Below are 60948 nucleotides of genomic sequence, written 5' to 3' on the forward strand. Positions count from 1 at the left end.
GGGAAGAGCTTCTCACAGTCCTCCAGCCTCAACAAACACATGCGCGTGCACTCTGGAGAGCGGCCGTACAAGTGCGTCTACTGCAATAAGGTGAGGAGCCACAGCATTTAGACTGTTCAGCCCCTGTACCACAGTTATCAGGGGCAGGAGCTCATCAGGTGATTATGCTGTTCTTTTAAGCGGAAATGTACTAAATTATTATTATTATTATTATTATTATTATTATTATTATTATTATTATTATTATTATTGTGACCACATAGTTGAATTTTAAAAAATCTGAATTTAGAAAAATGTCCTTGTTTCCGGCCCACACTCTCTCTAATGGAAGTGTGACTGGCTTTTACCCCCCCCCCCCCTCTGGCTCTATCAGTGCAGGACCTGCAGGCCTCCTCCATCTCCCTCTCTTCTTCTTCTTCTTCTTCTTCTTCTTCTTCTTCTTCTTCTTCTACGCTCCTTTCCTCCAGCACCGTTTTGGATCCCTTCACCACTTCCTCCCTCACCACAGTTTCTGCTCCGCGGAGACACTTACATGCTAATTATGGCCAGATGTACACCCACCCTTTTGTCTGCCCAGACTCCTCTTTTTAATTTACGGCCCCGGAATGAGCAGAAGTTCCTTTTTTTGTTCCTTCTTCTCTCTCTTGATGTCCTCCCCCTTTTTATGCACCCGGAGAGGGTTTTGTTTAACCTGCAGTCTTTGCTTTAAACCTAAACCCTCTTTCGCCTCCTTTCTGCTTCTGTGGAGGTAGAGACCACAGGCTTACGGTTATCTGAGGCTTTCGTAGAAAACTGAATATAAAACAACAAGAATAAAAATGTAAAACTAATTAAATCACACAAAGTCATTAAACTGTTGCCTTAAATGCATCTGCTGGAGCTGACGCGTTAGCTTTAGCCACATTAGCTCAATTAGCTTATTTAAATAGACATTAAAATAAAGGTGTAAGGTGTAAAAAAAAGACCAATACCGGACTTTTTGACTTTCTACACTGCTGGTAAAACCCTCCACCGTCCTGCTTGTTGCCAAAAACGTTGACTTTAGCATAAGGAAAAGGTGAAATTGTGATACTCACCGGGCGTTTTTCCGCTCCAGGCCTTCACCGCCTCCAGCATCCTCCGCACACACATCCGCCAGCACTCCGGAGAGCGGCCCTTCAAGTGCAAGCACTGCGGGAAGGCCTTCGCCTCCCACGCCGCCCACGACAGCCACGTCCGGCGGACCCACGTCAAGGACAAGCCGCACTGCTGCGACCTGTGCGGGGCTACTTTTCAGGAGGACCGGGAGCTTCAGCACCACATGAAAAATCACAGCAGTAAGACTTTAATTTTTCCAACGTTATAATGGGAGTTAGAGGCTTAACAGAGGTTTATTCTGTGGATAAAATCCGAGGTTGTAAACAGTGTTTAATATTCGATGTAAACTATCGAATATTGAAAGAAATAGAAGATAAATAGCATTTATTATTATCGCATAATATGACCTCTAGGAAACAGATATATTATTGCCATAAATGTGGAAATCACATACTTGGATGTGTGTAAATGAAAGTTTTTTAAGAATGCAGCCTGTCAATTCTGAAGAATAAATATTGTAGGCAGAAAATCTTGCTTTGCTTTCACCTTTAAAGCTGCTTATTTACTGATACTCTCTCTCTCTCTCTCTCTCTGCAGAAATGTTGGACAGCACAGTTCTTCCGTCTCCTCCAGGGACCGGATTACAGGAGGACTCCGTTTTTCCAGAGAAAGACAATTCAAAAATCCAGAAAAACCCTCCTTACGCCGGGTTGACAGTTTTAAATCCAGAATATCGGCCCTGGAACTAGTCTACATGAGCTAAACTGTACTCAGTCCATCCTGAAGAGAGCCTCTCTAACCCTGTGTAATATCTTAGAGGATTTTAGCCCCCACAAATATCACAATTAAGACTGAAACTATACAGGAACATTATGGTAATGCCATGAGAGATAAATAAACAAGGCCTTTAAGGTAGGATTTCCTGTTTTTTTCTTTATGTAAATGCTGCTTAAGATAAAAAAGAAATGTTGCTCTAAAATATGTCTATTTAAATAGGCTTATCATAATTTAAACTGTTGGCAAAAATGTGTTTAAATCTATTTATAATATGTTAAAATATTTTGTGTTGTCTGTTGTTTTGTGGCTCAAAGCTTTCACTCTGTAATGGTTTTGTGAACCCAATGTGATTCTATAATAGTAATAACAACAGTTATTTTTATTATACAGATTATTATTATCATTATTATTATCTTTATTATCACTATTGTTATTGTTATTGTTATTGTTATTGTTATTATTATTATTATTATCATTATTATTATTATTATTATTACCATTATGTTGGGTTTTCTTGGATCGACTAAGCTTGAAAAGCAAAGCTATTTTTATCACTGTAGATTTGAGCCTGTCTGTGTATAAAATAAATGTCATTCCCTCTCTTAATTTATAATCTATGATAATATTTTTTACTGTAATGTCAGGCTGCAAAAGCATTCGAAAGTGTCCTCGTTTGTTCTCTATGAGCGTCTGCTTTTTCATGATTAACAAATAAAAAATCAGCGCATGGAAACAAGATGGTTGGTTTGGGTTTATTTACAAATTGAATCTCTGCTGAGAGCAAATAATGATGGTTTTACAACTAGAAGAAGACAGCACAAACTTTCTCTTTAGACTGCAAGAGTTTTTGGTATCTGTGATATTTAGAGAACATTTGTACATGTGATATTTTTGATTGAAAGATTTACAATTTTAAAGATTTAAGAAATTTAAATGCAGGAGAAAAATGAGAGCAATTTTATTCAATCCAGCTTTTTAGTGAAATCAAGTAGAAGCCACATTTATCAGTCATATCTGTATCTTTATTTAGTCGTGCCTTCTCTCCAAAGGGGTCCACCAGTGCACTTAAAACGAGTGTAAAGTTGTTAAATAATTCAGATAATGCGTCAGTCCAGTCAGTGCATGTGTCCCTTTGTATGCCTCTACTGTCTGCTGTGTTTATGTGTAGCCACGTGATGAATTGGAGACCGCATGCTCACAGTAAGAATGAACAGACCCCACCGGACCAAATGAATGACAATAGACTGCAGCAGTACGGTGGTCTATTGCTGCGCACACAAAGGGGCTCACTGTGACTGACATCTGCCCTCACACTGTCACCAACTGTCCCACATGTGTTCTCCTCAGATAGATAGATAGACAGGTAGATAGATAGACAGGTAGATAGATAGATAGATAGATAGATAGATAGATAGATAGATAGATAGATAGATAGATAGATAGATAGATAGATAGATAGATAGATTTGATTTGAGGAAAGCCCCAATTGGCACCGGTGGTGGCAGCAGCATGGGGTCTGACAGATGACACAGTGTCCAGCCTTTGTCTCAGTGCTCTGTTATGTCACCTCTAACCCCTGGGCCAACATACTTCACACTGAGGGCGTGTAGTCCGTCAGAGCAACCGCGACAGTGTTAAGTGAGTGTCAGAAGAGAAATAAAGCAAAATGGGACAAGAAAAAAAAGGTTTGTGAGCGTGCCTTTCCCTAAAGCATAAAAGATGAGGCAGATCTGAAATCTTGCTGTTTTGCCACCAGATCAGAATGATAAAAGGCTGAGGCTTTGACTTCTGGCTCTTCTTCTCTGTAGATTATTCCTGGCTGTCTGCAGGGAAGAGAGCAGCAATGCTGCCCAGCCTCTCTGTTTATTTTCAGTAACGGATGGACAGCAGCCTTCAGGGTCAGGGGTCACCTCCTCCCTCAGTGTTAAACGGCCTCCCTCTCCCTTCAAATAGCCGAAATATGGATGCTTGAACAAGTGTAGATCACCCTTCACTGGACCTGCACCTCCCTTGTATACAATCCCCGAGCCTCCACAAGGGCCCTGCTGTGAAAAGAGAGGCTACTCCCCTTTGTGGCCTTCCAGGGGCAGAGGGGTGGAGGAGAAGGATGGGACCAGAAACAAAGACAAACAGAAAGACAGACGGAGAAAAAAGGAGAATGAGCTGCCAGAGCTGAAATACTGAGATTGTTAGCGAGCTGTGCTGAAAGACTGGTTTTACTAGCACCTCTTTGATTGGCTGATTTAGGACTCGAGGCTCCAGCATGATAGAATTTTTATCCAGGTCGTTTATACGGATTGATTTCACACTTAACCTCCTGGCAAGTTAACAGGGCCTCTGGAGGGCTATCCATCAGATTAATCTCTATATTAATGTGATATTAATGATAGGAGAGCTGGAGTTTTATGGTTTGCTGGCTTAATTCCCTTTGAGGTTGAAGAAAGTGGTCGTAACTCTCTCCGAAACAATGTATGATGTTTTATAACACTCAAGTCATCCATAAATGTGGCCACAACTGAATTTGATACCACGATCAATTAGTAATGTCTATTGATATAAAGAGATTGTTGTTGCAGGGATATCTTACATTCAGGGCCACCTGTGTGCTTATAAAATGCATTTGCTCAGACAGCATGATTGATAGATCTCTCTATACTCTTCTCTTCTCTTCTCTTCTCTTCTCTTGTCTTCTCTTCTCTTCTCTTGTCTTCTCTTGTCTTCTCTACTCTTCTCTTCTCTTCTTGTCTTCTCTACTCTTCTCTTCTCTTCTTGTCTTCTCTTCCTCCTTCTCTGCTAAGCTGGTGGAGCTGAGTGGTCAAATACTCTGATGTATTAGCTTCTATTGATTGGCTAATAGCTGTCAGTGTAGTGTGTGTGTGTGTGTGTGTGTGTGTGTGTATGTGTTTGTGCTGTAGTCCAGCTGATGTTGAGGCCAGCCTCTGTTCCACACAGGCCTCAGATTCTCAGCTGAGTGGACTCATAAACTATAACCACACCGGCTCTCTGTCCATCTGTGCCTCCATTCTCCTCAGACCACATGGAAACTCGGTCACGATGAAGATGAATGAATTTTAGTTTTTTCGCGGATAAAGACACTTTTTAGTGCATTAGGCTAAAACGCCCTGAGAGTGGATCCACACCCTGGGTTTTTCTAGCAATTTATCTTCCTGTGTCATTTCTTTGTGTCTCTTCCTTCTGAAAACCATCCAAGCAAAATCAGTCTATTCACGACTCTAGATTTGTAAGATCTGCCTGATTAAGAATCATGCAATTTGTTAATTTAACATGATAATCATGCCTTTACTTCATAATCAAGAAAATATGTTAAAAATACTGCAGAAGTGGTTTAGTTAGACTTTTACTACCATGTCTTTGTTGTAGTGCTTCTTGTACAAACTATACATTTATTTCCCTTGTAGAGTCTGGAGCAGCTTATTGCTGCGCTGTAATTGTATTTCTGGTCTATTCTTTTCTACTGTCTACTTTCATTTTATCTAGTTTTAGCCCGCTCACGTCACAGTGGCATTTTGTCTTCTGCCTTTAAAGAAACATTTGAGTGAAGTCATTTGAGTTTGAATGGAGCCACTGAGCTGTGCCCCCTCCTGTTCCCTCAGTGGAGAGATGAGGTTGATCAGCTTGTGTCCTGCCATTCATGCCTCAGGTTGGAGCTGTTGTTATCTGCCGGTGATTTCCACTGGGACAGCGGACAGTACAGCAGGAGACACACAGAGAGGCTCAGCGGCCCGCATGCAGCTGAGTGGATGAAAGGCAGATCAAACACTGTCTGCAAAGCCTCTCCATATTGCTGCCCAGCACTCAGTGTGTGTGTGTGTGTGTGTGTGTGTGTGTGTGTGTGTGTGTGTGTGTCTTCTAGGTGGGATTGATGCGCAAGGAGGGCAGATGGCCTTATCCTTCTCTGTGGGGGCTGGTGTGAGGTTCCACTGTGGTCCCATGGGGCAACATATTTTGTCCCTCTGCCCCCTGACACACTCACACACACACCCCACATAACCCCCAGCAACCCCTAAAGTAACCCATCAACAAATATACTGTATAAGTGAGCCTAAAGTCTCATGGGATCTATCTATCTATCTATCTATCTATCTATCTATCTATCTATCTATCTATCTATCTATCTATCTATCTATCTATCTATCTATCTATCTATCTATCTATCTATCTATCTATCTATCGAGCTATCTATCTATCGAGCTATCTAGCTATCTATATATATATCTATATCTATATATAAAAGTAAACTAAAAAAAAACATTATTTCCTTGCTCTTGTTTGAACTATTTAACCCCTGACGTACTGCCGGGCTCCTGTTTTAGGCCGATTCATATGCAACAGTGCTGAAAGGAGTAAATCTGCTTGTAGGCTGACATGCGTCATTGTCATTCGGGATGTTAGAAAGTGTTATAGGGTTCTTCTCCCCATGTGTTGCGCTTTACAATAGTTCTTGGTGTGCTATTTGTGAGTCTTTATGCACAAGGCTATTGTATGTACCCAACTGTTATTCCTGTGGGTGATGAAGCTGGCAGTTTGGTAGTGGGGAGCTACTGTTACAGTGCTCCCTCCCTCTCACACACTTCTGTTTTCCAGTAATCCCACTTTTCTTGCTCCCCTCCATCTGTGTGTTTGTGCGTTTCCTCATATTTGTGTAAATAGCTTTTCCAACAAAAACGCATACAAATTATGTATATGCAATTCTGCGATAAACTGTGACTAAGTAATTCCCATGTGACAGTTGTCTCATGTTTTTGGCTGCCCCTGTTGGGCTTGTTTCTATTCTCAGGCCCATGTTTCTCTCAGTGGGGTGGTGGTGTTGAAAGGCTCTACACTGGTGCTATAGGGCAGTTGGACCACATGCTGCTATGACACTGCAGGCCAGAGGAAAGGCACACTGGTGCCTGCCTGCATACATCCTGATGTGAAAGTTCAGTTCTGCTTTAAATTTAGGTATTTCAAATCCAATTTGATTTCCAACAGTTTTCTACAGGCAGCCTGAGATGCAACTGATATTTTATAAAACATAAGGTTTTCAGAGATCAGAGGAGGGTTTAAGTGTTAAAAAGCTTAAGAATTTGCACTTTCTAGCAGTAAAAGAAGGCCTGCATGTGTTGTCCCTGAGGGAAGGATTTACAACATATGGGCACTGTACTCCAGCCACATGCGCAGCCATGCACAGACATGGCAACCTCTCTGCCTCTAAAGATGTTTGCTGTTAGTCCAACTAATCCTGACTAAGCTTCCATTTAGACAAACACCTAGAGGGCAACACTGACGTAGGCAGTCATCGACTCCACACTATCCTGTCAAATAGAGAGCTGTTTGGTTTCCTTCTGTTACTGTCAGAGAGAGGGAGGAAAAGAACTAGAGAGAATATTGTGCCATATGTTGTGTGTTTGGAACCGTGGAATGAACAATCAGAGACGGAGCGAGACAGTAAAAGAAGTGGGAGACTTTAACCCTGTTGAAGTGGATTAGGTAATAAGCACACTTGTCATTACCTCACTTCCCTTCTTCCCTTCATCTCTCCTTCCTGGAGAATGCACAGTCACCAGCCACACAGGACAGCTGATGATTGATTTCCCCATGGACCATCATGAGAGAGCAGGAGAGAGCCACACGGCGCACTAAAACCTTCCACACTAAGCCTTCATATGCACACAAGTGCCAGTGCAAGGGGATACGCGTGTGCATGGAGATGAGCAAATGCACAAAAAACTACACATGCATGCCCATAGACAACGGCCCATGTAGAAACACACACACATACACACATGACGTGATGGACAGAGGGGGGCAGGTCAGCTACATATCCATCAATAGCTGTCATTCACATTTAACAACACTAACAGCACAGAGACAAGGGAGGACAACTGCTTTATCAGCTAGTTAGTTCGCTCCTCCTCTCATCACCCCCTCTGCTCCACTTCACCTCCTCTAATCACTGTAATACTGCCACTCTATAAACTTACAGTCTGATGTGGGGAGCCAGTGTGTGGTTCGAAAGGATAAAGTCAAGGAGGTATTTCTAAGTCTGAAATCATGGAAAGCAACAATTAAGACCCCACCAACAGGCTCCCATATATTCCTTATGCATGTGTGATATGTTATTTCTTAGAAGTGTCTTGCCACTAATCTTGAACACCTCCTGCCACCATCAGCTTATTTGTGGCGCCTTCTGCAAGCAAGCTCTTTGAAATCTTTCCGCCAGCCTTTCCCTGACTTTCAGCAATTCAGCAGCTATGTTTTGTCTCCCTTGAGCCAGCGCCTTAACATTAGATTTCTTGAAAGTTGGTGGGACTGGCCCTAAATAGGACAATGAGGATAGTGCCCAGAGGTTACACTGTCAGTTCCCTGTGTTAAAAAGTGGCCCAAATCAAAATGGAACCATGCCTTGATAGACATAAAAGAAACACTAATATGCTAGTAACACTACGTAGCCTGCAACTCATGTAGAAGCCAATACAGAGGCTTTTGATGAGAAAACGTTGATGTCAGGGTCAACATCCTCCTCTTTCAGGGTCTACTCCTTCCTTCCACTGCCTTTGAAACACAGTTTACTAACTCAGGTTATACAGTCTCTGTGCTATCACAGCTACACTTCTATTGTTTGTGGGACAATTGACCGTGACCCCAGGCAGCTCCCAAAGGTCTGCAGGGTCAAAGGGGAGAAGAAGCTGGCAGGCCCTTGGGTGTGAATGCTTAGCAGCGACCTCGGGGCTGGAATGACTGTTTAAGCACCTGATGCTTTGCGATGGTGCCAAACATTAGTGAGTGTAAAGCTCAAAGGTCTTAAAGCTGCTCATCCAGGAGACGGGAGGCAGTGATTCAACAGCAAGTGTGTTGACAGTGATGGAAATGAGGATGAGGCGGGCAGGGAGTGCACAACCACAGCTAAGGGTATATGTACTTCTATTGGTTTGTCATGCTGTGCGTGAGTGTATGCGTGCTCCGCCACAGGAAAGTAGAGTGTCTTGACCCTGGAAGCCACAGCCCCCCACCCTCAACTCTGAGCCATGATGGCTTTTTGACAGCGGAGCTGGAAGACAAATGCCCCCCAGTCCTGCTGAAACATTCATGAATCCTTCTGACCCTCTCCTCCACCTAATGTACCCTAACAGGCCTTTATGGCCTCTCTCTAGCCTAGCACCACCTTAGTGCTGCTTCCCGGCATCTAACTTCTTAACACCCCGCCACCACTGGTCTTTTCTACGCCCTTTTAGCAGTTGTAGGAGAAGCCTCACCTTGGTAAGCCTCTCCAGCACACAGAGGATGGCTGCAGCACAATTACCCCAAGAGATCCATTCAATCAAGCTGCAGGTATGTGTTTGCATTGGTAAGCACGTGTCTCTGTTCTGTGTCTTTGGTGGGCACTTCAGGCTGACTTTGTCATATGCTTCCAGTGTCATGTTGTTCCCTTTCTTTTTTTCTCCTTTGCTTCACGTGTGGCCACTGACAGTCTTTGTAATCTGACTCCTAACGGGTGCATTGATCTGTTAAGATTGTCACTTTAAAAAAGCCCCATTAGGGTTTAAGGATTGACAGTTGATATCAACATCCTTTAGTGTTGTGACACGTTTAAATGCCCCGTGACCAAAAGATAGGGGATAAGTAAAGGTTGTAGGGGAGAGGGAAGGGACTGTGGATGAAAAACTGTGTGTGTGGAGAAAGTTTTTTTTAAAATCCTGACCCAAGACTAAAGACAGACTAGATTAAAAGAGAAACACAAAGCAATCTGGATTAAAGCTTCTTGTATTGAGAAGAGTGACCCCAGCTTGTCATTGGGACCAGACATTGTGTCCTCTGTGTGTGTCCACCCTGTGTGGGTCCACAGGGAGATGTGGCCTGAGCAGTGTGTTTTACTATTCTCCTGGCCTCCCCACTGTGTTTACCTCTCCGTGGTAAAAAATGCCATATGCTAAATGGGTTTGTGTTACGGCTCTGGTTACCAGGCGGACCGTCTGCCCCACACACACACACACACACACACACACACACATACTCCAACATCAAGCAGAACGGACATCTAAACCATATCCAAGCCTATAAAGTGGAGCTCCATTGATCTGTTTATGCTTTTTTAACAATCTCCAACACATGAGATTCATCTCATGCACAGACAATCTTTTGATGGTCATTGATTCATCTGGTTACACCAGAGCAATTAATTAGTGGTGGCAATCATTGCTGCTTTTTGTACTCATCATTATTGTACCGTTATCAGTTACGCTCTTACATTTGTCCTTTCAATAATGCAATAATGCAACTCCATAAATACTGTTTCCACTAGTTTGTTTTATTTTAACTAAATATTCAATACATGAATAAGACACAAACCCTCACTTGATACAAACTGCACATCCCAGACTACTTTATTGACAATGTTCTTATTGACTGAGGTAATAGAAGTCACAAGAAGATGGCTGAGCCTCAACATACGGTAAGAGTCAGTCTATATTTCTGATAATGTGCATTCATCAGTGGAAAACTGCAGAGCCCTGCAAGTATTTTCTTCACTTTAGGACTTATTGGTGCCGGCTGAGTGTCTAGACTCTGGGTATAAAATGTATCGCTGGGTTTTTTATGGATTGTGTAAAATAGATTCATCTACATGTCAACCCTCTTCTCTTTGATTATTTCAAGTGCATGCAAGGTCTCTCTGTATGCCTAGAAAATAAGAGGTTTTCAAAAATGCTGCAACATATAAAAGCATTTATCCAAGTGCACAGGTTGGAATGCAACAATTTAAAGTTGCTGATTCACATGTGAAACAGTGGATTAAACAACAATAGAGATGCAGATATTGAATACATTTTTAATAGATCCACTTGTCACATGCATGTGCACCTACAGTACATACTATACATACAGTATATACTTACACTCACACACACACACACACACACGCAAGCACCTAAATGTCTCTGCGTGCACAGTCTTCTATGATACATGCACACATGCATATAAGCATGCACAGAATCTGTTCTGTTGTTTTTAAACCTGTATCTGTTTTAAACATTTCTATGTTCAGTTCAAGTTGTAGTTTTAGTGATTTATCAACATGCATTTTAATTTGACAGTGTGACACTGTTCATGTGATGCTCTTGCAGACTATCCCTGAGATCATGCTGAGGTGAAAATGAACACATGTGCAAGAAACATTAAAATCTCACGTATGACTAAGTGCTTAGGAGGAGGCTGGTGAGGTGGGGGGAGATACCATACTGACAGCAGTGAACCTGCAGAGCTCAGCATTGTTGTATCCATGGCTCATGGTCATACATGATTAGGAACATGGGTGGAATGTGTGGAACATGTGGCTGTAAAATGCCTGAATTACTTTAAGGCTCCATTTGTTTTGACCTAAATTTAAAAGCCTAACAAAAGCCTACAAAAAGGCGCCCTGTATACTTTTACATCTATTTCAATACTATTTACTGTTTATCAGTATTGTCCCAATAATGCTGGCACTGAATGAATCCATATTAAATCAAACATTTTCCTACAGTGTCTTATTTTTTTTAGTTCGCTTGTCAGACTACAATATGAGGCAGATATTTCACTTACTAAAAGAAACATGTCTAAAAAGCAGGCTGTGGTGGTGGTTCATTTTATTAAACGCAAAAGTCTTCAGCAAACAAGTCAAAGTTGCCAGTGAAACTATCAGTGTCCACACTATTCCTGCATTAGTGCCCATCATTACATCATTTTTAAATCCACCTCTGGTCCTTCTCTCCAACCTCTCAGACTCTGACTCGGCTCTCAGCTGCCACATCGCTCTGTAAGCTACAGCAGCAGATCAATGCCTCTGAAATGGAGCCGACCCGCAGTCACATTAATGGTGCACAACATCTTAAAGGGCTCTTCCCAGAAGACCTTCCTGCTCACACTCTCATACATGCTCCAAGCACAGCAGCCAGCACGGGAGAAACAAAGGTCAGTGCAGGTCACCCTGCACAAATTCTTGTTTAACCTAGCCAGGCCTGCTAACAGTTGAAGGCTTACATTACAAAGTCCTGTTCATTAAGGACCCAGGCAGAACTAAAGATAGTTCTCAGACACGAGGGCGTATGGGGGGATATCATATGATCTGCATCTTCTCTGCAAGCGGAAGCATCTGTTTTCTTGACATGAAAAATGAATCAAACACCTTCCAGCTCTCTCTTGTGTGTGTGTGTGTGTGTGTGTGGGCTTGCTGTATCACTGACCACAATACATCAATACTGGCACCTCTTATCATGAAAGATTGAGTGGAAAGCATGTTTTTTTTTTCTGTGGCTCCAGAGTGCAGACAGACACGTGGCATCTTGTCCTCAGTTATAATCCCATATTTCCAAGGATTTCCAGTTAAGATGTCACCTTCAAATAATATCTGCTCACTGTTGTAAAGGCTAAACGCATGCTGACTGCTTCCATTGGAGGTCAAATTAGTTTCAATGATGAGCCTCTCATTTCTAAAGGCCCTGGTGGGGCTGAAAGGCCCCCTCAGGGGAATAGGGTTTAGATGCTACCCTTGTTCATCTGCTGCCTCCTGGATGCTGTCAGGAAGCCTCCTGAGTATAAATGAGTAGAGGGAGACTGGCTAATATATCAGGGGTATTCTCTGTGGGTGATATAAACAGTAATAGTTTGAGCTCTACTGTGTGATTGACTTTGAGCTCCAAAACAAATTAAGCGTTTTAATTTAGTTTTTATATATTTATATTTAATATAGATAATGGCAATCTTTCTAAGAATATTTTTACATAAAGTTCTTCTCTTTGACATACACTTCCTTAACCATTTCTCTCCTTTGCTCAACATTTGGGGATTTGGCTTTCATCAGGACACCATAATCTTTTTCTGCACCTACAAGCAAAACTATTAATAAATATATATGAAAAAAATAAAAATTGCTAAAGCCAGAGTCATATGTGTCCTGAAATTAATATTTTATGACCAATTTCAACCTAGCGATTAAATAAATTTGAAAAGAGCAGCACTTTTTATCATGAAAGTCGTGGGAAGAAAGCTCTAAAGCCTCTGCAACTCAAAATAATCCAGAAAATCAATCCACCTGTACTCATGTCTCCACAGAGCAGCCGGATTGGTTACACAGGCTAACCATGTGTGATGATTTCACCCCTGCTACCAGTGTGGAGGGCAGCAGCTATGCAGTTTTCCTCTCTGTCCTTGCAGTGTTCAAGCCCAGCGCCTTATTGATCAGAATGAGTAAGTTAATAAGCTTTAGACTCATTCATCAGCAGGGTAGAGACTGGAACTGCACACGGCAGGCTTAATCAAGTCATCAGCGCCCGTCAAGCATGAACACAGTAATTAAAGGAAGAGGGAACATGGAGATGAGGAGAGAGGAGACGGAGTCTATAGGATTCGCCTTGGAAAGAGATAGAGAACTTCAGTGCTCCATACATAAAGCACCGATTCATAAGGACAGTGGCTGAAGAATGACACTGTTAGATGAATCACTCTTTCTTCTCTGCCATATATAGCTCTCACATCAATCTAGCCTTAGTTAATCAACTGCTGAAATACAATCAGCCAGGTGATCCAAACAGTGACCTGAGGACAGACAATTCATCCCGCCTTGAGTAGATCCTCCACACATAAACAAGACAAAGAACAACAACCCCCTCCTCCCCTTAATGACACACGCAGCTGAGGAAATCACCAATAATCACCATCATCATCATCCTCGATATTTCACCACTGCAACGGAGGTGCCACGTGAGGCCAAAAGGATGAACTCATTTGGCTCGCTTGGCGCATGGATGAGGCTGGCCAGATTTACAGCAGCAGCTGTGAGCAATGATGCTCCCCTGCAAACAAAAGCCATCAGTCCTGTCTGGAGCGGAGGAGGAGGCTGGCTGGGAAAACTCTGATGGGCTACAGGCCCTGATTTAGAGGCTGAGATGTGGATCCTTGCTGTTACCACAGAGTTAACTATGTGTGAGGTATGCAAACTGGAGCTGCTCTGTAAGGTCAGGGTCAGGCAGTTGCGATAGGCATCCTGCTTTGGACAGTGTTTTAAAGCACAGCTTCACATTTTTCAAGTCTGTCTTAAAACAATACACACATGGCTATTGAAGACTATTGTGATTGAAGGTCAATTGGGGACAAAATCCACAGTTTTGTTCTGGGCAAAAATGTATTTTGAAATTCAGCTAAAGCTAAAATGAGCAGTCTGAGTTTGCCAAAACAAGTAGGTATATGCCCAGGTCTTTTAACTAAAATATAACATTTTATCTTACTATCCCTCAATTGTAGCTCAACAAGGAAACTCTTTGGAATCTATTTGATTTTGCTAAATCAGGCACCTGAAGCCTCACATTAGCTTTTGGCTACATTTTTGTGACCAAAAGCTATTTAAAGGTACATATGGGCATGCTTATCCTTTAATATTTGAGTTGGTGACAAGATAAACTGTTCTTGCAATAAAACATCTAAACATGGCTCGATGTCCCCAAAAGAGAGTGAGAAAATATGTGGACTGAGCCTTTAACAAGAGAGAGTTTCAGTTCCTCTCCTTTTAGTTCTCCTGCCCCTGTGCCTGACCGACAGAGAAACCCCTCTTCTTCAGTATCAACAGTCACTATAATTCCTCTTTATTGTCTTTTGTGAGTCATCCCTGCTGCAGTCCATGTGTTAATATGTTAGTGTGTGTGTCTGTGATGTGCATGCAGAGGGCCTCACTCAGGTGCTCCTATCCCCCAGTGCCCTATTAGCCTTAAACCTGACCATTAGACTGTCCCTTCAATTCCTGCGGAAGAAAATACACAGGTAATGAACACACCTCCCAGACTGAGTCCATTAATTGTGACTGTTGTTGTCAACCCATCTCCTGCTGGATGATTGTGGTGTGTGTGCGTGTGTGTGTGTGTGTGTGTGTTTGAGTTTGTTAGTCAGTCTGTGGATGTCGCCAGTATGTCTGCTGTGGTGAGGAAAATGACAGATAGCATTAGCATCATAGGTGGTCACAGAAGCATGGAAGTGCCATGCACACACACACACACACACACACACACACACACACACACACACACACATACACACACATATACGAGTGGGAGTATATACATGCACATACCCCCACACACACATGTAAACCACCGTTTGCACTTATACTTTCTATGAACAGCTGGGTTATATGTCCAGCATCTTATCTCATATGAACAGTTAAAATTTCCATTTTTTGTCAAAAATATCTTCAACACTCAAAAGTTGGGTGTTTTTCCATTTAATACATTTCCTGCACAGAATCAAGCCGGTACTGACTGATTGTTCAGCCTTCCTAACAAAATGTTTGACATCTGAGCCACACAAGTCACATTTGATGATTTTTAAGATGCATGTCGGCCGGTCAAATATTACAAAATGAGCAAAATAATGATGGGATTTTCTCCCTAATATCTTGGTCTTTGCGTTAATTGGTCCAACATCCCCACCTAAACTTAACCCTCCTCCTCTCTCCGGTCTCTCTAATCACACAGCGCAGTAGACAGACTGAATACTGATCCCCCTCTGGGACTCAAACCAACAACCGCAGTCACAATCTGCTTTGCAACTCATAATTAGCACAGGGAGCACATCTCCCACTTGGGTCCACAGTGTGAAACACACATAAAAAAAAGCAACACTATGTGCCCAAAGTGTGCTGATAATCCTCCAGGAGCATACTTTGGACAGGAACACACACACATATACAAACCCACACACACAAACACACGCACACACTCCCACAGAGCAACTCAATTACAGCAGGAGTCCTTCATAGATCTGTTAGCTTATCTGATAGCCAGATCACCTGATCGATAGAGAACAACCACAGAGGGTTTATTTAAGTCTGCCGATCATTAATGTGGGTCCTGCAGTGCAGATACGGAGCAGCAGTGGAAACCTGTTGAGGTGCTCAGACACAGCTTAGCAGCACAAACAAGGGCAGAACAAGATGTGTGTGTGATAAGATTGTGTAAGAGGTTTTGCAATAGTGACACGTTTCAAAACCAAATTTCTTGCCTCTACAGGATGTACTGGCAGAGCTGTGTGTGCTCTACAGTGAAAAAAAAAAAACCCATCTGAGATGCAATTTCTCTCACTGTATTGATCCCCATATAATCATTGACAGAGCAATCTCTGAATGACTAGCATGGGATTCAATTAAAGGCTCAGCCCACTGATGATTTCCTTTTTTTCATCCAGTCTGTGGAACACCATCTCCCTCCGTGCCTGAATGGCAACACTGAACCTCCCCAATTAATAGGTGACTAACAAATGAAATGAATGACCGCTTGTTTCACTGTCACAAAGGCCTGTGATGAGAGTGGCCAAGCTGTAAGCACCGCGGCACGAGGCAGCACACTCCAGTGTTTGCATTAAAGAGTCGTATAAAAGTTGGCCCCATTGTGCGGCATGCTTCCCGGCCCAAGCCGGGGCTTACTGTCACAGGCCTAATTGTGCCTCTTTTTAGTCCCTTTGTGGTGCAGCACACTTCTCTTGTGCATGGGGCGGAGGGGGTGAAAGAGAGACAGCCTCTTGGAGGGGTTCGGGGGTAAAGGAGGAGGGTGAGTTTTGGTATTAATGAAGGAGCAGGCACGTATGACCAACAATGGATCCCCCGGATTATGGTCCAGACAAAGACAGTGTTGCGGTAATTATAGTGCAAACACCGCTGCAGTGTGTGTGTGTGTGTGTGTGTGTGTGTGTGTGTGTGTGTGTGTGTGTGTGTGTGTGTATGTGCACTGACCTGTGCATCAGGGGCAGAAGGCATTGCTCTATTAGCAGCTGTGCCTCAAGAACCTGAATACTGTAAGAAGAGGATGTGTGTGGGGGGGCTATTGGGATGATGCAGAAGAGGGGTGAAGAACAAGGAAAAAAGAGAGAGCTGCTGTTTTTGTGCTTACTAGAAAAAAAAAGTCCTTCCAGCAAAAAGAAATTTTTTTTTCTTTCTTTATCTAACAAATTAAATGATAAGGCTGGTGATATTCTATTCTTGTTAATGTCTATTATCTAACCCAGTTGTTCCTTCTGAAGAAAGTTGCATTAGTTTGTCACAGCACACACATAAACCCACAAAAGTGTTCCAGGTTATGATTCAGCAAACCTCCGCGGCCACACGCTCTCACCTACTGTTAAAACTGCCTTTATTTGACACAATTAGAGAAAGATTCTCTGAAGTTTAATTTATGTCTGGTCTGAGAGGAAAGGCACCACAGAAACAGGCATAAAACAGATATGGTTGGTTATTGGACTGCTACTATGACATGCTGTTTTTTTCCAACTCTGTAAGCAGAAACACACTTAAGAAAAAGAAATGAATCAGCTGCTCGGCTGGGGATCGATCTTAAGCCATCAGGGGTGTTGTCATGAAAACTTTACAAATTGTCAAACTAAGGCTTTTGGTCCCAGCTAATCAGTTTCATTGAATACCCTCATTCCTTTCATCCACTCTCCATCCATGTTACCCTCTGTCTGTGCCTCTATCCAGCCTTCCTCCCAGCTTAGGCTGATTATCAGGAGTGGCCCATTTACAGTATGGCTAGAAGGTAATTAGTGGGATGAGCTGGGCAGAAGGATCCTCTTCAGGGTTTAAGAAGGTACACGCTCAAGTACCTCTGGCTTCTGAGGAGCTGATGTGTGTCAGGGTTGTATGACAACAATAGGAAAGGGATTTCCCTTTAGGTTCCTCCAACCAGGACCCACCCTGTTCAGAGGAAAAGAGGCGCTTAATGATTGTCAGTGGTTAACATGTTTTCATCATCGACAGCTGTCAGGAGATCCACGTTTTGGTTCACACACAGTTTTCACAATCTGACACTGTTGTGTTATATTCCATTCAGCAATGTAACACAAGCGTATTTTCATTTGCAAAAAGGTTCAGCAGACTGATGAGTGCCTTCTCTTTCAAACCTCTGCATCTTAAAAGTTTTTGTTGATGCTTAATTATCAGACAATAAGGGAAATAAAAATTCTCTTACTGCTATCTGTGGCAATCGTACTTCCTTTTCAAAACAAAAACAAACAATAGAAATTATCAGTTTAAAGTTTAGCATTTCTTTTGAGCTGAAAGGTGATCAGATAAACAGTTTGACTTGCTTTATGCACAGATACTGCTATCCTTGATACACACACATATGTACACACTGTACATTGCAGTGGAACCTGTGTAACGTACTTAAGCACAGAGGCCGACACAGCAGTGAAACGTTCCCTCCCTCCAACAGATGATAGAGCACACCCTCTGCTTAGGTGGCTGATCACCTTAGCCCGAGGGCCTGAAAAACGCACACATACTTCAGTTGGTAGCTTAAGCCTCTAAAGAGCAATTATTCCATTCATATGGAGGCAATTGTGCCCCATGAATATGAAATGTTTGCCAGTCCCTCCTTTAACATTGTGAGGGCTGTGTGGATGTTCTTGGAGGAGGACAAAGCCCTGAAGGTATGGCCCATTTCCATATGTGTTAGGGGAACTGAAGGGGGCTTGAAACAGCCCCCCCTGTTTACAGTAAACTCAGGATCTCTTCTGGAAGGACAGACATGCTGAGCATGCAGCTAACCTGCTTTTTCCAACTCCAGCAGCCCCGTCCCCCTCGTCCCCCTCGTCCCCTCATCAGCTGCTGTCAATTAAACAGCATGTGTGGATCTTATTTACTTACATGCAAGTAAATATGAAATAAATGGCTGATGCATATTCCTCATGCATTCATAATTGAAATCATGTGTTTTTGGAAAGAAGGAAGAAATATAATTGGTATTGAGATGAGAATCTGATTCATTTGAAGTAGTTTTGATTATAGATTACTGTAAAATGAGCAACCAAAGATGTTTTTAAAGCAAAATTGTCAGAAAACCAACTTAATAATGTCATTGACGTCTGTGAAATATAATATCCAATTGACATTCATTTATATTTAGTTTAATTATATGTATTCAATTAAAGTGATACGGCAGATGTGTGAAACTAAGTGCTAATATTCTATCTAATATATGCTAGAAAATGAAATTGAATTAATGACATTCCCACAAGAAGTATATACATTTTTCTTATGACACACAGTATTATAGTTTACTGTATCTTAACTTTTAACCATGCCTTACAGTAATCATTTAAGCCTTTCTTGGTATGAAAAATGAGCATGGCATTAATCCATAATCAGTCAAATGTTTTCCAATGCTCCCCTCAACAGGGGAGATCTTTGTTAATCGAGGCTGTGTGTTATCAGCGTTAAAGATCCCTACAGGGAAGGGAGCTGTTGTGCTCTTCTTAGCAAAGAACATAATTGTTAATGTCCTCGTGATTTATTAGGAAAGGGACATTCGGCCAGCCTTTGTCATGGAGGGACCTGCTTATAAGTCCACTCATTGGGTGACCTGGCCTTTGGCGGTGATGGTAGGGTTGAGGGTGATGGGTCTAGAGGGGGGGTGGGGGGTGGCGAGGACTTTTGCATAAGCATGGGGCTCAATCTGCTGAGATTGCTCTGCACAGTCAGGGGGCCTCCACAGGCTTATACTGGGGGTCTTTATTTTGGGGCCCTTGCACTTTTTAACACAATTACTACACCACCCTTCTGTCCTCATCTGCTTGCCTTATTCATATGCATCAGTTGCTCTCTGGGTTGCAAAGTTTCCAGTTGCAAACCCTTCTGAATGGGTAAACTAATTTGGGGAGTAGTCCTGACTACAGACCAGGGTGTCTGTCCACAACACAAGAATGTTGACCTTAGAAAGCTGCACAAAGAGGACAGCTAATTTAAAAGGAAGCCTTTCCAGGAAGCAGAATGTGGTAAAACAGTACCGCAGAGGGTTATAGTTTAAGCATAGAGTCCTCCTATATCTTTGAGTGCTGCTGTAAAGCCATTAGCTGATGAAACTGTGCGACAGTCGGAGGGGAATGGATTATTTCCTTCACCTCTTTTCAGGATGCAAAAATAGCAAAGAGTCAAGAGGCCCTAAGATGAGATGTCCACTGATTATTTGGGATGCTTTCTTATGAGGCAGGTCTCCTGGAGTCCTGGAATTCCTCTTATCACCCCTGACTTCCAGTTACAGATGCACACACCTCAACGTCCGTCGTTATTGTGTTTTCCCGTACGTTACTTGGTGGATTATGATAGCCAAGGCTACATACAGGAAAAGGCCACTGAGTTTAGATGCAAACTGTGGGGGATGGGAGCGTACAGTATACTCATGAACATGCAAGTCTGTGTAAGTTTGTGCATGATTCCTTTAATAGCTCCACGGGCAGGCACGGCGAGCTCAGGAACAGACAGTGTTTCATTAGTGATTCCTGTAATGTCAATAAAGTTGGGATGGTTAACAGGAAGAGTGTGGGATGGAGCAGGGGGAGACCGGCCCAAGGCCATGGGAGGTGTCAGACCAGGCTGCCAATGATGATGATGATGATGATGATGATGATGATGTCATTACTCACGATCCCACTGACACAGTATCTTTGTTAAAAGCACTTTGACCAGACATTGTAAAGAGTGAATCTCATGTGTATAGCCAGGAGAGGACAACATACAAGGAAAAATAAAATGCAAAAATCAAAGACACACCAAATATCATTGGCTGTTAAAAACTAACCCACTGTATACAGTGTTAAAGAAAAAATATATGCATAGTTTTGTTGAATTAAAAATAAAGTCTTTACCAAAGCAGTAACAATGCAGATTTCTGTTAAAGACCAATCTGATTTACCCTGATGAGATCACTGGTGTTGAGACAGCTCTCTCCACGGCATCAGAAGACATCATGCAATACCTTTTATGGACTGAAAAGTACTTTGAATGATTCCTTTTTAAATCAGTAGATTCAGATGTGTGTGTGTGTGTGTGTGTGTGTCTGTGTGTGTGTGTGTGTGTGTGTGTGTGTTCATCTGCATGTGATGTTCCCTGACCAGCAGCCCTCAGTCTGATGCTGCCAATCTTGAGGACAAAGCACCATCTACTGATCGTGTTTGGAAGCACAAGCACTCTGCACATCCTGGCCTCATTGAACCAGACTGTGCACCAGAGGGTGGTGTTGTATTTCTCTCCTTTGTGGAGGAGGCACTCTGGTTAGAAATCTGCAAACCGCTTCATCACATCATAAAAACACAACGTACAGGGTAACATCCGAGACCTGCCGCTGATTTCAGTTTACAGGTGAAGTGAATTTGCTGTCTATAATACTTTATTTAAGGAATGATTTATTTCTAGGCATTATGTTGGAGTTACAGTATTGATTCGTCATTTTACTGCAAAATTATCCATTTAATAATACCCACAAATATTGATATTTTAAACAGATTTGATTTGTGACCCCCTCAGATCGATAAACTGTTTTTATTGCTGGTTATATGAGAAATGCAATAACTGCTGGCAGTGTTTGTGGGAAATATTTAGATATGAAGGAAAGCTTTGTAGCGGTTTCCCCTTTTAGCAATTGTCCAGCCTCTATTGTACTGGCTCACTTGTTCACATGGGAAGTTTAGGACGTTTGTTCTCCTGTACCAAAAAGAGTCATGTTTTGTTCATCTACTGCTGTCTGGCATTTGAGCCAAATTCTTCTAAAGCTCCACTGTAGCCCATGAAAAGTATTTCTGAGAAGGCAGAACATATTAACCTTTTGGAAAAGGCTGCTCCTGTCATCTGTGAAGTCTCCAGTCACACTCTCTCTCTGTTTTAAGAAAGGTCATGGGCTAACTAAATGTCCCTGGGCTATCACTGTAACTTCCCCATCTTCTCTAAATTGATGGTATTTGAATGGCAAAAAATCTACGGTGGAGAATGGATGTATAAAGTTAGTTGCACTTACATATTCGACTTAAAAGTCTCCAGCTCCTTTTACTTGGTTAGAAACAACTGAAGTTACAATATTGTGGCAGACAGATTTAAAGATGAGAATACAGAATTAAAGTTTCAACTTTCTATGTGAGTGTTTCACACAAAACCACCTGAAGACTGTAATAGTATACGTTTAACAAACAATAATAACAAACATAAACATAATAATGTGGCAGGGATCAGGAATCTCTGAATCTCCGTCAGCTCTTCGCTCTCAGTTTAGTGACCCTGCAGTCCGACATGATGCAAAACCAGCAGGCCTTTCCAAAATGTTCAAAGTGTAGTGAATCTGTCCTTCAACACAGCTTCACCAGCTTTTTTGCTTTTTTAGCTGAAGTATATTCCAATAAAGATTTTTTTTTGGATAGCTATTAATACACTTAAGAAATCAATTAGTAATTCAATCAAAATGTGTGAAAAATACATTGTATGTGTAATTTATTACTTCCTCTTGACACCTATTTGGAATAAAGTGAATTAAAAAAAAATATATATATATACACTTAAGTATATACTTCAGTGCATTTTAATGGTGTCTCAAATTAGTGTAGCAGAGTCCACTTAACTGTATTTCAGCCTGTCTTTTATAGCACTCATGAAATACCATTAGTATACTAAGTACCTTGTTAGTACATCATGAGAAGAGCACCTTTAGTTGCTTGCTAATAAGAACATTAAGTACACTTGCATCAGGTCTACTTGTTTGATATGTTTTTTTCTCTGGGGTTTTCAGACCTGCTTTATCAAAGAAATAAAAGAGAGAAAGGGGCTTCCTATATACTGTGAAATATGTGACAGAAGTAAATAAATACAGTATATTAACACTATATACAGCAAGTAAAGGCTACGTAATACCCAATAAAGCAATGAGTAAATCACAGAGTTTTGCCTCTGTAACAGATTTTCTACTGTATCTGTAATTTCAGAAGTGCTACGATAGCTCTACCATAATGACACAGTGCCACTATCTGTCTAATATTTCCTCTCATCCCTTTATGCTGTTATGTAGTCACGGTGGTTGGTGGTATTTATTCGCCTGCTGCGAGCTGATGACCACAGAGGGAGAAGAAAAACTCTTCAACAGCGGCAGAGACAGTCATTCTCTCTCACACACCAAGGAGATGGCGGACTGCATAAACACACTGTAGAGAAAAAAAATTAGGTTTGTGTGTCACTTCAGGTTCATTAAAATGTGTTTTAACGTTAGGAGACATCACAAAAACATCAGACATCCTCTTCCACACAAACCAGTTTTGGGCAGTGAAGCAGAGACTTGACATTCAAATGGTATTCCTCCGAGGAGGAACCAAAGAGCATCAGAATGAGGAGCGGAGGAGGAGGACTGGGATTGATCACCCAGCCCACCTTGTCCAGGAAATGAATTAATGACCTTGGGGAAAGTCATCCATCCCTTCGACAGGCACTGGGAGTCAACTCTCTCTTCTAAAAAAGGTACATCTTATTCTCTGCCATCAGACAATCTTAATCTCCATTGACTTAAAATTTGCCATCCAAAAATACAATATCATTTCAAAAGAAGAATCAGCCAATATTGTTCTTTTTACCTTATAAATGTACTGTCCTCCTCAAAAGACATGTCTTCATATAATTTACATCAGTGAGATTATTAATCGGTGTTGCTTTGTCATATGAATACTTTTCATAAAGATTAGTTTTATCTTTTAAAAAGGTGTGTAAACTATAATCCTGAAAGGTAGGGAGTGTAATCTTCATAGTAATGTGGTTATTGAAGTGCTTTTTTTAAATTTGAGTGGTGATTTTCTGCACAAATATGATGCCTTCACTGAACATTTTTGTTTACAATCTATTGCGTCAGAGAGACTGCCGGGCACAGAGCCCATTGTCCATATGAGCCTGCCTGTAACCAGTCAATCACTGCTGGGTCAGCAGGGGTCCCAGCTGTCCAGATGACGTGGTGTATTCAACAAGCCACTACACGAGCCGACAGGCATGCTGGTACATGAAGTCGTGGCGGTAGTGCAGTCGAAATGATATGAATGAAAATGTGAATGCGCGGGCGTCTCCGGGACTATTCTGCCTGGCTTGAGTCTTAGAGAGTCGCTGTTACTCATCTCAGCTGTGCATGTAGTCGGATAGTGAGCCGACTGCATGCCAGACTCACCAAAGAAACTACAAGTCCCAACGTGGCTGATGTGGAAAACAATTCACCCCCGCGATTTGCTGCGTTCAAGTTTCCTCATCCTCGTCGGATTTCACCCCTTAACACGAAAGTTGTAAGTTAGACTTGTGGTATATTTGTGTGTCTGGTAACAAATAAGCACATAAGACCAAGTAGTGTTTCTTGGGGGTTATTTTTACATTTTAGAGCTCAAATCGCTAAGACCTGTCTTGATTTATAGATTTAAAACAGTACAGGTAAGTCATATCAGTGATGAATAAATGAAAGTCGCTCGTCTAATCATCACTTATATTACTTATCAACATTTCTTTTTAATCTTATAAGCTGACGTGATCAAAATGAGACGCACTCCTTGTTTTGTTCCCATTTTACTGGCCCTCCTTACGCTAGCTTTTACTATTTCCGACAGTCAGTGGAGGCGGCATATGCCCACCAGCAGCAGCGTCCATCCGCATCAAACAGATTTCATTCAGTGAGTGGCCGCTCAGCAGAGAACAACAGGCTACCTCCCCTCGTCCTGTGTGAGTATTACAGCCCTCTGCTCCTCCAGCCTGCCCGAGAAGTTACGCCAAATAATATTTGTCGCCTCATTAGTCGAGGCCGAGACTTATTGTTGCTTATTTTCAGAAATGTCTCGTTGCTGAATCGGTTTTATTTCTTCTCAAAGTCAGTGACTGAGACGTTTGTGGACAGCGTGGTCTTTTGTTCTCTGGGTATATTTCTCGTTTTGACAAAGAGAGAGCTGTTATTTCGCCTTTACCCTCTGCGACAGTTTGACACCGATGCGGCTGTTTGTTCTTGGGGGTTGTTTTTGTTTTTGGTGGGATATTTTCACGTGTTTAGCAATTAAGCGATAACAAGTGAGCAGTTTAATCCAGGGTGGACGTGTTAACAAAATGTCACAAGTGAAAAGGGCAAAATTTTGTAAATATTGAATATATAAACCCCTTTGTGATATTTGCTAATGTTTCCATTTCCTGTTTTTGTGTGTTTTTAGGATGCTGCACAGCTGTGGGACAAAGGAAACAAAAACCTTATGATTAAAGGTTGCTATCTAACAAAGAGCCATAAAATCAACATCAACGCTTGGTCCTAACTTAGGGAAACCTGGTAGACCTTTTTTGTTACTGGTTACATGTTTTTTTTTTAAATCTTAAAAGCTATTTATTGTAGACAGTATTCTGAAATGTTAAATTAAGGAAGGTGATGTTCATCTGTATCCAGTCAAGAAACCGCTCTCCTAATTGGCTGGTAAGACTATTGTGGAGCTGATGCTGTGCTTTGAGAGAGGCTCCTTGTAACAGAGCAGAGCTGGTGTAAATGGCAATGTGGAATAAAACATGCTCATAACTAGAGGGGCTCAGTCTGCTCCAGTCCTACTGGCAGGGCACAGTCTTTGGTCCAGCACCCAGCCCTGCAGTAGCTCCACCGTGTCCTCATGTGGCACTAGTTACTGACTGACTGACAGGAGTCGACAGAAGCCGCATCTCCAGCTGCACCATGACTTCATCGGACAATGACGAGACGGGAAGTGACCTGTCTGAGTCCCTGGAGATCCGCGAGCTCCAGGACCAGTACATGGACCCAGAGACCTGCTTCAAATCCAAAAGCTTACCCATCCTGAATGGGCCCTGCCAGCCGGATCGGAAGGCTGCGGCGTCGCGGCTTGTCGACACCACCCACACCTGTGTGGCCGTGCAGGAGGACAGCGAGCTCCAGCTGAAAACCCCAGACTCCAGCCAGGCAGAGTCTCCCTCATCCAAGACAGACTTCTCCCCCTCTGTCTCCAGCATGGTGGGGCTCAGCAGCTCCTTACCAGTGGAGGGCCACAGGACTGCTGGCTCTGGGGGTAAAAAACTTGGTTTCTCTCTCACACGCCTTATCCGCATCCCAGCCAGGAAGTATGTGCGGGTCATCCTTAGGGACTCCCGCTGCTTCCTGTTCTGCATGTGCTACCTGACCTTCATTCAGTCCCTCATGGTTTCGGGCTACCTGAGCAGTGTCATCACCACCATTGAGAAGCGTTACAGTCTGCGCAGCTCTGAGTCCGGTCTGCTGGTCAGCTGCTTCGACATCGGCAGCCTGCTAGTGGTGGTCTTCATCTCCTACTTCGGCGGCAGAGGTCAGAGGCCACGCTGGTTGGCTGTGGGAGGTGTGATCATCGCTGTAGGGGCAGCGTTGTTTTCCCTGCCCCACTTCATCTCACCCCCCTACCAGATCCAGGAGATGAACTCATCAGCGGGCCATGAAGGCCTCTGTCAGAGCGGCAACAGCAGCGGGCGGGAGCTGCTCGATGTGGCGTCGTGCCCTCGTGACCAGGAGGGCAATGAGCACAACCTGTATGTGACTCTGTTCATCTGCGCCCAGATACTTGTGGGCATGGGGTCCACGCCAATCTACACCCTGGGGCCCACCTACCTGGACGACAATGTGAAGAAAGAAAATGCATCTCTCTACCTGGGTAAGGCTACCTGGATGTACTAGTGTAACACGTAACCACTGTACTCAGAGAGAGAATCAGCTCTATGCTGTAATCTATTTTATTCTCCCTGCTTATGACTGACATTTACATCACAAAAATAGTTGGGTGCTTTTACACAGACCAGACACAGAAGATGGGCTGCTTTGTAGGCTTGAGCAGTTTCTCTAGTCTTGTTCCGCAGTTTAATCTATGCAGCCCCGGTGTGTGACTACAAGTATACATACAGAGCTCCTGGGTTATACAGTCAGTGGTTTCTAACATAATAAGTGCCAAGTATCCCAGCTGGCTTCATTTCCATTATAATGGATTAGATGTTTGTGTTTGGTCGTGTCGATGTTCACCAAGAGAGTATGTGCATGTCCATACGTATCCGTTGAGTACAACAATGCACTCATCCTCCCAACCCTCTGTCCTTTTGATTTAATCTCCACGGCATGCAACCTCTGCACCACACTGAGGTAAATACAGAGACTGCAAAGTCAACCTTGGGCCAGAAGCACACGAGAAGAGTGTTAGACGAGAAGCAGAACTGGGTTGCTTATGATTAATGATCCTGTACTCTATGTGCTTGTGTGTGTATGTGTGCGTGCAAAACTGCTGCGTCCTCAGGCTTGTGTGTGTGTGTGTGTGTGTGTATACAGAAAGCTGGCAGCACTAAAGCAACATGCTCGTGTTTAGCCAGAAACTACGACTTTTTGTTGTGTTTGAGTGTTGGCAGATTGTCTTATTCCATTTCTGCACAGTCGGGTACCTTGTAATTTTTCTTCTACACTGGGGCTTGGGAGAATGATGGCCTGCACATACATACCACATACTCTGCATAGCTTCCTGATTGCAGAAGTAATCCTCCTGTCTGTCTGCACACTGTAGTGGGGTTATTGGGACATGGGGCACCTCTCAATCTGTCTTACACAGATGGTCACTGACCCAAGTGTAGGGCTACAAGTAATGATTATTTTCATCATCAGTTAGTATGATTATTATTTGTATGATTAATTGTAAAATTGTGTACCATATAAAATGCAAGAGTAGTTTCGTTGGTTCACAGAGCACAGGTGGTGTCTTCAGTTTGCTTATTTTCTCCAATTAAAGGTCTTAAACCCCAAATTGTTAACTTTACAACGATGTAGTCCTCTCATTTCAGTGGCTGAAACCAGTAAATGTTTTGTTTGATAAATAAATAATAATGATATAATTGATCAATTTCTAGTATTGCCAATGTAACTGAGCTTCTAATGCTGTCAGTCTTCTTTGTCTGTGTTTGTGCAATGCGTGCACTCTGTTTAACAAAAAACAACCCAGAGATGGTTGCACAGCATTAGCCACAGTGCTGACACCAGCCCTTGATCACAACATTACACAGCCTATGGAGCATATTCACTGTCGAGTCCTTTCGCTGCCTGCTCCGCTGCCCTCGAGACCCAGTATTGATCAGTTCCCTGCGTCACAAGGAGCCAATGCAGCATAGCTATTGAACCAGCCAGGAAAACAAGGAGAAAACAAACCCTCAAACACAGACCTGCTATGCCCTCACCTTGGCATGGTACTCCAGAGCAAATGCATCAGGGCTCGTCGGGCTCATTGAGCCATCACAGTCAAGACTCCCCCTTGTACAGATATCCATCAAAAGCGCCACTTGCTCCGGTGACCTTGATGGCTATTTTCGTAGGACTTGCAGAGGGATAATTTGTTTCATTCCAGCAAAGCATTGTTTGGGAAAATAAGAGGCATGTTCTGACATGTCAGAGGGAGCAGATAAGTGGTGGAAAATGTCCTTGATTTGAATTACAGCTACTCACAATAACCATGGTAACTGGGTTTTAGTTTATTAATAATTTAATAATCTAGGTGCTGGAGTACATTTTTATTTGTGACATTCTTTGACACATGTCGTAGTACTGAGTGCGTGAATGAGCCAAAGACGTCCAGCTTTTCATGTTAGTTTGAGTGAAATCCACCCTCAGACATCAGAATTCTTTATTTCACCATTTTAAAACAGAAAAAAACATATTCTTAAGAGTAAGAATTAACATTGATATGTAATTTTTTAACCTCTACCCATCCCCCATCTCTCCCTGCAAGTAGGAAAACAGCTCTACTAAACCTGTTCATCCAGAAATCCTCAAAGCCATCTCCATATTTCCCCAACTTAATTTTGTAGTTATATAGGCTACCCATATCTCAAGGAGGCTTCCCCCTACTCTTACCTTGAGGTGTTTTTTTTTTTTTTTTCTTCCCAAACCCATTAACGCAAACCCCATCTCAATTTCCAGTGGCTCAGAGGGGAGGAGCTGCTCGCCTTTGTAGGACAATGAGGTTTACACTGAGGGGTACTTCTGGTGCCCTTGGAGGGAGAGAAAGGGAGTGTGTGTCTTTTTGTCAGGATGTTATCTTTGTGTATGCATGCATACACAGTAGGGCATTCCCTATGACCCCTCGCCTCATTTCCCAGCTTCGGCCCCACGTCACTATGGTAATGTAACGGGCACGGCTTCGGAACTTTTACTCTACTTTGTGAGAAAATGGAGCAAATTGGGGTATAGCTAATTTGGCTTGGTAGACCTCTTTTCCCTTGGATAGTGTGCTTTTACAGCACTCTAGAGAGTATAAAGACAAAGATCTGGTGGCCTGAGTGTCCAAGTAGCTACCGTGTGCATATTTCTGCTTCTGTCCTCAGTCTTTTCCCTCTTTTCTGCTCTGACAGATTTACAACATACCATTCTTGGTGTTACTATGGTGAACATTTCTCTGTGTCCTACTCTGAGAAGCCTGTCCATCTTGTGTGAAGGTGGCTCATTGAATTAGATGAGGTTTCTGTTCCTCAGCTATGCAACAATTCATAGTAAAGGTTCTGCTGGAACCCCATCTGAAACACTGTCCAGCTTTTGTTCTTGTTTCCTTGTTTTTCCTGTTTATGGATGCCTCCAGTCTCTTAATAATCTGTCACCATCTCCAACTGATTTGGCAACACAATGACCCATAGATCTGAATGATCAATAAGTTAGATTCTCCTCATTTTTTTCCATTGGCGGCCTCTGTGATTTACAAGCCAATGATGCTGAGAAGCTGTTATTGATGTGGGACAAATGGAGAGGTCAGCGCTGATTAGAATGCAGTCTGCATGTCCACATTACTTTCCAGAGGAGGTGTATGAACTCGGCTGGCAGACGTGTCTATGGAGGGAATGTACTTAAACACAATTTTATTAAAACTAAAACTGAGTGAGCATATGGGGCAGTTTTTACAGTCTGGAAGCTGCTGAGATCAGCCAGGATAGCCTCCAAGGCAATGGGAGGGGTGTCGATATTGTTCTAATATTTTTTTAGAACCTTTCTTTATTGTCTAGACTTTTCAGCCTCTTTGCATACAAATATACATATAACCACCTCACCCACATGCAGAATAAGGTTAATTGATTCCTCCTGGACGTCAGAGTCTATTTGCCCCTGCATTGACCACTTTGCAGTGCAGATGAGTTTGAAACTAACCAACACAGTGAGTGCTATTGGTGCTTTATTATTGTTTTGTTAAATATTCATAAAAAAAACACTGGCGTCTGACGTAGCCCCAGCAAGACACAGTGGGACTGTAGAAGACTGTTTATTTACTAGGAGGGAAAGAGGTGGTGCCAGTTTAGGAAGAGAGGAGCCTTAACACCCGCAGGGACAGCTTGAACACCGGCCTTGTCTGGACTCTGATACACACAGACACACACTCGCATAAGCACAAGGGGTGTGTTCACTGCCCCCTCCCCCTTGACAAATTTAGAAAGAACAGTTGCCCTCAGTCTCTCTCCTGAGGTGTGTTTTGTGTGTGTGTAATGCGTGTCCCAGCCAGATTAGAGAGGGGAAAACGGGAATGAACCGTTGGTTTACAGTCACACTGCTTTTTTTTTTTCTTTTTCTTTTTCTTTTCTATTTTTTGTGACTCAGGATTATCAGCCATGGCCCCGAATGTCCCTTTCTGTGCTCACTCAGTCAATTTCATTAAATTGTGTGTCCTGTTCTGCTTAGTAGCCAAAGCAAATGCAGATTGTGTGCACACAGAAGCCAGCACACAAGTCCCTAGAGAACCTGCCTTCTCCCTGCTGCTCTCTGCCCCTCCAGGCTGACAGATCACATTTCAGGATTGGTTAGGGTGCACATTTGGCCCCATCAAAAGCTGGCACACATATAGAAAGAAGCCTGGTCCTGTTTCATCACTGTCCCCTTGGCTTGTTCTCAAGGAGGTTTTAAATATCGCTGCCCCCCCTCCCCCCTCTCCACTCCGTCCTGTTGGCCACACAGGCCCTCAGGGTTACTCAGCAGCGGGCGACCTTTTCAGCTGCAGACTGACTACTACTACTACTACAACTCCCCAGTGAACCGCTGACCCCTCTGAGGCTGATCCTGCACCACTGATGACTCTGTCTGTGCTTCAAAATCTTTTGCTGTTGTTTTTTGCTCTATCAACCTGCACTCCTTACAGACAAATTACCCTCTTAATCAGTCCACAGGAAGTAGGAGTGATGGAATAAAGCAAAGAAAGTTCAGGCCAAGTGTGGGAGTCGGCTTGTTTTCCCCAGGCCACCCCGGGGTCTCACCCGCAACAACTGTAGTACAATTGTTGCTCAGCATCATTGGCCGATGACTTCTAGCCATTTTTCAGTGTTGTGTCCGGGTTGTTTTGACAGAGTGGGAAGGTTCCTGGGGAAATGCCACAAGAGGTTTTTGTGATCGCAGGAACGCTGAGAAACCTTTTGTTTTCAGCTATGCGGGAAAGAAATGGACATTTTTTTCTTTGTTCTTGCTGGCTCTTTGCTCCATGTTTTTCCACCAAATCCTTCTTGATCCCTGGCTCTTGTTTGCTCGGGTTAGAATTGAATAATGCCCTAAAATAGCTTTTGAAGTGGTTTAATTGTCACTGAATAAAAAGACTGTAGGGAATTGTTACTTCTCGTATGTTTTAGGACATTTTAGACTTTAGAAATCATCTTGGAAAATGTGGTTCAGATTTTCAGACTAATGGCTAAGTGGTTCAAGTGTTTAGCCAAATGTAACTGCAAAAAAACTCAGGACTGCGGGCACTTTTACCCCCACTCACAAAACCACGAATCCTAATTATTGAATGTCCTGGGAGATTACATGATTACCTGAACAGCATCTGTCAATTTGAACAAATTACAGTGCCTCATTCACAAATGAATCCTATTCATGTCTCACTGACAACACATCATAATGTGTGTTCTTACAAATAGCTTTATATTTTCTGCCTACATGGATAGCTGCTCATATCTCCGATGAACTGTCATACAATTGTTCCATGAAAGTGTTTTATGATCGTAACAAAAAACAAGAGGCCACTTCACTTCATCTATGCTGGCTGAAAGCACTGAAAAACCTGCCTTTCAGTGTATTTTCTCTGATTAAGCTAATCAACATTGTGAAGAAAAACATGCCCTTCCTTTGCCTGTTGTGTCCAGTCAGGAAATGAGTTGTTGTCAATGATTAGCAGATGTTTATCTGTTGCCTGGAGTACAGTTTGTCCTGCAATGGTTATCAGCACAGGGGGTACTCTTTCCATCAAGCACTCAAAGTCCCAAAAAAAGTCTGACCAAGCTGCTTTGGGATTTGACATAGTTGACCTGCATCAACTCTCTGTGGCTAAAATAGTTTCATATACTGAACAAATACAGCCTGTACATCTGTATCAAGCTGCATTATATTCCCACCTCTCCCTCTTGTGCATCTTATTTGCTCACCTTAGCCCGCCCGCCAAGTTGACTCAGCCTTTAGGGCGTTGTTAGGAGTGTTGTTTTGCTAGATATGGAAAAAAAATAAATAAATCTTCCTCCATTCTAGTGTTATGCCCTCAAAGCGGTGGACTGGCTATTGTTCTCCTTGACCCCTGTGCTGCAAAGATGGAGGATGAGGGAAGCAGGGCTACTGAGGGAGAAGTGTTAATAGAATTTACATAAGTGTCAGAACAAGTGGAGCATGGGAAAAAAAGCATTGTATTTGGGGAAATAATATGCTATTGTTCAAAAATATGAAGATGATGTCAACAAATGCTGTTCTCCATATCAACATACAAACAGATTTGTTTACTGGAGCAACACTGGTGAGAAATTTTGTAAGTCTTTTTATAATGCGTTTTATTTAGTAACATTAGATATTACATTTAGATACTGGGTGTCTTATTGTCTTCTTAAACTGGTGTCCCCTTCTGACTTTCAGCTGTTGAATATTTACTGTGCTGGCTGCACATAGCAGACCCATCTGTGTTGAGCCTCCTGGAGGGACAGGAGCCCACTCTGCGGGAGATGGATGGCACTAAATGTTTTCTGACCTCACCCTGTGGGATCGCTGCTGCACACATACACATGCAAACACATACAGATGTGCTGAAAAATAACGCTCTAAGACCAAAAATGTAGCCTGACAGATGAATGTGCACAGATAAATTTGCGCGCCTGTTTGGCAGAGCTGCTGAGACAGACTCTCTTATGCCACTAAATGCAGCGTTAAGCTGGTTGTCCATTATATAACGCAGGCTAATAGGCTAACATGTTACCGTGATACAGCTCATTGGAGAGACAGTGTTTTGACAAGTCATCCACTGATGTTAGCCGAGCTTGCACATTGTTGTGGGATGTATGGGAGAAAAATGTCATCTAACAGTTTATTAAAAGTAGTCACAGGTGGTAGTATAATAATTTCCCTAAGCTAGCTGCTCTAATGCAAATTTTTTCAGGCTTTTGTTCCTGTAGCTGTGTGTTTTTACATTTTTGGGGGCCTCGTTGTTGTTGGACCATTTAGGGGTGTGAATGGTGAGAGAGCAGCTGTTGAGAGCTGGCAGGGTGCTTGCAGAGGGGGTGCCTGTGCTTATATATGTGAGCACGTGCACCTGCAGTTGGGGGTGGGTGAGGTTTGTGGCTTTGGGGGTTGCCGGGAGCGAGTGCAAGTGCTTGCAGGAGGTGGGGTTTTGTGCTGCTAATCGCACTCTTGTTTTTCCTGGGAGCATGCAGTGGCATTTGAACATATGTGCCTGTGTGGAGAGACTGCAGAGAAGTCTGACCTATCAGCTTTAACACTGGCTTCATACACTCCTGCCACGGTGTGTAGGAGGCACCTCCACTGCAGAACAGTGCACGGAGATATTTTCTTACCTGCATTAACACCAAACAGCTTGAATGAAAGCAGGGCTGTGCTACGTAGTCACTCCGTCTGCTGCGTGTTCCTCCACTGTAATTATATTCACATGAGCAGTAATCAATGTGTCACTGATTCATGGTCAAGACCATGTAAGATCAGCTATTTGTATTTTAATTTGGCCTTTTATTCTTGCATCCAATGTTCTCACTGTTGCCAAGGAAATGGAGTTCAAACAGGACACAAATGTAAATGTGGCAATCATAAAGATCATAAAATATGCTTTGATATCCTGGCTGGTGCATGAATTGGACAGAGGAGGATGTGCTGATGAAGCAGCCAAATTCTTGGCGCTGGCCGACCATGGACCAGATTGCTGTGCCATGTCTGTCAATGAGAGAGAGGCTGAAAAGCTGCAGGTGCAAGCTTGTGGCGAACTAACCCCCAAGCACCATACTCACTGCTATAATGTAGTTATACCCCCAGCCCAGATGCCCCATTCATGGCATCAGCTAAAAGGTTATCTGCCACCCTCTCAAATGCTGGGACATTATCTAGGCATAGACAAACTGACGAAGTGGTAACAGACTTGGGAGCACTCCACTAGAGTGTGGGTGTTTTGGCAAGAGTGAATGAAAGATGGTAATGTAAGAATCTCCTCAGAGTAGCTTGATGACGTTCGGTCAGATCAGAAGTTTATAATGAAGCCAAGTATAGCCATAATAACGGCATATGTTTGTTAATTGATTGAACTAAATGGCCAGTCCACCTCCCCATAGTGACTCATACTGTTTGACGAAGCCGCAACACCACAGCATGGTAAAGTTTCACCTAGAAAAGCTTTTAGTAAACCATGCCTACCTACCCTTAATCTCACAAATCTGATGACTAATCCTAACCTAGAATAGCAATTAACAGAGCGGCCAGAAAATGGGGGGGGGGGAATAACAAGCTTAATAGCGGACTGGCCGTCTGTGCCTGCTGCCCTGCCTGTGTCATGTTCTGTACACTTGCAAGGTACATTCACCTGAACATTTTCTTCTCGATGTGTAGAGAGGAGCTTTCATTGCTAAGCAATGCTTGAAACTGCCCTTTTCAATCACTAATTACAAGCAGTTAGTCTAGGATGAGCTAACTAAATTGTGAAGTTGCTCACATTATGTAAAAGGGATGGGAGTAATAGTTACAAAGAAAGATGGATTAAAAGAAAAATTCAAAAAAGATGATGGATTAGACAATTAAGTAGAGAGCAAAAAGATTTACCAAAGGTGACAGTGTGTGAAAGACTTCTGAGAAATATTTGAAAGTAAAGTAATATGGAAGGGAGGAAGCACAAAGGAATTAGCACATCTCTCTTGGGCTGTGCCTTTTGAATGACATTCCATCACAAAGCCAGTAAAAGAGACCGGTGTTGGTTTGATTGGCTTGTCACAAGGGGAGATTGTGAGGAAGAGAGAGAGAAATGGATTTCCAGCTGTCTAATAAATAACGGTTTATAACGCTGGCACAGATGACGAGAACGTTTCTCCTCCTCTCCAACAAAGTCTTGACTGGCAACAAAGTAGGACTGCTTTGTGCACCTTGTTCACAAAAGTACCTTTCTGGGTGCAGGTGAAAACAGAATTTAATGACTGTAAAATCGAATGTGACTTGATCAAATTTGACTTGATCAAAGTGTTTTCAAAAGTCAGACTTTAAATCTTTTGTCCCAAATAGAGTGTTCGTCCAACTGACAGTGATGGATTTAGAGGCCCAGTCACGTGTTTTAATGCAACACAGAAGCGTGATATGCATCGCTGGCTGGGTCCTCCCTTCCATCACCATGTTCCCAGTTGATTTTGCGACTTTGCCATTTAGATGTCTTTGCATTCAGTAGTGTACCTTTCCCCCCAGCCTTTGGCCCCTTAGGTGGATTCTGGTAGACAACATCAGCAGCAGCAGATTTGTGGTCTTTTGCTGTCAGTGCAGGTCCAGAAGCCTTAGGCCAGCATGAGAATCAGCAGAAAAATGGTGGCTGGAGTTAGGATCCATGACCCCTGTGACGCACACAGGTTTCGTGCTGAAAAAGACAAAAGAAAAGGGATAGGGTCCCTCAGGGAAGCCTTGCATCCAAGAAAGTAAAGCGGTAACTTATAAAGGTCACTGCTACAGCAATTTTTTCTTTGTGGACTGGACTGAATTGTGTCTGGGTAAAACGGATAATAATAACCACCATGCACAACTTTATGCTGTGCTGTTTTCTTTTGCCTCATCAGTGGATGAGGAAGCTCCTGTTCTTTGCTGATGGAAGCGCTGCCTCACTGGCTGGCTGACTACTGTACCGTAGCCTCTCTCCTGCAGATGGGGAGCAGCTAGAAATGGAGAAAACCCCTCCATTCTCTTTTCTTGTTTTCTAAATATTTGATTTAGCCAAGTGAGCTTGGGGAACCCCTGCATGGAAAATATAGCAGCTTGCATGAATAATGTATTATAGTGTACTGTTTGGGCTTTTCCTGAGCTGTAACAAAGATTTGGGCATTATTATCCTGCAGTGAGAAGCTTTGCTATAAACCATTTCAATCCAGGATAATTTCTGATACTTTTCTTTCAAAAGGCTTGACAGAGTACCTCCCAGTCTAGTGGATTTATGAGTTGGATCTTCACCTGCCCTTATTATGTGTCTCACCTCTGCACCATCAGTCATGCACCACATCACCACATGACCTGCATCTGGCTGACAGACAAGGTCACTGGGTCACAGTTTGCTGTATAGAAGAATACCACAGGAGGTGAGATGGGAAAAGCAGACCTAAGATGCAGATCAGGTCTTTCGTATCCCTTGTGACCAGTCATGCTAAAGGGGCTTATAACAGCAACTCCTGGAGGTAAAGTGGTACAAAAGCCTGATGGGTGGCCTCAACGTTGATTTCCAAGCCAGAGAGGCTTTGATGCTGCTGTTCATGTGGTTCTTAGAAGTCATGTCTAGCTGATAAAGTCTTTGCTCTAGATTTGTACCAGCCTGTACTGACTGCACACCAAGATCAAAGTTCTTTACTGTACGTTCTCTGACTATTCCTCACATTCTGCATCTTACTGTGCTTTGTACTACAAGGCATGATGTCTCCTTTATACTTATCTCAGCTTTTTCCCCATCTGTGCTCTGCCCGTTGTATTAAATGCTGCATGAATATGAATGTGTCATATATGCGTGGATAGTAAATTCTCCTCTTTGCAGCCACTGTGGTAGTTTTAATAGAGAATGACCCTTCGTTAAAATTATCTATATACAAAGCACAATATAGTATAAAATGTGTCTCTCTACTTTCCAGCAGTGAAATAAATGCTTAAAAAGTTATGTTTAAGTCATCATAGGTGACTTGTTTTTTATTTAGCAGTGTTGACCAGTGTTAAACACCAAAAATATATTTCAGACCATTTAAAAAAAAAAACAGTTCAAGAAAACCAGCGTTTTCCAGAGTAGAAATTGTATGGACACACTGGCAGTGGCACACTGATAGGCCATACTGTTTGCCTAAACAGACTGGCAGTACTAAAACAACTGCAAAGCTAAATCTGCATGTTATTAGCAAACAGAGACGCTATCTGCTGGTGTAACACATGGCAGAAAATTGCTTCTTGGTTGTACTGTATTGAAGCTATGTAGCTGTACAGTTTTTGCCTTCATCAGTCTGTATGTTTGCTCAATGTGTACTGGCGTGGTTGCTTGACAGTGAAAAGATCTGGATTATCAATCCCACCCATTTAATCTCTCATCTCATTCCAACAGGCTTCTATAATGTGCATGCTTGTGTTTCCCTGTTTACTCAGTGAGAATTAGCGAATGTAGTTGGGTTCATGTCAATTTAGTCTCCGTCTTGATGGAAACTGACACTTTCACACTTCATTCTCACTTACCTCTACTCAGTACCTTTACTTAAACTGTCCCCAGCCTTTTTTCTATCAGTGTCCTTTCTCTTTCTCCCTCTTCAATTCCATCTCATTCCCACCCTGAATCTTCTTATTATATAGGACACACTTGTCTTCTACAAGTACCCCTATAGGTTTTTTTCCATTAACTTGATGCTTAATGCAAGAACATGCACAACTATGCAGAGTCACAAAAAGGTGCATTCAAATGAGACGGCACAGACTTGTCAGTATCTTGATGGAAAATGGGCTTTAGACTTTGTGCTGAGAATAGACGTCTCAGAACCAAGTCTGTTTCTCATGGCAATATTGGGCCAATCTGGTGATTTTGACAAGCATAAACCAAAGATTTGCAGCAAAGTCGCAGTAATAATCCAATAATGCTTAAAACGAAAATAAAGTAATTGGATATATTAAAATTGGCTTAAAAAACATTTAATATGGTGAAGGCTGGTAAGTCATACTGCATTTATCTGTGAAATAATATGCAGTGATTCATACAATATCTTTCATCTATAGCTGCTTTATACTGTGAAAATCTCCCTCCGTTCATTAAATCTCTGCAGCCATTTGAAAGCAAGCAGAACAGATATGTTGACTTAATCTGCAGCCTCCGATTTGAAATGTACAGTGCCAGAGTGCCGTGCCATTATGCACGGCCATCCACTGTGTTTACCTTCATTAAATCACATGCAAATGACACCAGGATGCAAAGGAATAACCACACACACCTCTACACAAACCTGGGTGTTTAAAAACCCCACACCATCTCCTTCTGGCTGCAGATTTATGGTGCTGTGTTTAAGTTTAAGCCGCTCTGCACCATCCAGACAGCAAAATGATTTCCTGAAGAGGCATCTCTTAATTTGTTGGGCTGTTTCCACAGCAAATGGATTTAAAGAAAAGATGCCTTTTGATTTGCAGTGTCGCATTCTGGCTGTGTATGGGGTTTGTCTAGATAATTCATGCACGTAGTTGGTCCCACTGTCCTTACTTTGTGTGTGTGTGAGAGACAGAGGTCACAGTCCCCATCCATGCCCTCTGGGTAAAACTGTAAGGTTAGGACTTGTAAGAAGACACTGCTATGTCAGCAAGTCGCCATGACAATGCCGTTGTTCCCCTATTTCATTGTATTTTTCCTTCTCTTGTCTCTTGGGGGGGGGGGGGGGGGGGGGGGGTCACATGACTGACTTGATCCCAATAACACAGTGATCCATAGATTGGTGTCCCTCTCTTTTCGTACAGCAGCAACCGCATAGATCCTCTATCATACAGCTGTCACCTCCAGCTACGCTTTCCAAAGAGCTTTAGGCATTGAGCTGGACTGTACAGTGCAGCATATCAGGATTTTGAAGTGTGTGCTGACACATCACATAAAGTAGGTGCCATTAAATAAAACAGACTGGCTAATTTAGATTTTCTTCTCTGTCACACAGCAGGTGTGGAAATCAATTATTATCCCTGGTCCTAGTGAATGGGTGATGCATAATGCTACATAAATCCGCATGACACGGCTCATGAGTAATGCTGTGGAGACAACGTGATCGCATCTTTTAAAGACTGCTCCCACATAACGCATAGAGTACAAATCCAAGGTCGCTGTGTTGCTGCCTGCCATCCATTCCCAGGCTTGTTTGGAGGCTGACTGAGCTTTGTAGGCTAATAGCCAGGTGGAGCGCTACATAATTCATTGAAACCAACTTTCCAGCCAGAGAGCAGTGAGGGATTACAGAGCCAGACTCATACCTCATCAGCCTTTATTGCAGGACAGTGACAAGAGAGAAAGAAATCCCAGAACAAATGAGACTCACTGCCCATGGACTGTGCGTAAACATAAACACGTACCCTCTCATTTCAGCTTGTGTGGCGTTGATGTTTCTACTGTTGTGTGAACTGTAGCCTCAACCTTTTAACCCCGCTGTGTTGTGACAAGGCAGTGAAAGTCTTGTCCTTTATTTTGTCCACGTGATTAAATCAAATCATTAATCTGTGGTAATGAGTTTGGCCACCGGGGAGCTGCTTCATTAGGCATAATGTGCCTTCTCATCAGGTCTGGTTGCTCCGTGTTCACTTCCTTCCTTCTCTGCTGCTCTGGTTGTGTCTCAAAGGGTGAGGGGGTGAGGAGAACACAAGGTCAGCAGAGGTCAGGGGGGGATGGAGGTACGCCATTTTGTTGTTATACCTTCTTTTCACAGCCAAGGCGACTATGGAAGCAGCTGGGTATCATACAGCCCAGAGTTCCTTGCATTTCTTAGTTTTAAGCTGAGGTCGAGGTGTAAAACCTAATTATTTCATCAAATATCTGTTAACTATGAAGCTGAAATGAATAGTCAGTTAAACAGTAAGTCGATCAAACATTTAAGTTATTTGTTGAACAAAACTGCGTTTTTAATACTGCTTGCTCTATTTTATATACATGTAAATTTGAATATATTTAAATTTTGGACTCGTGGTTGGACAAACAGCCTGAAACCATCACCTTGATGCACCTTGAGCAATTCACTATACTGAAATTTTAAAGAAAAAAGTGATCAGATGACGAAATAACACCTCAAGGTACAATACAGTAGATCTGGAATGGACCTGATTTGACCATTTTAAAAACCTTGGAGCCTAATGGGCTTTTACCTTCCTAAAAGGCCAGATCGTACTTCTAAATCACGCCTCTTCCGCTCTTTGCTGCCATTCTTTGTTTTGATTCTCATTCATTCAGTCCTACAAGATCTGAATGAGTCAGTGCTGCTCATGAATACAGAGAGTCTAGAGGAGCAGAGCTCTTACAGAGTGTGGAGGAGGCTGAGTGGAGACAACAGAGCAGTCCTGGTCCCTGAAGGTTAGATGTGAGAGGGATGTTGCTGAGCAAGCTTTATCGCTCTGTTACGCAGCAGGATCAGTCACCACAGGCTGCAGCCCAGCCCAGCTCCTCTCCCCTCTGTTTCTTTATGTTCCATCACTCCCCACTCTCGCTCCCCCTCTCAGATGTTATTCTGTTTCTTCTTACCTCATCTGTTTTTCTTCGTCTCCGCTTTCTCTCCCTGTCACTTTACTCTAAATTTATCGGTTTTTATTTCTCCTATACCCCGCTATATTGCCTTTCTCTTTCCAGATTATTGTGGAGTAAATCTCTTCCTCTGCTGCCTGACACCGTTCTGCCCATTTATCACAAACACTGGAGCTGAAATACTTAATTGGGGTCAATGATGCACTATAAAACTCTCTAACCTAATCCCTCCTTCACTGTTACCCTTGATGCCTTTGCACCTCCCTGTCACGTGTTGATGTACATGCGCTCATGTGTGTGTTTAAGATGTAGGGAGTGACTGACTTTGGTTTACACTAAAGTCACTGAGTTGTAATCGATGCTTTGATGCTTCTTGATGAGTTCTTTTCAATGCTCATGTGTGTATTCGGCCTGTGCGATAAATACTTTGTCATACATCATCAATATCTTGTTGCTGATATTGGATTCTGCTCGTAAAATGTTGACTTGCATGGTCTTTGACTTCGTCCTCAATTTGTATCTCTTCATGCGTGTCTAATGCACACAACAAAGTCAGCGCAAAATTACCACAGCATATTGAAAGTCAGACTGGGTGGTCACGTAGGTGGGTTAGATGCTGACTTTGTATAACATAAGAGTGAAAAGCCAATAACTGCAATGGAGAGCTCCTAATCCATTACCTCCACACGTGTAGAAAGCAATATGAAGCCTATAATGCATTGTCCTTCACGTGCTGCTGGTAAAGGTCTATTGCGTAATTGAATAAAGTGAGCCTATGGTGTGCCATGCGTTTTGCATTGGCATTCAGCCCCTGTGCTCTACTGTCGCATGTCACCGCAGCATGTGTGTTTGTGTGTGATGGACTACTGCTGCTTTGCCAGCAGATTCCTCAATCTGATGGCTCTGCCCTGGCCGCCCTTCAGCCCTCCAGTCCCTTCTTACCTACATATCCCGGCTCAGTGCCAAGCAGGCAGGGTAGGGCAACGAGTCAGGCACGGTTTATGACCCACTGCGTCCTCCAATCGGGCAGAACACTGTTAACGTGATGGATGGAGCGGCAAGACGGGCTTTCGCACAATCACCCAATGGGGATAAAATATGGCCATCCCTGCCTGGGTGCCCGAGAAAGGGTAGAGTAGAGATTGGAGGGCAACCAAAAGACCGTGCTTGGTGTTCAACCTTTGCCTAACAAATGAATGGCTGGATGCACCAAGTGAATCTGGCTCAAGCCACAGTGTGTTTAAATGGCGGTGTGTTATATTCAGGGCAAAGGAGGGGTCAGCAGTTTGCAAGGCACTTCAGGAGTTCACTCACACAACTGAGTCACATACTATGGTGGTGTCCATTCATATTTCCATTATTAACCAGCTCAAAACCATAGCACCATCGTTAAATCTTGAGGGTCATATTTGTCTGAAGTTTAATTAAGAGTCAGGTGATTTGAATCTGAAACCCCTGCAGTCAGTCTTGATACAATTGTGTGTATCAACCAACTTACCCTCATCTGTGAACTCAGTTGTCAAGGTCCAGTTGGCAATACAAGGAGCCTTTATATCCCAGCCTATGCTCTGTGCTTTTATAGATGCAAATTATTTCGCTTTGCATCACAAAAGTCTGATTCACGAGTCCAGGTTTTGATTTTTTAAATTTCAAGATGGAGATAATAAGACAAGACCTCTTGCCGTCCTTGCCAACTATAATTAAAAGTTTATTGTGTCCGTGTGGTAATTTATCCAGTTACATTGTGTAGTGGTTGGACTGCTGTGGATGAATCAACTGCCCGGCAAGCAGGATATGAGAAATGGCGTGGTGAAAGGAGTTAAGAAGATGAAAAAAGATATGCGAGTGAAAGAGAGAAAGACAGGAGTATTGAAGAGGGAACAAACACCTGCTTTAGGTGCTTAGAGAAGTGATTCATGTCTGCTCATGTAGGTTTATAGGAAGGAAACAGCCAACAGACCTTCAGCCTCACACACAACATACTTATGTATGCTTTACATGTCTTATATGTTTTAAAATGTATACACTATGCATGTCTTATATCTTTCTTTTCTCGTCCATTACATGCACAAACTGCTGAAAATTGCATAAAAGACCGATCACCAGAGTCTATGGAGCCTTGGGAATTGACCATTGTTGTCTTGCATTTTCTGTGTGTGTGTGTGTGTGTGTGTCTGCTTTAGGCCGATAAGAGGATTTGTTGAAGGGCCCTTTGTTCTTAGAGCAATATTTTCCTGTCTTTACCATTTTCCCAATAGTTTTGTTTAAGGAATAATTTAATTAGGAAGATAAGCATTTGAGCTTTTGGGACATTGTTGGAACCACACTATAGGAGTGACATGCATATTTGTGCTTTGTTGGATGCATTCATGGAGAGAGGACTGTCCAAAAGCGCTCAAAGTGAAGTGTTGGACTGAAAATATGAGGGCAGTAAAGGATGCAAGCCTCCTGGGATGTAGGAATGCTATAAGCAAATGTTGGCGGGGCAGCTGAAACATTTGGTGAAACAGAGATGAAACTGCTTTTGAGCTTCCATTCTGACAAAAACAAACTTGAGAGATGAGGTGTTTCTCTGGTCTCTGAGGAGATTTGAGTGTTGGTCTGGACACACAGCACACCTGCTACTATACACAAACACATTGCCGATGTGGTTTAGTGCCAGCATCTAAGAAAGTGACATTTGAGAGACACAAATCAAGGAACAGGAGTGTTTTGCTAGTTGACTGTGTGTGAGAATGTTCTCATTGTTCAATGTTCGCATATGCACATGCACACCACCATCAAAAAGAGCTAATCCATCCCCTCAGTCACACGGACACACTCTCACAACCTGATGGCTAGCGGCAATGTTCCAGGTGTAATTATAGAAGGTTTGCCCCCTGATTACAGCCGGTAAATGGCTTCAACTCGCATCTCTGTTGGATGCCTGCAGGAGGTTTTTCCACTTGTCCAACTAAGGTTATCTAACTTTAATGAGTTTTTCCCTTCCTGCGGCATAGTGACGGATTGTGATTTGCTCACCTCAGTAACAGCCTGAGAGCCCCTGAGGTTTAATGTTTCACCCCCACTCGCCCTGAGGTTTGCTGGTGTGGGAGAGCTCCAGGCGTGCCCTTAGGTCAGTGTGAGACCTCTGGAGCTTTCAGGTTAGTTGTTACAGACGCTTCAAAAGCTGTGAGAAATGACCTCAGGGCTGGTGGAGAGTTCCCACTGATCTCCGTGCAGGTGTTCTAAATACGGTGGACGATGCATCAGGGGTAATGAGCTGCTCCCACAGGTCTGATTTAAAGAGCCACTGGTAACGGTGAAGCATTAATGAAGAAAGTATGAAAACCTGTAAGGTCTGAAACAAAGTGCAGTGTTCCTGTTTAAGTAAGAGATGAATTAAGCTTCATGCTCATCAAAACTTACAAATGATGTACAGTATTTCCAGTTAGGTACTTGAAGTGTCTGACTGGTTCTGTCTGTGTCTTTTCCAGCCATCATGTATGTGATGGGAGCTTTGGGACCTGCGGCTGGCTACCTGCTGGGAGGCGTCCTCATCGGTTTCTACGTCGACCCCAAAACTGTAGTCAACATCGACCAGAGTGACCCTCGCTTTGTTGGCAACTGGTAAATATGCATGCACATCTCTGCAACTGTGCCGAGCCCCTAGATGTGTTCCCCTGTGATGATCAATCTGTTCCTCGTTGCCTTTTCAACCCATCTGTTGTTTCCTCCTCTCAGGTGGAGTGGCTTTCTCCTATGCGCCATAGCCATGCTCCTGGTCATCTTTCCCATGTTTGCCTTCCCCAAAAAGCTGCCTCCACGCCACAAAAAGAGGAAGAAGAAAAAGATGGGCTCGCCTGGTGACGTGTCCAGTGACGATGATGTGATTAAGGAGAAGTCTAGTAGCAAAGGCCAGAATGTCTCCTCCTCCATGGGTTTTGGAAAGGACATCAAAGGTGAGGAACAGATAATATCAGCCACCTTTTTCCACCTCTGGGCTTTAAGGTGTTATAAGTACCTTCCATAAAGAAACTGTCAGCCACTGATGTACAAACAGTCCGTAATCCAATCAATGACGGATTAGGCATGTTATCTAATAGTGGAAGCTCCATTGAGATCGCCTTTAAAGATGTTATTGATTTGTGATAGACAAGGCTGTCCACACAGTTGACTTATGAAGCGGGTAATTTACTGTAAACATGGGCAGTGTTAGTGGACTCTGGATTCTATTTGCTTTGTTAAATTAATGGCAAACACGGCTAAAGGTCACACATTAGTGCTGTCAGTGGAGGACTTTGTGTTTGTCTTTGCAAGCTTGACTTTAAATTAAGGACAAAACATTTTCTGCAACGAGAACAGAAATATAACGATATGAAAATTGGATGTGGTGTTTAACAGTTTACCCCACAATGGTGCACTTTTGCATCAGTGCACAAAGGTGCACTGATGCAAAAGCAGTGTTTTTCATGTCCTCTCTGAGCCAGATGTACCAGGAATCTCCTGGTTTTCCCTAGAAGAGCCCCCTGGTTGAGCCGAATTCTGCTCCAGTGTTTCCCAGTTCGCTCCAACTTAAATGAGTTCTCGGGGGAACTCAGTCACGTCTCTGCACACAGGAGTTGACAGACTTGGCAGCAGAGCAAATCTGTAGCATACATGATTGCTCTCACACTCTTTATTATTATGCAAAGTAACTAAAGGGAATTCTAACATGTATTTAGATAGTTGCATACTCATAGATTTGTGCTTATGTGCATTCTCCAGAACAGCCCAGACTGGATTTTGTCTCGGAGAGCTGATAACACACACAGCAACCATGAATACATTACAGCTTCTTCAGACCAGTGGTTGCTCTCCTGCTGTTTTACTTCTCCCAGCAGGATGTTTTGAGCTGTTGTGCAAACTATGGGCAATTTTGCAGACTCAGGCACTTCAATGTTTGGATCTGTAATGCATTTTGGTGCTGCACGTGTCCTTCTATTCGGGTGTGTGTGTTTGTCTTTAGCACAAATTCAGCACTTTCTGTGAAAGATATGCTGCACTGAAGTGGCTGCTTTCACTAAGCATTTTTTTGCCCTTCAGATCACCAGCAAACACTGAAAAATGCTAAGACTGAACACTTTTTCGATTGTGGAATGTTCCAGACCTTGGTCAACTGTGATATACAGTATGTTTCTACAGCTATTTGTCTAAACTCTCCAAAAATCCTTGACATGCAAAATCCAAGAAATGTTAAGAATTGCATGCAGTGGCAACCAGACTTCAATAGCTGATTGCTTACCTGACAGGAATACATATTTTACGGTGAAACAGGACAAAAGTAATTTCAGTGTTCACTAAATCGCAAATAAAATATGTCTCACTATTTTCATCTACACTGAATGTTTAAACTTAAATCCATGGTAGATGGTAAGAAACTCACCTAAGGTAAATTGAGGTGAGTAAATTGACTCAGTAAATTGAATTTAGGGAAGCAACTAACATTTTTTTTTTAATTTACTGGCTAATGTATTGATTAATGATTTAACTTTAGAAAATGGCAAATAAAAAAGCTCAAAGTACGTCAAAGCCAATTTGATCCTTAAATGTCTTGTTTTGTCCAATAAACAGTCCAAAACCCAAAGATAGAAAACAGAAAGCCAGTGAAAATCCTCATTTGGAGAAGCTGGAACCAGATTTAAACAAGTAATCAATTATTTATAGTATAGTTGATGATATATATTTTCTCTTCGATTGACTAATTGTTCAATGCTGGCAGAATTAACAGCTGCTACAGGGAGTGATCAGCCAAAAGCCTTAAAGTGACTTGCTTTCACATTTAGAATTACAGATTAAAGATTTATAAAAACTCAAGTTAAGGCTCAAAATAATTCTATGTGCTTTGACTCCTCTGTGCACCGTTTGTTGGTGTTGGGCATTTGTCCTAATATCAGACCCACTGCTTTGACTTTCATAGCTTCATGGGTTGAAACACCACTAGCATGAGCCACAGTGCAATTACTAATATTGCAAACATATATGAATATATCATCACCTGTCTCTGCTCAATGAGAAATGTTTTGCAAAAGCAGATGGATGGAACAATTTTACCAAGTCATCAAAAAGTGTGGCAACTATTACGAGCCAGTGGTCTGTCTGTGTGAGAGAGCAGCTGCTGTAGACGTCAACAGGATCTCGCCATCTGTCCCCCTCCAGACAAGATTACCCAGCTCCCCAGGAATGAAATAATTAGCGTCACTGCTCTATTCGTACCTTTGATCTGGGATAACACAGACAGATGCTAACATTTCTCCACCCACATTAAGATTGGCTGAATTAGTGCTGAAACGGCTATCCCCAACTCCAGGCACCGTGCCACCCAGTTAGAGTGGCCAGCTTCATAGTGACCCCCCCAGTAAAAGGCAGCAATAATCCACAGTAGATACTTTTCTGCCTTTGTGGCATCTGTGTGTGCGCAGCACATGAGACGGCGCCATAATGCTTGGCTTAAACACCTCGGACACTCACAGGACCAACTTGGAGATGCCAGTTGTGTGCTCAGTTAGACAAGCTGTCCCCAGCCAAATGTTTTGACGTCTGAATTTTGCTCCCAAATGTGGCCCATGACAGACCGCACACCCTCACAGAGAGAGGGAGAGAGAGACTGCACAGACAGAACAAACACTGGCGTAAAATTTAGATTGAAAAGCTGTAATAAACGCTTCTCTTGGTTGCAGCCCTTCCTCATCTCTCATCCCACAGATAGTTGAGGTCAAGGGTAGACAACACAGTTTCCGACTGGAGTCAGCCCCCCTAAGTTCACATTCATTTGAATAGAGAAGCTTTGCGTGCACAGAAGTGACCTCACTTCTTTAAGTTACTCATCATTCTTTTGATGGAAGGACCTTTTCTGGCCTTTTGAATTTCAGCTGCATATAAAGCAAATTTTTTTCTTTGATATCCTGTCTCTTGTGTCTTACTGTGAAGTAAAAATATTTATCTTTTCAGCTGTGGCCTTTATCTAAAAGATTCTAATATACTAAGACTTTTTTGTCTTTGGGGTTATAGTTGTGCATGTGAGCAAAGCAACAGAACAACTGCTTTAACAGCATTTCGCTCCAACGCAAGGCTGCTTCGGTGATCAGAGTCCCTGCAGCATGTGCTGGTTTGTCTTCAGCACACTCTAACCAGGCACCCAACTATTATCAGCTTTCTCTATTAATGTAGAGAAGCAGCAACTTGTATCTGAGGTCCCTGTGGATTGCGGAGATCCCCATTCTGTCAAACCTGCTCCTGATTTTTTTTTCCCCCCTCAGTCTTGAGATGAAGGAGCTCATATGTTCCAGTGACCCTGAGAACAGTGTGTAACCTTCTGTTTCTGGCAGGGACATTCAAGGCAAACTTTTCAAATGCAAGAGGATAGACACCTCCTAAGAATACCGTCATAGTAACCTTAAAATTACCTGGCAGAGACTGGCCGCATAGTTTTTTATTGTCCTCCGAATGTTGTGACCTGTTCCTATGTTAAACAGGATGTTGGGATGAGGGTTGACGTGCAATGGAACATGATTTGACTGTTCTAAATTTGGCAGGAGAAACTGCACATTGATGGTAGCTATTTAAGAAGCACTTGGTTCTCAATCACCAGCCAGCCCCGACTAATGTTAATACTGCTGCAGTTGAGCTGATTAGCTTGGCAGACCTGCAGGTTTTACATAACAAGGAACACCAGCCTCTCCCAAAATCCAAGATGGAAATGATGAGATATAGATGAAGTATATTCTGACAGCATGGTGTGGTGTCATGATTGGGGAGACAGACGTTCGGCTGGGAGGCCCACGTTTCAGTTGCCATGACAGCAAGCATCTGCCATGCTGATGTGCATGTGAGGAGGAAACTGAACCCCATATTACCTCCTGTTTGTAAAATGATTCTGCACTAGATAAACTTACTTGGCAATGACTCTGATTTTGTCTGATGGTGAGAAACTGACATCCGGGTTTTATCTTTGGGTTCAGTAGAGTGAAATTGCCTCCTACCCAGTTTTGTTTGCAGCCAGTGCAAACAAAGTGCTGGAGCAAAGAGGAAATTAGAGCTGTTTCATTCTGCCTAGTAACAGTAATGTACTTACAGTCTGACCACATGACTTTGGAGTGACAGGATGAGAGGGCATTCTGCGTCATGTCAACCAAATCATACAGACACTGCCCTCAAGCAGACACAAAAGGCATGTTTGTCCTTGTTATGATGAACCAAGGATGGCGGCATTCAGGCTGGATTTGCTGAGCTTGGTTTGTGTAGTGCTCGCAGCAGTGATCACATGATCCACATACTATACTTGCATCGTATAGCAAATTTGCTGCTCACTGTATGAATATCTTAAAGCTTCAAGAAGCGCCTGTGTATTTATGTTATGTTTGCTTCTGCAGTGTTACAGTGAAACAAGGATACTTATCCGGATGTAATGAGACAAAGTTGAAGGCATTATTTATATGTGAGTTCCAAAGACATTTAGACGTGGTGTTAACTTGACTCTATTATTACCCAAGGTTGTTATTACATAAGGTTTATTTGGGTTACAGATAGCCTTTTCTTAATTACAGCTTTCTAGTAATGATTCTTCTTCTGATGATTCCATGGAGTTCAGTTTGTGTGGGAGTGAGAGCCAAATTAAGAGAATGATCACATGTTAATTACAGCACCACAGTAATGAAGTGCTCAGTCTTGTCTTGTATCCCTCCCCAGACCTCCCCAAGGCGGCACTGAGGATCCTCAGCAACATGACTTTCCTGTTTGTCAGCCTGTCCTACACAGCAGAGTGTGCCATCGTCACCGCCTTCATCACCTTTATTCCAAAGTTTATTGAGTCACAGTTTGGTATCCCCGCCTCAAACGCCAGCATATACACTGGTAAGTCTTTTGTTCAGTGTGTCTGTTTTTTTGCTTTTTTACAGCACAGTCTGGCGTTTTTTTGAGTTGTCTTATGAGTCAGTGCAGTCACTGTCCCCTGTGGGCCGCCATAGAGGATGTGTGGGAGTGTATAATGGGGGATGCTTCACAGTATGTTTTGAGCAATTCAGTAAAGTAAATTTTTCCATTAAAAACGATGAGGAAGAACCTGATCGTACCTCATAGGTGAATGAATTGGAGAAATCAAAACAACAAGGGATGTGACTGATTTAATTATTATTTTTAGTTTTATTTTAGCTTGTAAAATTTCAGAAAATAGGAAAAATAGTCCCTTGACACATTTTTTTTACTGAGTGATTAGTCATGTAGTTGCTTCATCACTTGAAATAATCACAAATATTGTACAGAAATCTCAAACGTTGGATCTTCCTCCTCAGGAAGTTCTGCTATGACTTTCCAGCTGTGAGACAAAAACGTGGGGCATCTAAAGTAGAGGAAATTATGTGTTAAAGATGCAGTACTACATTTCATAGGCTAATTGAACCGTCCCTGAAAAGATCTGAAATGAACCAAACTATTAATGAGGCAAAACTGCCCTTGGGAAAGAGTTAATTTATTACCTCAGTCTGTAGCATTTATAAAAAAAAAAAAAAAAAAGTAGATCTTTCTTTATTGAGTTGTATTCAACAGTTACAAGGAAGCAAATATATAATTATTAGGAGACTGTATAAAACATCTACCTAAATACACATGGTTTATTTTACATTATGTGCTGCTGTCTCTGTGTTTATCCTGTGTGTCCTGATAGTGGACTGGACGATAAATGATGCACCATCATGTATTAGATGCACCATAAGTCTATACCAGTTTAAGCTCACACTTGTTCTCACCTCGCCACGTGTGCACAGTGATTCACAGTGCTATGAGTCATTCAGTGATGAGCTTCCATTACATCCCCTGACTGTAAGACTTGTGTTTGTTGACTGTGTAAGACACATTCATCATAATGTGGTCACACACACACACACACACACACACACACACACACACACACACACACACACACACACACACTCAGGCACACTATCCTCTGCTCAGTCTGTAATTTGTGCACCACATATGTAGTAAGTACAAGAACCAATCCAGAACTTCAGTGGTGTCTGAGCCAGTGGCGCTAATGCACAACTAATTTTCTAGTATCAGGATTTTTAAAGCAAGGAAGTGATTAAAGTTTCAATTATGCCTGTGAATGCAAAAAGGTGTGTGAGTGTCTGTGTCTGTGTCTGTGTCTGTGTCTGTGTGTGTGTGTGTGTGTGTGTGTGTGTGTGTGTGTGTGTGTGTGTATTTATTGACGTGTGGCCAAGTATTCTGCCAGCAAACATATGGTCATCTCTAGACACACACACGCCTGCACATACACAATACCGTTGCCTCATCTCATCTGCCTGTTGCCAGGATACTAGGGGTAAGGCCAAACGGGTGATGCGGTTGCCATGGCAACCCAAACGATGCCAAGCTGCTGGGATGTGATGATGGTTGGAGAGCAGGAAAAGCAGGAGAGGGCACTCCTGTTGATGAGGAGCACAGTGCTTCCTCAGGCAGCCAGATGGACTGACCAACTGTGACATTTCCCCGATGAGTGTGGGGGTTTGTTTTAGTAGGACCACCAAAATGGAGAATGACCGGAAGACCACACCAGGGTTTTTACATGTGTAAATTAATTATTTGTAATGTTTTGATATAATCAATTATACCAATGGAGTTGGGCTTTGATTTGGTTTTAGTTGGTGATCATTTAAGTCCAGTTGGGATTAGCTTTCCATAATTTTAAGCAACAGAAGTAGATATTCAAAAGTGGCCTCTCAAGCTTTACAATGTTTACCATCTTAGTTTAGTAGAGTTCTTTAGTTTAAGTCGAGTTGAGGGAATGTCATTATTTTTTAAGGTAGCAGTGTGGCTGAAAATGAAAAGAGATTAGTTAGACCTGACAACTTCACTGGTTTACTGTGCGCTACCTACCCAGCACCAATTCCAAAAGGCCAATTTCCAGCAACACCAACAGTGCCTTGTTAGACATAAACAGAGGAATGACAAGTCCAAAGAAGACTATATTAAGAAAAAGACATTGTAGCTTTGTCTTACTGAATGCCAAGTCTGTAGGACATGAGCCATAAAAACAACACTACAATGTAGAAATCAAAGACTTAAAAATGAAAAAACAAAGGGAAGTCTCACAAATTACTGCCTTTCGACTCAGTATCACGGCCAGTTAAAGAGCCACCAAAGCCACATGCTAATTAGATGTTGCTACAGAAATAGTTCTGTAACATATCACATACGCCCCCCTCAGCTGCAGTGTCCCCCATGCTGCTGTTGCTGCTCTCTGTTTCTGTTCCTCTTTTTTCAATTGATTGCTCTCCTAATCTCAGCCACTGTTCCTTTGAAATATGCACAATCCCTCTTATTATTTGTCTCTTATTTCCTCTGTGTTTCCAAGGCTGGCTTTCAGCTGTCTGTGCTGTACAAGCTGCAGTTAACGATTGTAAGCAGCACAAATGCTTGTAAGAAGAGTCACAGCTTCTTTAACGTGGGATACACGCACACATTTATCAGATAACCACCAAAAATTACTCTCATTCATGCCAGTATTTGTAAATCCGGATAAAGTTAGTGTAAATCATTAAAGCAACTACAAGCAACTTCCATTCTTCCTCGGAGGATGAATATTTGCATGGAAGTGGACCCAAGGACAGGAGTTTAGAATAACTGAAATTGCCAATATTCTCGCTCACAGTCTCAGTTGCTTATGTAGGTCATATAGACTGTTTCATAACCAGTTAAAAACTTCTTGTAGCTGCTTTAATGTAGCATTTAACACTATGTTATAACATATGTGTGTGTGTGCGTGTGCCTTGTGTCACTGATATGATATCTGATTTGGCTGTGTACATGTTTTAATCTGCAGAAGGCTTTAGCAAAGAAACATGCACTTACAGGATATTATGCTACAGCTGTCTGTCGCCCAGCTCTCACTAAGCTAAGAGGCACTTTCTCTCCCTCCGTCTCTTGCCCTCTCTTCGTCTCTCTATATACACACACACACACACACACACATACATACAGACAAGGGAGAGAGCAAATGACATTTCTGTGTACTTGGATCACTTCTCTGTTGATCCTCTAACTCGGACTGACCCCATCTTGTTCATTACCTGGCAGCTTGCGCCCGTGGCTGGGCTCGAGGGCTGTCATGTGCAGCCTTCCCGGGCCTTAACTCCTGCATGATGACACATTCCACCCGGTCCGTCCTGCTTGCGGCCAGCTTCGCCTTTCTTCATGCTGTCAATTAGACTGGCTCTAGTGGACTGAGAGCACGTGCTCCGTGCTGCCACAGCTTGAAATGACTCACTGGTAGCCTGTGGTGTGGCCTGGTCACATTGATACAGCAAAGCCTTTTCTGGTCCCTTTTTTCTTTGAAGATATTTATTCTTGGTTAACAGGGAAAGTCATATCAAGACTGATATGCTACTGTGTCCAACAAGACACCTTACACACTTCTATGTAAAAGCACAACATGCTCACTTGCTTTTCACAGAGGTGTTTCTGATTGAAATATTGTGGATTAGATACTTATTCACATAGTCCGTCATCCTTTCAGAAATTAATTCAGTGTTTTTCACCACACAAATTAGCTTCTCTATTTTGGTGCAGTTTGTGACACCTCTGAAGTTTCTCCTCCATCTCACCCGCTCTTCTTTGCTCTGATCCCACTCACAGGTGTGATCATCGTACCCAGTGCCGGGGTAGGCATTGTGCTGGGGGGGTACATCATCAAGAAGCTGAAGCTCGGTGCCAGAGAGTCGGCCAAGCTGGCCATGATCTGCAGCGGGGTGTCTCTACTGTGTTTCTCCACACTCTTCATAGTGGGCTGCGAGAGCATCAATTTAGGAGGCATCAACATACCGTACACCACTGGGTAAGGATAAATGCACCAACAGATAGACATGGCATAAATAAAATGCAAAGAGACAAAGTCTAAAAGTCTAAAGTCTAAAAGATGCTAGCAGGCAGGGCTCATCATCCCCTTCTCCCTCCCCATCATCCTTTTGGGGCAAGAGCAGAGGACATTGGACAGATACGTTACAGTGTTATCCTGCAGAAGATAAATATCTCATCTAAAACTATGAGTCATTTTATGTATACGGTACTTGGGAGCCGGCTATGTATTTGTTCCTAAACCGCTCATTAAAAAAGAAAACCTTTGCATCTGATATACACATATTCTGGAGGAGGGTGTGGGCCTGAGATGCTGTCAGTGCTCCCATCATCCTCATGTGTTGTGGCGTTGTGTTGGCGTGAGAATGATTAATTAGCAACACTGGCATCTGCTCTCGTGGCTCCAGTGAATCACTCTGCCACCTCTATTTCTGAAGCTCGACACCACATCAGCAGCCAGGCTGCACTGTTAACAAACAGTCATCTGATGTGTCAGGCCCCGCAGACAGGAATACACAGCGCACATCTGTTGGCGTGCACGGCTATGAACACACTCAGGCAGACGCACAGAGGCACCATGCACGTAGTGACCTTGGATGATGCACTGCAAACATACACATGTACTGCATTAATATCCCATCTCAACATACTGTATGCTGCTAACGGTCTTCCATGTGCCAAAATTTTCAGCTTTTCAATTAAGAAATCAACACTTCTTTCTGGAAGTATTTAGTCATAAATATTAGATATATAAAAGAATTCTTTGATAAGGCTGGAGACTATTTCACAGAAAGGACGCGACAAATACCAAAGGTCCTCAACCTGCTGGCCTTTGTAGGCTGTATGGGCCAGCCAACTGCACACACAGAGGTGAAACTGCTAAACGTCTGTGAAATTTACTTTTCACATCACTATGTTAATCAAAGTGATTATTTGCCAAATAGTCAATGTGCCCTTTAAAGCCCCATAGCTGACCCATTAATAACTGTAGCCATTGTCTAAGCCCATGTTTATAGTTGGGTCAACAAGTCATGTGAGCCGGTGGGGCGCCTCATTATGAACAGCCCTGGTCACTAGTCACTGGTAGCACCCACATGAGGAATGTTCAGCCAAAGCACACCCTTTGTGTCAGTTGTCCGTACTCACACACTAGTCTAGACATAGCTGACAGGCTGAGACTATTTTACAGAAAGGACGCGAGGAACAGCTAAGGTCCTCAACCTTTTCTCAGCGCCAAGAGGCAAATCAGGTTATGTAACATTCTTGAATATCTGCTAAAATGTTTCATAATTACGAGGTGGGTCAGCATGTCTAATTAAATACCGTTTGCCATTACACTTTTACCCACGTGAAGGCGCTATTATACAATATTTTACACTACATTATATAAGTGAAACTCCTGCCAACTTGTGCTTCACCTGTGCACCCCTGTTCCTGGTACAGTGATGCCAGGCTCCCTCTCAGAAACTCTGTGAACTCCTTCAATAATAAGCCAAGTTACACTGGCATTGCTTATGTATTCTTAATTCCTGTATGTTTTCTATGATTACAATTAACACACGCAGGTAATGTGAGTAGTATCTGTCCCATGACTGAAATAAACACATCTAGAGCAGGTCAGAATTTGATTATGCAAGTTTAATTTAACAGTTTCCTCTGGTACAAAGTCAGACCTCATCCTCCCTGTTCAGCGTCTACGCTGTCAAACTACACTAAGCCACTCGCTCTGTTTGGATTTTCATGCAGTGCAGCCTGCACGCAGTGGCACACCATCTGGAGGGTTCAGGGAAGGTCGGGGTTTAGTCTGGGGAAAAAAAAAAAGGGCATGTGCAATCAATGCAGCGGGTTGGCAACTCCAGCAGGGCTGATGCGTATTTACCTGCATACACACACACACACACACACACACACTCTCACACACGCGCATCATCATGAAATAATTAACTTTTTTCCTGTGGATCTCATTTCTTTGTTTCAGTCTTACAAACTTTCAGAAGGAGATGTCCAGTCACTGTTGGTTTTGTGTGTGTGTGTGTGTGTGTGTGTGTGTGTGTGTGTGTGTGTGTGTGCGTGCGCGCCAGCGTCACGTGAGGCTGCTGTGTTGTTAGGCCCCGTCCCTGGCTGTTCCGCAGGGCTCAGAGCGAAGCCCCCCAGAGAAAACCCGGCACTCGCTTCACTGCTCTTGGTTTAGACGATACCACAGTCCTGTTTGGCTTAGAGCGACTGTTCCCACACTGCCTGTCGAGTCACTGGAGGTGTCACTTCCTCAGCCCCCCCCTCTTCTCCGTCTCTCTATCATCACACATCACACAGGCTGGTGGAAGGCTGTATTAAAGCTAATTAAAAGGATTATGTGCAGCAGATTAATATTGAGACACAGAGGCGACAGTAAACATTGTCGGGAGGATCGGCAGCCTTATGTGAGAGACTGTTTCGCTGTTGATTTGTATTACTACAATAGAAAAAAAATCTTTTCAGTTTGCAAATAATATGCAACATTTTCTATATCTTTAATGGCCGGATCTTTTTTTCCTGCTGAAACAAAGCTTTATGGAGTGATGCCATGCATGAAGGGCAAGTGAGGATGAGAAGTATTATCCTCTTTGCAGCAGGAAGCTTTGGGTTTTATGGGAAATGTGGTGTAAATGTGGCACCATACATTTAGTTTCAGTTTCTCTGGAGCTAAATGATGTGCTGCTATCCCAGCAGGGCTGCACTGACACTAACCCAGATGAATTCATGAGTAGAAAATGAATAAATGCTCCTACAGATAGTTGAATGGCCAAACCTCTACCTCCGGCCTTTGCTGACATAGCATTACTGTGACATCTCCAAAGTGTGAATTAAAGAAGAAAAACAGCGTTGTTTACTGAATTTTCAAGCATTTCAATGCATTTGAAAGGCTAGAAAAAAAACAAGAGTTTCAAAGATGCATTTAATCCCTGCAGTGAAATGAAAACCTAAATTAGATAAGTGGCCCATTCAGTATATTTTCTATACAAAAGACTACATGTAAATGGCACCAAGAGCCGTAAATGGATACGATGTGTTCTCCGTGTTCTTAACTAACGTTCTCTGCATCCGTCCGTGCAGTCCGACCCTGACGATGACCCACAGGAACTTGACGGGCAGTTGCAACGTGAACTGTGGCTGCAGGATCCACGAGTACGCTCCGGTCTGCGGCTCCGACGGCATCACCTACTTCAACCCCTGCCTGGCTGGATGCAGCACCGTGGGCAATGACAGCACCGGGGTGAGTGCGCGTGCACGCACACACACACACACACACACACACACACACACACACACACACACTCATGTACTGCTCAGGGCCTTATTGTTTTCCTGTCTCCGAAATAATTGCTATGTAGCCATTTAATTCTGCTTATCAAGTGGAATTAAAAAAGGATTGGTGGAAATGATTTCAGAGAACTTTGCCACAGGACATATTAATCATAATGGACACACAAAGACCTGTCCTCTGTACATTCTCCTCCCGGAGCTCTGAAAGAACAGGAAGTGTCAGACCACACAACAATGTCAGATAGGAAATTATAACAACATGAGGAAAGGAAATGTCTACATTCTTGTCCAGATCTCTGATCACATCGCTGGTGCCACCCAGTCGGTCTGTGTCTGTCTAAAGCAGAGATTTTTCAGTCTGCTATAAGTAGCGTTTTCAATGGAATTAGCTTCAGATTTCAGTTGATTTTAATAAAGAGCACCCCCTAAGTGGATAGCATGATTACTATTTAAGTTGTGTTTGACTACAGATTAGGAACTACACCGACTGCGGCTGTGTGCAGAGCAGGCAGGTCATCACTCCGTCCTCCGGCGGCCAGGTCAACCAGCTCCAGCTGGTCATCGTCAAAACCTACCTGAATGAGAATGGCTACGCCGTGTCGGGGAAGTGCGACCGCACCTGCAACACCCTCATCCCTTTCCTCATCTTCCTCTTCATCGTCACTCTCATCACCGCCTGTGCCCAGCCCTCCGCCATCATCGTCACACTCAGGTAGGAGACCGCTTCTGCCAAACGTTGTCGGAGGGTTTCAGTTATCCTCACCCAGCATTATTTGGAAACAGCACAGTGAATCTGTGTCATCTACACACTGTCTCTCCTTCCTCAGGTCTGTTGATGAACAGGAGAGGCCTTTTGCTCTTGGCATGCAGTTTGTCCTGCTCCGAACTCTCGGTAAGTTATTATTTGTGTTAATATTTGTGATGATCCCTAAACATATTAGAAACACTATAATCACTTGTCTTTGGTATCTACTTTGGCCACAAAGTGTAAATCCTAAAGGTTAGAAGTAAAAGCAAAAGTATTTGTAATGAATAAGTGCAGCCAGTTGCGTCTCTCATCTGATTTTTATTGTGGAGGTTTTCCCAACTGGTCTGTTATTACTCTCTTTGAACAGTCCGGCTCTAATTCTATCTCTTGTCCTCGCTGACACGCTACAGTTTTAAAAAGTGCAGGGATGCAGCGCTGTAGTGGACCTCTGTGAACCTTTGAGCAGATAAGAGTGGAAAAGTCCTCGGGGGTTAGAAAGCACTGCCTGAACATGCCTGTGATGTGCTTGGTATGGCTGTGTGAACATAAAGCTGTCCATCACTTCCCTCGAACCACCTCAATGTGTGTGTATGGTGGCAAGAAGGGAGCCTGTATTTGTCTAGTAACAATTAGACCTAAAAATCGGAGCCATCAGATATAATCTATGCAACAGCTCTCCAATACATTTTACATTTTTAAAATTACTAATTACATGTTTTTGTGGACATTGTTCCAGAAAGGTGCTGATTCAGCTCTAAAATCATGACATTTTTAAGGTTAACGGTTTAATATCGAACATAATTTGAAAAGCGTTTGAATAGAGTCATATTTTGTCCCCTTGACATAAATTAGAGGATCAGACCTGCATGAAATGGTGCCTCCTAGTGGTAACATGATGGCACTACAACACGGTCAAAGAACATTCAAGTGCTACATCCCAACTCCATGACATACCAGCTGTATCATAGTTTAGTGTTTGTAAAGCAGGAATACGAGTTAACTTTACTGTGTTTTACTACCAGGAAATGATCCGTCAAACTGCTTAAAAACTGAATTTTTCCACAGCTTTATCTTCACAAAGTTCACAAAGGTCTAACAATCAATCAGTCAATCAATCTAGGTCTAACACTAGCTTTGTGTTTTTTCATTCCTTCATGCGTTGTGCTGTGATGCCATAGTGTGCATCAGCAGGAACAGCAGATTGATCGACACTACTGGCAACAGAAATAAACAGCATAAATAAACCTGAATCACCTTTTTCCAATGGAGCTTTGCCTCCTTCAAATATTGAGGAATGGAAAACACAAACACAGAAGCTTATTTGAAACAACCAGAAGTGTTTATGTTAGTAGGAGTTAGTGTGTAGTTGGTAATTGGGGCACACTGAGGGTTTTGTTTAGCAGAAGTAGAAGTCATAATGTCTCTCTGCTCCCTCAGCCTACATCCCCACGCCCATCTACTTCGGTGCTGTGATCGACACCACCTGCATGCTGTGGCAGCAGGACTGTGGCGTGCACGGCTCCTGCTGGGAGTACGACGTCACCTCCTTCCGCTTTGTCTACTTTGGCCTAGCCGCCAGCCTCAAGTTTGTCGGCTTCATCTTCATCTTCCTTACCTGGTACTCGATCAAGCACAAGGAGGATCGAGCCGAGCGCTGGCGCCAGCACCTGCCTCCGCTGGGCACCGTCAGCGAGCTCATCTGCCACGCCGGGGGCCAGAAGAGCCACGCACGCACCCGCTCCTGCCCCGTGTTCATCCCTCCTCGGCCCGACCCGCCCGCCGCCCTACTGCTTAACCGCGGCCACAGCAGCCTCAGCTGCCCCGGCAACTCCCTCAAAGCAATAACCCCGCCCATCCTGCTGCCGCATCACCACAGAGGCACCGCCCATGTCTGAGAGCACGCCAAGCCTCCCTACCGGAGTTCAACGCGACATGTGCCTTCCTGTTTGTGTTTCTTCACCGCAGTGTCTGCGTCACACCAGTCAGACGCCAGGCGAGGCCCCACAGCTGCTGTAGGACTGACGGGCAGAGACACCTGCGCGCCCACCGTACTCAAAGGGCTGCTCACCGTCGTTTGTAATAACAGGAGACTGACGGATGTTCTTTTATTCTGAGCATATCATCAGCTGCAGCCACACACAGCATCCACGACAGTGTAGAGACGTCACATGGTGCTACTGTTAAAGGGCAGGGCATTAAAATCTCTGTACAGACAGATGAGTCGTCATCAACACAGCATCTAAAGCACAACTGACAAACCTGTACTATGCAAGATCCGATGTACAGCTCCTCCCCTCTCAGTACTGTACAGCTCCCTCTGTATCTACTTCTGTACCTCTTCCTCCTTCTCTGCTCACTTCATCTGTGCCACCATGTTGTTGTTGGCTCATTCGTGACCCCATTTTTCCTTACAGTCTCAGCTGTGAACATATCAGCACATCTCTTATGTATTTGAGTAATTCCACCTGTTCTCTCGTCTAGGCAATGCGTCTTTGCATTTTCAGAATTGACAAAATTGGATTTTTTTTTTTTAATCTTCTCACCTCTTTGGTTTCTTCCTTTTTTCGTAACAGTGCCTCTCAGGCTGTCTCGGCCAGTCCGGTATACAAAGCTAGCAGCCAGGGTAAATGCTAGCTACCGAAAAGCCAGTCACTGTCCTCTCAGCTGAGCGACAGTCTTCTGCTTTCTTTAAGCTCGAGTCACTGCGCCCAGCGGACGGAGCTTCTCGTCCCAGAAAGGTAACCATGTAGCTTAAGGCCGACACGCACCAATGGTACAGCGTTAAACGACTTCTATGAAAAGTCAAGTCTTGTCAGTGAGAAATCTATATTTGATGACACATCGCGCTTCTTTATTATTACAATGTGTAACCACAAGCCAAATGGCAAAGAGGAGAAAGGAATAAGAAAGGTATTCTCATCTCTGACCATGTGCTGAAGCTACTGTACGTAACAGAAAATGTGATTGTATTGGAAACTGGAAAGGCAAAAAGAAAATGTGGCAAAGCTGCTGTTTTCTCAACAAATTGGATCAATTTTTAAACACAAATCCTCAAAGTTTAATAATTTACATGTAATCTATCGCAACAACTGAAAGGATGCATCATTTCGGCTTTGTATTGTAATGGCTTCTCCATTCGAATGGTCATCAGATGTACATAGTAGTTATCTAGTAGTCTAGGCTTAAAAAAAAGAAAAGAAAAGTGCAGCAAGCATGTAACAGTGAACCTCCTTTTATCAGTTCCTGGGTGTTTGGGGCCCTCTAGTGGACAGAGAGGGGATTGTGTGAAGGCCAGTGAATGTCAGACCTACTGTATGATGAAATTCTTGGTGAAAAGGTTAATTATTAAACTTAATCACTGCACTGAATTTAGCTCTCCAATTTAGTGTCCCGAAGATACGCCTGAGCAAAAGATGACCTGCTGTCTCTGACATTTATGCTGCAGTTCAGTCGGATCTTTTTAATTCTGTCTGCCAGCTGGATTGTGTGTGTGTGTGTGTGTGTGTGTGTGTGTGTGTGTGTGTGTGTGTGTGTGTGTGTGTGTGTGTGTGTGTGTGTGTGTGTGTGTGTGTGTGTGTGTGTGTGTGTGTGTGTGTGTGTGTGTGTGTGTGTGTGTGAAACTGTTTGCATGAGAGTTAACTGTTAGCAGATGCCATATTTTT

The 60948-nt window shown here is 43.0% G+C and overlaps 2 protein-coding genes across 2 annotated transcripts in view; both read left to right on the forward strand.

Moving 5' to 3' along the window:
• The window catches only part of prdm14 (PR domain containing 14), a 3945-nt gene extending 2119 nt beyond the window's left edge, over window positions 1–1826 (forward strand). Inside the window, exons 6-8 of the mRNA XM_070853413.1 lie at window positions 1–90; window positions 1097–1316; window positions 1675–1826. The exon at window positions 1–90 is cut by the window's left edge and continues 12 nt beyond it. Coding sequence (XP_070709514.1) covers window positions 1–90; window positions 1097–1316; window positions 1675–1826 — 462 coding nt within the window. The remainder of the gene's footprint in view (window positions 91–1096; window positions 1317–1674) is intronic.
• Window positions 1827–25349: 23523 nt separating this feature from the next.
• Window positions 25350–59430, forward strand: slco5a1 (solute carrier organic anion transporter family member 5A1). The gene is made up of 9 exons (XM_070853128.1): window positions 25350–26310; window positions 43845–43977; window positions 44092–44309; window positions 49075–49239; window positions 53017–53215; window positions 56329–56488; window positions 57009–57250; window positions 57366–57430; window positions 58724–59430. The coding sequence occupies exons 1-9, from the start codon at window positions 25350–25352 to the stop codon at window positions 59179–59181; spliced, it is 2601 nt and encodes an 866-aa protein (XP_070709229.1). The 3' UTR covers window positions 59182–59430.
• The last annotated feature ends 1518 nt before the right edge of the window (window positions 59431–60948 follow it).

The sequence above is a fragment of the Pempheris klunzingeri genome, chromosome 21 (genome assembly GCF_042242105.1).
Source record: "Pempheris klunzingeri isolate RE-2024b chromosome 21, fPemKlu1.hap1, whole genome shotgun sequence".
In the NCBI taxonomy this organism is placed as follows: Eukaryota; Metazoa; Chordata; class Actinopteri; order Acropomatiformes; family Pempheridae; genus Pempheris; species Pempheris klunzingeri.

Excerpts from the sequence above, each read along its gene's own strand:
- slco5a1 (XM_070853128.1), top strand. The coding sequence starts at position 25,350 with ATGACTTCATCGGACAATGACGAGACGGGAAGTGACCTGTCTGAGTCC. Across the intron at positions 26,311-43,844 it reads AAATGCATCTCTCTACCTGG|CCATCATGTATGTGATGGGA; the intron begins GTAAGGCTACCT and ends TGTCTTTTCCAG. Across the intron at positions 57,431-58,723 it reads TGTCCTGCTCCGAACTCTCG|CCTACATCCCCACGCCCATC; the intron begins GTAAGTTATTAT and ends CTGCTCCCTCAG.